The sequence below is a fragment of the Microtus oregoni genome, unplaced genomic scaffold (genome assembly GCF_018167655.1).
Source record: "Microtus oregoni isolate MIOR12 unplaced genomic scaffold, Mior012 000025F_ref0000491, whole genome shotgun sequence".
Classification (NCBI taxonomy): Eukaryota; Metazoa; Chordata; class Mammalia; order Rodentia; family Cricetidae; genus Microtus; species Microtus oregoni.
This window is the reverse complement of record NW_024543084.1, coordinates 16,423,299-16,490,436: the sequence shown is the minus strand read 5'-3', so window position 1 is coordinate 16,490,436 and position 67,138 is coordinate 16,423,299. Positions and strand designations below refer to the sequence as shown.

The 67,138-nt window shown below is 48.9% G+C and overlaps 2 protein-coding genes across 8 annotated transcripts; one reads left to right on the top strand and one right to left on the bottom strand.

The window, feature by feature from the left end:
* Window positions 1–24,454: 24,454 nt before the first annotated feature.
* Naif1 (nuclear apoptosis inducing factor 1) lies at window positions 24,455–29,839 on the bottom strand. Its single transcript, XM_041674684.1, has 2 exons — window positions 29,122–29,839; window positions 24,455–27,178 (listed from the first exon to the last, which is right to left on the bottom strand). The coding sequence occupies exons 1-2, from the start codon at window positions 29,630–29,632 to the stop codon at window positions 26,706–26,708; spliced, it is 984 nt and encodes a 327-aa protein (XP_041530618.1). The 5' UTR covers window positions 29,633–29,839; the 3' UTR covers window positions 24,455–26,705.
* Window positions 29,840–30,599: 760 nt separating this feature from the next.
* On the top strand, window positions 30,600–64,101 carry Slc25a25 (solute carrier family 25 member 25). Of its 7 annotated transcripts, none has more exons than XM_041674565.1 (11): window positions 30,600–30,982; window positions 57,275–57,401; window positions 57,485–57,572; window positions 58,202–58,237; window positions 58,448–58,559; window positions 59,736–59,894; window positions 61,054–61,206; window positions 61,675–61,782; window positions 61,874–62,041; window positions 62,575–62,725; window positions 62,809–64,101. In XM_041674565.1, exons 1-11 carry the CDS (start codon window positions 30,725–30,727, stop codon window positions 62,991–62,993), a joined length of 1,545 nt encoding a protein of 514 aa, XP_041530499.1. In that variant the 5' UTR covers window positions 30,600–30,724; the 3' UTR covers window positions 62,994–64,101. The 7 variants fall into 7 exon arrangements, with proteins under 7 accessions (XP_041530499.1, XP_041530500.1, XP_041530506.1 ...); XM_041674572.1 differs by lacking the exon at window positions 30,600–30,982 and adding an exon at window positions 47,708–47,846; XM_041674567.1 differs by lacking the exon at window positions 30,600–30,982 and adding an exon at window positions 47,857–48,320.
* Window positions 64,102–67,138: the final 3,037 nt, after the last annotated feature.

Genomic DNA, 67,138 nt, shown 5'->3' with positions numbered 1-67,138 from the left:
CCAGGATAGAGCCCTGTGCTCTACATGGGTCCCTTGAAAAATGTGTCATTCATTTTATTGCCTAAAAAAAAAAATACTGCCTGTTAAAATATAACAGCAGTACCCAGTCGGGTGGTGGTGGTGTGTCCCTTTAATCCCAGATCCCAGCACTCAGAAGGCAGAGGCAGGTGGATCTCTGTGAATTCAAGGCCAGCCTGGTCTACAAGAGCCAGTTTCTAGGACAGGCTCCAAAGCTACATAGAAACCCTATCTCAAAAAACCAAAAATAGATAGATAGATAGATAGATAGATAGATAATATATCAGCACCCTTATCAGTTGGACATTTTATTTTGAGTTCGGCGCAGTGGTACAAACCTGTAATCCAGCACTTGGGAGACAGGAGTTAAAGGCCAGCTACCCCTATGTAGCAACTTTGAAGATAGATTGGACTACATGAGACTCTGTCTGGGGGGGAGGGACTAGGAGATGACCCTTGCTGCTTACAGAGGACCTGGGTTCAGTTCCCAGCTGGCTCAGTGGTAAAGCCACTTACCACACAAGCTAGAAAACTGAGTTTGATCCCAGGAGATCACATGAAGGTGGAAAGAGAGAAGTTCACAAAGTTTGACCCCCACACACATGCCCTGTCCCATCATGCACACAATACACAATAGCACATCTAAAAGATTTTTGTTGTTGTTGTTTTTTTGGATTTTCGAGACAGGGTTTCTCTGTAGCTTTGGTCCTGTCCTGGAACTAGCTCTGTAGACCAGGCTGGCCTCAAACTCACAGACATCCGCCTGCCTCTGCCCCCCAAGTGCTGGAATTAAAGGTGTGCTCCGCCACCACCTAGCTGATTTTTACTTTTGTAGTTTTTGTTTGTTTTTACAAGACAGGGTCTCACTATGTAGCTATCGCTGTCCTGAAAATCACTCTGTAGACCAGGCTGGCCTCCAACTAACAGAGGTCGGCCTGCTTCTGCCTCCCAAGGGCAGGGATTAAAGGTGTGGGCCACTACGTCAAGCATTGTTTATTTATGTGTTTTTGAGTTTTGCCTGGATGTATGAAAGTGCCCCAGGTTCATGCAGTACTTACAAAGGCCAGAAGAGGGCTCTAGATCCTTTGGGAACTGGCCTTACCAACAGTCATAAACAGTCTTGTGAGTGTGGGGTTCACAATTGTACATATATGATATGGAAATTATGATAAAAATGATATATTTCTATTAAGTACATCTATATGTGCAGTGTTGGACCTCCTGAGATGACTTTTAGGGAAGAACACTGGGTCTTCAACTCAGGGCCTCTTATGTGCTGTGTACCCTACCATTGGGCTGTGCTCCTAGACCCTGATGCGCTGTTCATTGAAGACCGTCTTCAATGTTCTCCCTGTATGTGTGTGAGGAGGCCTTGCCCGAGGGTGGCACAGTCCTTACCTGAGCGCTATGTATGACCTTAAGAAGTATTAACTTGTGTGCATGGGGGTCACCACATAGAACAGAGACCCAAGCCAGGCAGTGGTGGCACACGCCTTTAATTCCAGCTCTTGGGAGGCAGAGGAAGGCATATCTCTGTGAGTTCTAGGCCAGCCTGGTCTATAAGAGCTAGTTCCAGGACAACTAGGGCTGTTACAAAGAGAAACCCTGGTGTGGGACAATTGTATTCTGTCAATTATATTTTAAATAAACATTGATTGGTCAGTAGCCAGGCAGGAATATAGGTAGGACAACCAGACAGGAAGGAGAGGCGGGTCAATGAGAACAGGAGTATTCTGGGAAGAAGGAAGCTCTTTCTGTAGTTGTTAGCCAGCCATAGAAGAAGCAAGATGTGACTGCCTTGCTGAAAAAGGTACCGAGCCATGTGGCTAGCATAGACAAGAATAATGGGCTAATATAAGTTATAAGAGTTAATAAGAAGCCTGAGCTAATGGGCCAATCAGTTTATAACTTATGTGGACCTCTGTGTGATTTTCTTTGGGATTTACTGGCTGTGGGAACTGGGCAGGACAGAAACCCCGACAACAAAACCCTGTCTTGGGAAAGAGAAAAAAAAAAGAACAGATTCCAAAGTGTGGTATCAATTATATCATGTGTTATCAACAGTACCGGGAACTTGGTTCATGCTTGTCCCATGCACAAACTAGGAGGCACCCCAAACCAGATTGACTCCCCCAGACATCACACCAACTCAACTGCTTAATGACCTCAGTTGTACCATTGTAATAGTGGGAAGTCCTGGCTCTGCTGTCACCCAGCGGACAGTGTGACGGAAGAGAGAGTATTGACACCCTGAGGGAGGTGAAGACAGACAGCCCTCATTCAAATTTCACCTCTGTTGGAGGAAGGCCCCTTGTTAGTTCCCGGATGCTTAGAACTGAAATAATCACACAAAAACTGTATTAATTAAATCACTGCTTGGCCTATTAGCTCTAGCTTCTTAATGGCTAGCTCTTACATTTTAATTTAACCCATTTCTGGTAACCTGTGTATCACCATGTGGCTATGGCTTACTGGGTAAAGTTCGTCTGGCTCTGGTGGGGCTACACGGCTTCTCTCTGACTCCGCCTCCTTTCTCCCAGCATTCAGCTTAGTTTTCCCCACCTATCTAAGTTCTGCCCTACTATAGGTCCAAAGCAGTCCTTTATTAACCAATGGTATTCACAGCACATCACACCTCATTAAGGGTTGTAGATACGAAACTTATCTAGACCAAATAGAGCCTCCGACTTGGCTGTAGTTCTGTGGGCACAGGAATGTTCATTCATTCTCACCAGAATCAACTCTCCTCATGTTGTTTTAATGCTGTCCTTAGAGCACCAAAGCTCCAGGAGTTCCCAGTTCCTCAACACAAAATCACCTGTGATGGTACAAAACTACAATCCCAGCAGCTGAGAGGTGGAAGTGGAAGTATCAGATCCAGTCCATCCTCAGCTACAAGTGAACTTAAGGCCAGCCTGGGTGACGGGAGACTGTGGTGGTTTCTTATTTGTTTGTTCCCTGGTTAACTTTTTGTTTGTTTGTTTTTCGAAACAGGGTTTCTCTGTGCAGCTTTGGAGCCAGTCCTGGAACTCACACTGTAGACTATGCTGGCCTCAGACTCATAGAGATCCACCTGCCTCTGCCTCCTGAGTGCTGGGGTTAAAAGCGTGCACCACCAGCACCCAGCTTGTTCCTGTTTTTTCAAAAAGTAACTAAAACCTCCCGAGTAGGAGGTCTGTCAGGCGGTAGTCTCTGATTCTTCTCTTACCCTGCTGGGCTGTCTATAGATTAACTAGCGTGGGAGGCACAACACAAACATTGAAAAAACAGATTTTCAGGGACGATGACAGGCATCAGTGGTAGGAGGGACCGGTCACCGAGGGCTACATATTAAGATGTTTTCTGTTAAACAGGGTGGTGAGTCCCTGGGAGTGGAGTTATGGATGGTTGCAAGTCGCCACATGGTGCTGGAAACTGAACCAGCGTCCTCTGCAAGAGCAGCCAGCCAGCTCTCCAGACTTGCATACTTTTTCTAAAAAGATTTATTATTGTTTAATCTCCAGTGTATGAGTGTTTTGCCTGCATGTATGTCTGTGTATCACCTACATGCAGTGCCCTCATCTGAGGGTAGAAGAGGACACAGGCTGATCAGAAACTGAAGTCACAGGTGGTTGTGAGCCACTGCACAGGTGCTGGGAACTGAACTCCAGTCCTCTGCAAGAACAGTAAGTGCACTTCAGCACTGAGCGGTCTCTCCAGGCTGAATGTGCATTTCTCTGTACGACAGATGAGCCCATATATGTGTAAGTGAACATGTATCTGTGTACAGAAACATGCATATGTGTAGTCTGTTTTTTGGGGGGGCTGCCAGCTGATAAAAATGATATGGAGACTTATTATTAATTATGAAAACTTGGACGATAATTTAGGCTTGCTTCTAACTAGCTCTTATAACTTAAATTATCCCATTTCTATCAATTTACTTCCTTCCTCATGGCTTTATTACCTCATGTCTATACTGCCATCCTGCTCGCTCTGCGTTCCTTGGTGTCTTGCTCTTCTTCCCAGTGTCCTGTGGGCCTGAGATCCTGCCTAGTTATTGGCCATTCAGCTTTTTGTTAAACCAATCAGAGTGGCACATCTTCACAGTGTACAAAAAGATTATTCCACAACATACATGTACACGACCATGTTTATGTGTACAGGTGCACGTGGAGGCCAGAGGTTAACGTCAGGTGTCTTCCTCAACCATTGCCCACCTTAGTTTTTTTTTTTTTTTTTTTGGTTTTTCGAGACAGGGTTTCTCTGTGGTTTTGGAGCCTGTCCTGGAACTAGCTCTGTAGACCAGGCTGGTCTCGAACTCACAGAGATCCGCCTGCCTCTGCCTCCCGAGTGCTGGGATTAAAGGCGTGCGCCACCACCGCCCGGCGCCCACCTTAGTTTTTGAGAGAGGGTTTTCCTTTGAACCTGGAGCTTGTCAGTTCAGCTAGACTGGCAGACCAGGAAGCATGGGAACCCTATCGGATGATAGAATTACAAGCACATGAACCACCACGCCCAGCTCTTACACCGGTGCCAGGGCTAGACCTCAGGTCCTCATGCTTGCAGAGTAAGCTGAAGCTCCAGCCCACCATCCTGTCCTCATAAAGCCAGCAGTGCTGGGCCGGGCGATGGTGGCGCATGCCTTTAATCCCAGCACTCGGGAGGCAGAGACAGGCGGATCTCTGTGAGTTCGAGACCAGCCTGGTCTACAGAGCGAGTTCCAGGACAGGCTCCAAAGCCACAGAGAAACCCTTTCTCGAAAAACCAAAAAAAAAAAAAAAAAAAAAAAAGCCAGCAGTGCTGCAGTGGGCACTGAGCACTTACCTCATGTAACCTTCCTCAACCCACTTCAACCTTACCAACACGTGGTTCAGGGGGTAAGTGCTGTCATTATCGGGATGTCCCCAGACAAGACTGCAATGCCCGTGCATGGGCTGGTAAAGGGCCCTGAGATGAACCACTCCTGAGATGGTTTCAGGGAACAGTGTCTGATTTACTGCATATGAACAACCACTTGTATAATGGGCACCTGCAACCGTGATTGGTTAGCACATTACCTCAGACTGGACAGTGAGCGCTCACACGCAGATCTCTATGGCGGAGAAGCTCGGAGAAGGAGACACGGAGAGTGCAGACTCATGAGCAGGCTTGACTTCCGGGAATATTCAGGAGCGTGGTGTGCCATGTTCTAGGAGTGCAGTGTGCCAGGTCACGTCGGCATTTTCTCCTGCAGGTAAGTCTCCAGTGCAGGGACTTGGGAAACATTCTGACAGCAGCAAGTTCTCTGATAGTAACACGTGAGCTGTGAGGAGCCAGCTTGGGAGAAAACACGGGAGGCAGAAGCCAGAAAATAAGGGGCCTGTGGCTGGAGGAGGAAATTTAGGGGCTTACTCGCACTGACAAGTAGCCAGAGTGGTTGGGATGTGATGCCATGTGAAGGCGTGGATCGGATGAGGGGACAGGAGCTAGAGAGGTGGGAAGGGCTTGATTTGACAGCATTGTTCTCCAAAATACAGGGAGGGAGGGGCATTGCCGAGCTTCAAATTGAGAAAAATATTAAGATGTAAAAATTAACTCACTAGCCGGGTGGTGGTGGCACACGCCTTTAATCCCAGCACTTGGGAGGCAGAGGCAGGCGGATCTCTGTAAGTTCGAGACCAGCCTGGTCTACAAGAACTAGTTCCAGGACAGGCTCCAAAACCACAGAGAAACCCTGTCTTGAAAACAAAAATAAACAAACAAACAAAAAAAAAATTAACTCACTGGAGATATGGCTCAGAGGTTAAGAGCATTGCCTGCTCTTCCAAAGGTCCTGAGTTCAATTCCCAGCAACCACATGGTGGCTCACAACCATCAGTAATGGGGTCTGGTGCCCTCTTCTGGCCTGCAGGCATACACACAGACAGAATATTGTATACATAATAAATAAATAATTTAAAAAAAATTAATTCACTAACTGGGCGGTGGTGGCACACGCCTTTAATCCCAGCACTCAGGAGGCAGAAGCAGGCGGATCTTTGTGAGTTCGAGACCAGCCTGGTCTACAAGAGCTAGTTCCGGGACAGGCTCCAAAGCTACAGAGAAACCCTGTCTTGAAAAACAAAACAACAAAATAATAATAATAAAAATAAATAAATAAAAATAAAAAATACATCAAGTCACATACAGTGTTGGAACTGGAAATGAGACTCAGGCCTGATCAACATCTGAGCTCTCAATACCATTGTGGGTTTTGGCTTGGATTTTGGTGTCAAGACAGGGTTTCTATGTGTAGCCCTGGCTGTCCTGGATCTAACTGTGTAGACCAGCCTGGCCTCTGAGCTCACAGAGATCCGCCTGCCTCTGCCTCCTGAGTGTTGGGATTAAAGGCGTGCGTCACCACCACCACTGCCCAGCTCTCAGTCCACTCTGAGTGAAAGGCAGAGCAGGCTGATCTCTTTTCAGTTCCGACCACCTCAAGAAACAGGGCCCAAGGATGGGGGGTGGCTTGCCCTAAGTGGCACAGAAGGTTGGGCTCTAATCTAGATGTGAGATTCCCAGGCTCCCTACCTATGTTCATCTCCAGCAGGCCAGACCAGCCACAGCCCCAGCGTTCAGAGCCCCAGAAAAACCACCAGAGCTTGGAGTGCAAAGGGCTGCGTGTGTTCCGGGAAGCTGTGCCAGGTGGGGCCAGGTCGCAGTCTGTGCTGGTGGTGGCTGGTTTCAGCCACCTGGAGCTCTCCTGGGCCACACGGGCTCTAAGTGGACCTGGACTCGTGAGACAGCAGGTGATACCCACCCTAGTCTGTTCTCTGCCCACCCTGCTGGGCACAGGTTAAAATCCAGCCCCTGTGACCCTTCGGTCCTGTTGAGCCCTCCACCAGTGCTGGTGCTCTGAGACCAAAGGGCTCTGGGCCACAGGGTCCAGGGATGATTCTGGGATCCATGGCCGGCCAGCCCAGCAGGCCTACGACCCTCTCCCCTTGGCACAACCTCAGGACCAAAGATCTAGGGACAGATAGTTCACTACTCTGATTTGGTTTTTTGCCAGGAAAAAGCTCTCTGGAATGAAGCTGCGGAGTCACAAGAACCTGCAACCATTCATGCAATTTATTCATTGGTTAATTTCTAGATGAGCTTTCACTGTGTAGCCTAGGCTAGCTTTGAGCTCACAGAACTCTCCCTGTGTCTGCCTCTGGGCTTCTGAGAGTGAAGGTGTGTACCACCACGGAGAGCTTCCTTATTTATTTTTAGAGGTCTCCCTGTGTACATCTGGCTGCGGTAGATCTCAGAGCTCACTAAATAGACCAGGCAAGCCTTGAGCTTTCTGTGACCTGCCTATCCCTGTCTTAGTGCTGGGACCACAAGCACACACTGCCACACTAGCTAATTCTGTAAACAAACAAACCCTTTGTGTTCATGTACATATTCGGAAGTGTGAACAACTCGTGCCATGGAGGTCAGCACATGGCCTCAGGTGTCACTCCTCACTTTCCACTGCTGTGTGTGACAGGCTAGGTGGCTCCAAGAGCTTCCGGTTTTCCCTTCTCACCTTTGGAATGCTGGGATTACGTGTGCCGTGAACAGCCCTGTGTGGTTTTACACATGTTCCATGGATCCGAGCTCAGGCTCTCATGATCTGCAGCTACTCGGAGATAAGGGTGGGGACAGTGGGGCTGGGGAGGGCTACACAGAGGGCTGAGAACCTGGGGTTTGGGGAATTTGCCTGACAACGCATTCCCTTCATCATAGCCATGGTTTCCCAGACGTAACTTCAGATTCATGAAAGTCTGCATGAATGGATTTTATTGTACGGCAGTTACACTTCAGTAAAACTGTAAAAAAAAAAAAAATACAGACAACCGGGCCCATCAGACCTGTCTAGTGACCCCAGCTTCTACATAAGGTCCTAGGCAATCCAGAAATTCCAAGGCATCACTCCACACGCAGCCTGTTAGCTATGATTGGGTGTTTAAAAAATATAGTAACTAAGGGGTTGAGAGATGGCTCAGTGGTTAAAGCTATTTGCTGCTCTTCCAGGACCCAGGCTTGGTTCCCAGCACCCTTATCAGGCCATTCCCTGCATCCTCTAACTCCAAAGCCAGGGGATCTTACGACCTCTCCTGGCTTCCACAGCACACAAGTGGCAAACACACGTACACATAAGTAACTTTTCTAAAATTAAATGACAACAACAACAATAAATAAGGCTCTGAGGCATTTCGGCATACCCCCAAATTAGAGAAGCAATGTAACAAAACCCAGTAGCTGCTACATCTGTGTCATTAAGACTTCTTCATGGGGTGGCAGGTGTTGGCCCACCCTGGGAGGCAGAGGCGGGCGCATCTCTGTGAGTCTGAGTTCAGACTGGTCTACAGAGTGAGTTAGTTACAGGACAGTCAGGGCTACACAGAGAAACCCTGTCTTAAAACCCAGGAAAATCTCACTGGCCTCTGAGGGCTCTGCACCATGTGCACAGACACACACACACGCACACACACACAATTTTAAAAAATGCTTTTGTTATACAAGGAGAGGCTTAAGCAGGGACTGGCCTTGTTACCTATAGGGAGAGGGTGCTGCCGTTTCACAGGGAGGAAATAGGTCTTGAGGTAAACTACAGCTTAGGGGTGGAACTTGTGATCCTTAGTGTTTATTGTGAATACAACTGGCTCTGGAATTGTGCATCCGTCAGAATATTTCCAGAGAGTTTTAACTGAGAAGGCTGGAGGAAGTGGCGGCGACCTATGAGGCTGGGGGCCTGGACTAAATGAAAAGGGGAAAAACAGCCAAGCCTCACTGCTTCCTGCTCTGTAGAGCTGTGAAGTGGCGGGAAGCCATGGCTGGGAGCGCCCTCTCACCTCAGGCCTTGCCCTCCAGCATGGACTGCACTCTCAAAGTGTGAGCCAGAACAAGCTCTGAGTGCCACAAGCGGCTCCTTGTCAGGTGTTGCTCACAGTGACAAGATAAGTCACTCTCTTCCAAGCGACAGGACTGACCCTCGTTACCACATCTCAAAAAGGGAGCGGTCAGGAAAACAAGAAAAATCCCCCAGAGGCATATTGAGGGCCCAAGATCAGGCCTGAGATGTTCGGGCACCCTGGCTTCTCCCCAACTGTCTCTGTTCACTCTGCTGTTCACATCTTCTGCACTGTTGTTGGTGTGTGACGTTCCAGAAGGTTCAGAGGCTGCAAACACTGAGCGGTAGGCCTCTGGATCCAGTTCTTTATTTCCAGCCAGTTTAGACCTTGAATCCTCGTCCACTCAGCTGTGGCCACAAGGGACAGCATCGGGAAGTTCACCCGTGTTGAGGAGAGGGGAAGGAGGGGAAAGAGCAAGGGTGTGTAGCTTGGTTAATCATCTACACCCCGTGTCCCTCACACATACCTGGTTCTGAGGTGGGAGCCAGACACGTGCGTAAGCAGCCAGGATGGTCCTAACACGAGAGCTCTGAACTGCAAATCAGGGCCAGGGAATACCCAGTGGGATTTTGTTTGGAATCCTGAATTCCTGGCCCTGGGAGTGGGGCAGGGGGAGGCATTAGGACTCGTCCAGTTGCTGCTGACTGAGGAACACACCAACTATTAAGGAAACTCTGACTTTTTGTTACCCAGGCTGGCCTCAAACTCCTTGGTTCTAGTAATTCTCCCCTCAGCCGCCCACATACCTGAAACTCCAGTGTGACTCCACAGGCGCCTGTGAGCTTGCCTGCCCTCCCTCTGTCCCTCTTTCCCTGCCTTCTGCCCTCCTTTCCTCCTCCCTCCCTCCTTCCTCTCTCTTTGTTTCACAGAGGTCCCCTTTATCAGCCAAGTCACCTCATTAGCCACAAACCTACTTAACTGTTTTTAATTTTTTCTTTCCCCGAAGACAGGGTTTCTCTGTGCAGCCTTGGCTGTCCTGGAACTCACTCTGTAGACCAGGCTGTCCTCGAACCCAGAGATCTACCTGCCTCTGCCTCCCAAGTGCTGGGATTAAAGCGTGTGCCACCACACCTGGCTTAAATTGGCATGTATGTCTGTTCACTACATGTGTGCAATGCCCACAGAGGCCAGAAGAGGGCATAAAATCTCTGGACCTGGAGTCCAAGTTGGTTGTGAGGTGTTATGTGGGTGCTGGGATTGGACCTGGATCATCTGGGAGAGCAGCCAATACCCTAGACCACTAAGCCATCTCTCCAGCTATTCCACCAACCCTTTATTCAAAACACACTTGGCCTTGTGTATCCAAGACTGGCCACAAATACCATATAGCTGAGGGATGGCCTTGAACTTCTGATCCTCTTGCCTTCATCTCCTGAATGCTGGGATAGAGGTATGCACACCACACATAGCTTATGTGGTACGGGGGATCGAATCAAGGGCTTAATGTGTGCTGAGCAAACATTCTACCCACCGAGCTACACCCTCAGCTGAAATCAGGCTCATTTTACCCTTTCTCCAATGTGTCGATCCCTGGGACAAGACTTTTGCTAGATGAATGGCATTATCCACCAATTGTCTGAATGAGAAGAAAGGGAGTCTCCTGTATGCAAATCTACCTCCCTATGTATAGGTGCAGAGAGGGGTTTCGTGTTTTTGTTTTATTTTTTGAGGCAGGGTCTCTCTGTAGCTTTGGAGCCTGTCCTGGAACTAGCTCTTGTAGACCAGGCTGGCCTCAAACTCACAGAAATCCAACTGCCTCTGCCTCCTGAGTGCTGGGATTAAAGGTGTGTGCCACCACTGCCCGACTGGGTTTCGTTTTCTGTTTGTTTTTTTCTCATGGACGGGGTTGAGTAGTCTCTATGTAGTCTAAGGCATGGGGAAAGGTGTTTGGAGGTGATGAAAAAAGTGTCTGTGTTCTCCACGATGTGGTCAAAGTCACAGCTCCTAAAATACATATTCCTAAAATGGTAGCATTGTATGATCTGAGGGTCAAGTTCTGGTCCTCTGAAGTTCAAAGGTCACCTATCTCAGACAACTGTGCCGCCCTAAGAGCTAATTTGAGGTGTACAAACAAGCTTCTAAGTTCCTGGAGAACCATGTCCACAACTGTTACCATGGCGACCGGGCCTAGGATGCTACAGAGAGCAGAGCTCACGGGAGTGCTGGCTAGCTATGGTGCCTGGGAAATGGATGATGAAAGCAAGCAGTGGAATGAGAAGGTCTGTGCAGATTTGCTCTCCACGGTACAGTCTGAGTCACATCCTTTCCACGGAAGGGCAGCTGGGCAACTTCTCCCAGCTGCACGGACTAAGAATGTGGAGGAATTGGTTCTCTGCGGCAAAACCCCAGAGAGTCCTCCTGCAGCTGCGTGGGCCCCAGCAATAGCCAGGAGGAGGGGAGAAAGGAGGACGACTTTGAGTTTGAAGACAGGAAGATGAGAACTCACTCCCCAAGGTGTCTTCTGATCTCCGCAAGTGCCCCCCAAAGGATAAATAAAACATAACTGCCTGCCTGCTGCCTCTGCCTCCCGATTGCTGGGATTAAAGCCGGTCGGCAGCTGAATGTAATGAAAACTTTCAAAAATAGAAACAAAAAGAAACGCTTAAAAAGAAAGAAACAGGGGACTGGGGAGATGGCTCAGTGGTTAAGAGCACCACTTGCTCTTCCAAAGGTCCTGAGTTCAATTCCCAGCAACCATATGGTGGCTCACAACCATCTGTAATGAGATCTGGTGCCCTCTCTGGCCTGCAGGCAAAGCACTGAGGATACTGTATACGTAATAAATAAATAAATCTTTAAAAAAAAAGAAAGAAAGAAAGAAACACACACAAATAAATAAATGAAAATTTAGAAAAGAGGTGAGAGTGAGCCCGTTCCACAGCAGAAGGCACCAAGCTGGATGACCTGAGTTTAATCCGTGTATCCACATGGTAAAAGGAGAAAACAGCCAGGCTGGGGTGGCACAAGCCTTTAATCCCAGCACGGGGGGCATGGAGGCGGGGGCAGAGGCAGGTGGATCTCTGTGAGTTGGAGGCCAGCTTGGTCAACAGAGCCAGTGTGAGGACAGGCTACTGTCTCAAAAAACAAAAACAAAAACAAAAAACAAATACACACAACAATAACAAGTAAAATTAAATTAAAAGTAAAAATCTGGGCATGGCTGCACACACCTGTAAACCCAGTGCTAGATAAGGGGTCAGGACAGAGGGAGGAGGTGGGTGGGAAGTCACAGAAGAGGGTACAAAGCCCTCCTCTGGCCTTCACACGCCTACACAGGCATGCATACACACATACATGTAACACACACACATACACACACAGATCCAGATGATGTTAATGATACATTTCAAGCCAGGACCTTGTTACCTTGCTGGAGATCCTCAGTGACCTCTGCCTAGGTGGGGTCTCCTGTGACGTCCAGTCTCACTTTGTACTTGATTGCTGACAAGTGGGTGGGGTGTGAGCATCACAGCTGCTTGTCACCCTGACTCAAGGAGGACAAAGCAGAATCAGGTGAGTCAGGCTGGCCTAGGCAAAGGAGGGGGTGTCCTTACCAGAGGCCGCCTAGCCCTGCATTGAAGAGGGGAGGTAAGATCTCCAGAGGAAAAGGGGCCTGGCACTCCGGCCTCCGGCAGGTCAGCTTCCACCTCCAAATGCAAGAGTGTTAGTCACTAGCTTCAGAAGTCTTGAGTTTGGAGCTTGGAGACTGGCCCCAGTGGGTTGGCTCCAGACCGGCGGTGCTTGTTTGGCTTGTAGGAGTTTGGAAATGTTTAGCAATCAATAAGTTTAAAATGGAAGAGCTCATATTCGAGCCTTGGATTCTGGCTCCCGTTGAAAAGGACGACCAGGCAAGGACTTGTTTCTGATCTTGTGAAGCACTGTCCACAGCGTCCACCTGCTAGTGTGGCAAGGAAGTCCTTATCAGTACCTCTGCTGCTGTTAAGCTGTTAACTGAGTAGCCTTGAACTGCAGGCTACAGAAGCTAAGCTATGGCTTCCCAGGTGGGCCTCTTTGACCTTTTCTCATCTCTTCACATCTATTGCCCTCGTGGCCAGGCTCTGGGTCACTGATCTCAGTGAAACTATCTTGGTCAGGAGTTAGCCTGAGAGCACCTGTGACCCAACAGGTAGATTGCCCAAGGTCCCCACACTCAGGTGTGCCTGGGACTCACAGGGTGAGGCTTCTGTCACAGGTCCAGGGTTCAGGCTGCTGGAACGGAAGGGTGATTCATGGCCAGGCTGTGTACTCTCACGGGAGGTTGACTCACCGCGGGAGGCCGCGACAGGCACACCTGGGGAGGAATCCTGCCTCTCTATTTACAATGATGTGCCCTTGATGAGTGAGTCTTAGCTTTGGTGCCTGCCTCTCGAGTAGTGAGCCGCCCACATCATCTTGTGACGATATTGCTGGCCTTCGACTTAGGTAACACTACAGTAAAAGGTATACCAAAATGGTCCAGGTCTGGGACATACACTTCAACAGCAACTATGACTAAGACTTGTGTTGTCACAGGAGGTTTTGGTGCCCTCCTCCCAATAAGGTCTGGAAACACTTCTGACAGTCCCAAAGTAGGAGGGTGCTCCAGTCATGTGCTGGGTAGATAGATACCAGGGATGCAATGCAATAGTCAGCAATATCCTAAACATACAGGCCATGGACCAGCATCAACTGAATGCCTTGACTCCCAAGCTGGATGACCTAAGTTTGGTTCCCAGAACTCACATACTGGAAAGAGAGAACCAACTCCCATAAGTTATCTGTCCTCTGTCTCCACAGCATGCCAGGGCACACGTGCAGCCATATACATACACACAAAAGGGCACACGTGCAGCCATATACATACACACAAAAGGGCACACGTGCAGCCATATACATACACACAAAAGGGCACATGTGCAGCCATATACATACACACACAAAATAAATAAGTGCGCTGGGCTCTGGTGGCGCATGCCTTTAATCCCAGCACTTGGGAGGTAGAGGTAAGTGAATCTCTGAGTTTGAGGCCAGCCTGGTCTACAGAACGAGTTCCAGGACAGGCTAGGCTCCAAAGCTACACAGAGAAACCCTGTCTCAAAATAAATAAATAAATCCAAAAATACAAAACCAAAACCATACAGGACATTCCTCAACCCAGAATTATCTAGCCCCCAAAGGTAACCATGCTGAGTTCCTACAGCGGAAAACAGACATTTAAAGTGAATACATGTGACAAACATATGACAGAGGAAACACAAGATGTGACCCAGAAAGGCTCCTTGGAGAAAGTACGCCCACGCTGCAAGAAGGATGGCTAGGAGTTAGGAAAGCAAGGGAAAGAAAAGGTCTGTGCAAGAAAAATCGCAGCAGCAGAGAGCTGCAGGCTAGACTTAACCTGTGGTCTCTGTGCTGCCTGCATCTAGGAGCACAAAGGTAGATCTTCCAAAGTCACACGGAGAGCCTGGATTTCATCCAGAGTCCAGGACGAGAGTGACTGAAGGGAAGGGCCCCTCCCAGAGTTAGTCTATGAAGAAGGTGACCCGGAGCCATAGACCTCTGGAAAAGGGAACCAAATAGAAACAGGAAACCCCTCAAAAAGTTGACAGAAATACTTGGGGCCATGGAAAGGGCAGCAGGGGACAGTGGCCTCTGCTGCTTGGGGCTTAGAAAGTTATCTTAATAAAGCAAAGGTCAGCTGGGCATAGTGGCTCACGCCTTTAATCCCAGCACTTGGGAAGCAGAGGCAGTAGGGTCTCTGAGTCTCCATCCCAGGACAGGCCAATTTCAGAGCTACATCCCCCTTGGCAAACACTCATGCCAGGTTGATTTCAACATCTTCAACGAAATAGTTGGCTTTGACCCAGTCTGCTTTTCAGAGGGTGGACCCTGATCACCTTCTGAATGCCCGCAGAGATGTCTAAAAGTCCCCAGGATCAAGAAATCTTTCCAGGGAGATTTCCAAGCAAGACAAGTTAGTCATCTTAAAAGTGTGTTTTCAGCACCAGTAGGACCATTCAAATTGCAAAATCCCTAGCAAGGGCCAGGTATGCTGGTATGCGCCTTCGATCGCAGCATTCAGGAGGCAGAGACAGGGATCTCTGTGAGTTCAAGGGCAGTGTGAACTGCAGAGTGAGTTCCAGTCGACCAGAGCCGAAACTCTGACTTCAAAAAAGAAAGAAATCTAGGTGTGGTGATCTGTGTCTTCAATTCCAGCACTCAGGAAAAGGCAGGTACATTTCTGCAAGTGTGAGACCAGCCAGGGCTGTATAGTGAGGCCCTGGCTAAAAAAAAAAAATAAATATGTAATAAAATATCTTTATGGGGCTGGAGAGATGGCTCAGTAGGTAAGAGCACCTATTGTTCTTGCAGAGGACTAAGGTTGGTTCCCTGCACCCACATGTGACTCACAACTCCAGTCCAGGGGACCCAATGCTCTTTTTTCCAAGGATACTAGGTACACGCATTGCGCAATACATACATGCAGCCGAAACACTCGAAAACAGCCGAAAACAAGTAAATCTACAAAAAATTAAATTCGGAGTGAATAAATGGTGCTGGTGTTAAAGCCGTGTCAAACGTCCACTGAAACAAGAACTGCCTTTAAGTGTGCACCAGCTGCCAGGAAGCCTGTAAAGTGGTCTACCACAACTAGCTAACTTCCCCGTCAGCCTTGTTCAGAGAAGGTGTTTCCATGAGGAAATGGAGGCACCAACTCTCCCAGGGCACAGCCCTACAAAGGACAGGCTAGATCATGTGATCATGCAGAAGGACTGCAGGCAACTACAGAGGTTCAGACAGGCAAGTCTTCTGGGGTGGGGAAAGCTGCCCTTGCCCTTCCCAGACTTGGTATAAGCCAATCAGGCAACCAGCCTTCCTTACCCTCCATATGCTTATGCAAAATATGCAAACCAAGAACCTGTGTTCTTGGTTGGGATGCCTTCACCACAGACTTCTTTAACAGGCATGCTCAATTGTCAATTTTTTTTTTTTTTGAAAGGGTTTCTCTGTGTAGCTCTGGCTGTCCTGGAACTCACCTGCACTGTAGACCAGGCTGGCCTTGAACTCAGAGATCCACCTGCCTCTGCCTCCCAAGCCCAAGCGCTGGGACTAAAGGCGTGTGCCACCACCCCTCAGCCAAAGTTTGTCCGTTCTTTCTTTCTTCTTTTTTCTATTTTTTTAAAGAATAAGGTTTCATGTATCTCAAGATGATCTTGTATTCAATGATAATGCTGAGCTTCCAGTCCACTAGGCTTCACCCCGCCAAGTGCCTCAGTTACAAGGATGTGTCAATCACCATGTCCAGTGAACTTGCGGCTGGGAATCAAGCTCAGGGCTTCGGGCATTCTAAGTAAGCACTCTATCACTGAATTACATTCTTACTCCAGCCAAGGCCAGAGCCTTCCCACATGTCTCTTCCAGGATCTCACCGGCAGAACTGAGGGTGGGGTGGGGCAGTCTTGAAGACTCTGGATTCAGGAGAGACCAAAAATTTGTTTTGTCTGTTAGAATCAGGGCCTTGCTATCTAACTCAGGCTGGCCTAGAACTTGTAAACTTCCTGTCTCCTCCTGCCGAGTACCAAGAGAACAGGCTCCAGAGATGATTAAAGAAGCTTTTGGCAGGGGATTGGCATTTTCTACCTCCCTTTATACTTTCTGTTTGACTTGTGGGCCCAAGGGACTACTTGGATGCTTGGTTGCTCAGCAGGCTCCAGGGCAGAGAGTACCAGGCACCTGGCACACTCCCTTTTCAAGGCCCCAGGGACCAGAGCTGCTTCCTATGATGGGATCCGTCCCTCTGCCCTGGCCTGCTTTAAGTCCTTCTGTTGTAATCTGCTGGCCTGGTCTGTCACCTGGGTACCCTGTTCCTTTAAGAGACAAGCTCTACCCACTCCCAAGGCAAGCAGATCTCTCCCCCTCTCTGTCTCCCCCTCTCCCTCTCTCCGACTGCCCTTCTTCTGGAGAGGCTTTCTCTCTCCCCCCTCCTTCTCCTCTTCCCCCTTCCCTTTCCCCTCCATCACCCACTAAATAAATTCTATACCCAAACTCCCTCTGCATTGCATATCTATCTGTCTGTCTCTCGCCACCGAGGCCTCACGCCATTGGCCAGGGGACCCACTGAGGCCTCAGGTGACCCGCCAACGTCCCTCATAGGACCAGTCCCCCCCCCTTTATAAATGATAGCACCTTCCTTCACTCTGCCCTCTGAGACCCCACTGTTCTTTAGTCCCAGGCCATATCTCCTGTCACCTGACTCAAATCACATAAACTGTCATTGTGATATCAAGACATACCCGCCACTTCCCACTTTGGTTGTGCCACCAAAGGGTGGTATAGAGGGTTGTCACGGTGAAGTTAGAAGGCTGTATTTATTGAGCATGTACTGTGTCTGAGGCTCATGCTAAATGTTTTACCTACATGATCTTGAGAAATGAGTTCAGAGGCAGTCTTCACATAGTAGTGTCCTTTCCAGTCCATCCTCTCACTATCCTCTAGAAGAAGATACTATTATCTGTCATGTCCTAGTTTTAGCCCTAGCGAAACTGAGACTAACAGGCGTGAGACACAGAAAGCCATACCTAAAGCCCAGACCCATCCACTTAGGTCTTTCCCACACACACTTCCTACATCACCTAGGCCAGTGCCATGTGAGAAAATTTACAATGCATATTTTAAGTTTTTTGTTTGTTTGTTTGTTTTTAGATTATATCTATGGGGTGGGTAGTACACATGAGTGCAATTGCCTACAGAGGCCAGAAGAGGGTTTTCCATCTCCTGGTGCTGGAGTTATAGGCAGTTGTGAGCTGCCCAGTATGGGTGCTTGAAACCCATAGGATCCTCTGCTAGAGCAGTAGGCATTTATTGGTTTGTTTCTGTTTTTGTTTTGAGACAGGGTTTCTCTGTGTAGCTTTGGAGCCTGTCCTGGAACTCGCTCTGTAGACCAGGCTGTCTTCGAACTCAGAGATCCGCCTGCCTCTGCCTCCCGAGTGCTGGGAGTAAGGCATGCACCACCACCGCCCAGCACAGCATGCATTAACCACTGAGCTATTTCTCTCACCACTGCACTTGAGTGTTTTTATTTTATTTTATTTTATTTTTATTTTAGGCAGAGTCTTGCTATGTAACCTGTTATGGCCTTAAACTCAAGAGCATCCCACCTTGGTCTCTCATGTTCTGTGAGGACCCCCACACCAGACTCAGAGGGCACGTGTAGGGATCTTTGTTTTTGTTGTTGTTGTTGTTTTGTTTTTCGAGACAGGGTTTCTCTGTAGCTTTGGTGCCCGTCCCGGAACTAGCTCTTGTAGACCAGGCTGGCCTAGAACTCCCAGAGATCCGCCTGCCTCTGCCTCCCGAGTGCTGGGATTAAAGGCATGCGCCACCACCGCCCCGCTGTGTAGGGATCTTTGAGGGAGCCTAGCTATGTGGACCCAACGCCTTGAACCGGTCCTCCTCCCATCTCAGCTTCCCAAGGCCTAAGATCCCAAGGGTTACCACCATGCCTGTCAGTGACTGGGAAAGTTCTGTGATGTAAAATTCCAGCCAGGTGAGGTGATACATGCTTGTAATCCAGAGGCAGGAAGACCACCATAAATTTGAGAGCAGCCTGATCTATATGACAGGTTCTAGGCCAGTCAGGGCTGCAGACTGAGACCTTGTCTCAAAAACAGACAAGGCATTCCTTTGATCCCAACACCCTGGAAAGAGAGGCAGGCGGGTCTCTGGGAGTCATACGACAGGCTGGTCTGCACAGCAAGTTCCAAGCCAGCCAGAATCACATAATGAGATTCTGTCTCAAGAAAAGCATACAAGCAAACAAACATTTCATGTTTTCAGGATATGTCTCCCCAAATAATGTCTCTAAATCACCCCAGAGCAGTTCTGCCTCCATGGCAGCCATCATGGTACTTCGGGTCTAATCCAGATTCCAGATAAACCATTATCTCTCTTCTTTCTTCCTTCCTTCCTACCTTCCTTCCTTCCTTTCTCCCTCCCTCCCTCCTTCCTTTTCTCTCTTTCTTTTTTTACTATTTCTTTTTTTTTCTGTGTAGCCCTGGCTGTCCTGGAACTCATTCTGTAGACCAGGCTAGCCTCAGATTCAGAGATCTGCCTGCCTTTGCAAGTTCTGGAATTAAAGGTATGTGCTACCACCCCCAACTTTTCTCTTTTTTTCTTAGTAGAAGCACAAGCACAGTGCAGTCCTGAGCAGGGGAGCCTCTTTGCCCTAGATGTTCCCCAAGGGCAGGTTTAACTCATTTCCAATGGCTTTAAGTCTCACAGGCCAGAAGGTCAAAGTAAATTAGGACTAAAAATAGTAACTAGATCTGGCTTGGCAGTGCAGGCCAGTTAAACCCAGTTACTTGGAAGGCTAAAACAGTAAGATGTTGCTGGGTGGTGGTGGCACACGACTATAGCCAGCCCCAGAACTTAGCAGGCAGAGGTAGGAGGATCTCTGTGAGTTCAAGGCCAGCCTGGTCTACAGAGCTAGTTCCAGGACAGGCTCCAAAAGCTACAGACAGACCCTGTCTTGAAAAACAAAAACACCCCCCCCCAAAAAAAAACAAAGCAAACAACAACAAAAACCAACAGTAAAAGCACTTGCCTAGAAAAAAAAAAAAACTATAGCTAAAGGCACAGGCTGCCCTGTGGAGCAAGGTTGCTTGGTGGCCTTACGCAGGCTGTTAGACTTCTGACCTTTAGTGTCCTTACCTGCACAGTGAGAAGCTTCTCAGCACCCACTTCCTGCCAGTACTGTGAGGACTCTTGGGTGACGACAGCTTCTAAGGTGGGGCCTGACAACTGTCAGCTGTATTTACCTTTAAACAGTGGCAAGGAAGAACTGGAGCCTGCCCTGGGGGCCCTGGATCCTTCTGAGGGGCCAGTCTTCTCTGCGGGCCAATCACCTCACTGGTGTGAGAGGCAGCCCCACTCTGAAGCAGGATCTGGAATCCAGCCAATTTCCAGAATGCAGGGCTGGGAGCCAAAGTTCTCAGGCTTTGAGAAATCACAATGTTCACTCTAATGGCAGGATGTGTTTAAATCATACCATAAAGACCAGGTGTTTATATCACACCTTACAGACCATGTGTCTATGCCATACACACCGTGTGTCTATACCACACAGACCATGTGTCTATACCATACTATACAGACCATGTGTCTATGCCGTATCATACAGACCGAGTCCTTTTTCTCCTTGAATCTATCCTAGGTTCCGGGCAAGACCTGGAGAATTCTCCCCACATCAGAAGACACACTAATCCAGGTACGTACTTCAGGCTTTGTGGTTCAGCTGTTTCTGGTTACAGCTACTCAACTCTGCTATGGACTATAAATCAGCTAGTTTTTTAAATGAATGCATGCCTGTGTTCCAGTAAAACTTACTTTACAAATAGGTGGCGGGTCAGGCATGGTGGTGCACACTTTTAATCCCAGCACTCAAGAGTCAGTGGTAGGTAGATCTGTGTGTTCAAAGGCAGCCTAGTCTACATAGTGAATTCCAGACTGTTAGTCTCACTGGGCGAGAATAAGACCACTATTACAACTTTTTGTTTGTTTGTTTGTTTTTCGTTTTTGGAGACAGGGTTTCTCTGTGTAGCTTTGGAGCCTGTCCTGGCACTCACTCTGTAAACCAGGCTGGCCTCGAACTCACAGAGATCTCTGCCTGCCTCTGACTTCCAAGAGTACTGGGTTTAAAGGCGTGCACCACCACATCAGATTCCACTATCACAATTATTTATTTATTTATTTATTTATTATGTATACAATATTCTGTCTGTGTATATGCCTGCAGGCCAGAAGAGGCCACCAGACCCCATTACAGATGGTTGTGAGCCACCATGTGGTTGCTGGGAATTGAACTCAGGACCTTTGGAAGAGCAGGCAATGCTCTTAACCTCTGAGCCATCTCTCCAGCCCACCACTATCACAATTTTTAAGCCAAATTTGAAGTGAGCTTTATTGAATACTGGCCAGGACAATGGACATTAACCAGGTCTATACCTGGGGTTTCCAGAGTATGGCATCAAATTGCATTAGATAGGAGCTTATAAAGGCACAACTCACAAGACTATGTATTTCCTACCTTAGTCCAATCATGGGCTAGCATACATCCTGATGTATTTCCTTCCTTTGTACCTCCCACCAATATGTGATCAAACACATTCTGAGCAGTTAGGGGAACCAAGCTTGTTTACTTTACAGAAGCAAAATGTGTGGCTTGTTATTTTACGGGAACAACAGCCCCAGTATTTCAGAAAGTTATGTGCTTTGGGCAAATGGTATGCTGTTTTATTGATGTCCCTCCCTCCCTCCCCACTCCTTTGAGACAGGATTTCTTTGTGTATCTTGCTGCCCTAGAGCTAGCTCTACAGACCAGGCTGGCCTTGAACTCACAGAGATCTGCCTGCTTCTGCCTCCCAAGTTCTGGGATTAAAGGGGCGCACTCAGGAGGCAGAGGCTAGCGAATCTCTGTGAGTTCAAGGCCATCCTGGAGTATGAGCAAGTTCCAGTACAGCTAGGGCTGTTATTCAGAGAAATCCTGTCCTGAAAAAAGAAGGAGGAGGAGGAGGAGGAGAAGGAGGAGGAGGAGGAGGAGGAGGAGGAGGAGGAGGAAGAGGAAGAGGAAGAAGAAGAAGAAGAAGAAGAAGAAGAAATAATGAACCTTGGGGAAGGAGCTGGTTGCTAGCCATCAGCACGCATCAGAGATCTGAGAAGGATAAATTATAGCATGAAGTATAAACCCAATGGTCTCAGTATTGACTAAAATGATAGATACTTACCAACTCCCTGAACAATAACTCTAGCAGGCTCCGTGGTCTTGATGGCTTTGTTGGGGGCAGAGGCGATCTTCACTATCACATAGGACAGCATTACATCTTCAGGTGCTGCACAGGACAGTACAGGCCTTCAGCGGCCAGACACAGAAGATCTGGTTTTCCTGTGGATGAGGAACTTGGGAAAGCTGGCCTACCTTGACTGAGGCGGAGTAGGACAGTCAGCCCAACAGTGTTCACAATTTATAGAGAGTCCTGGCAGCAGACAAGGCATAGGGTACGATTTCCCAATGCTTACCATTCCAGGTCTCTGCCACCTGCCTTCTCTGGAGACTTTAGGGCTGCTTCCAGGAGCTGGCATATTTGTCTATCACAGGACGCTTCTTCCATTAAGCATTTAAAATGCCATATTAGGCAGCTCTTGGAAAAGTTTTGAGAGCCATCTATGACGTATTCCCAATCTTTAAGTTGCTGTTAGTTATTTGCTTCAGGCTGGCTTAACCTTGAAAATATGTACTGGAAGCTAAATGAAACTTATTTTTATAATTATCTACGTTGGTCCTTAGTGTGACAGCAAGTACAGTTCTGAACACATTACAGAATTTAATCGCTTATAAGGTGACTGGCAGTTTGCATATCTTCCCCTCCCCCTTTTTTGTTGTTTTTTTTTTGGGGGGGGGGACAGGGTTTCTCTGTAGCTTTGAAGCCTGTCCTGGAACTAACTTTTTGTAGCCCAGGCTAGCCTCAAACTCACAGAGATCCGCCTGCCTCTGCTTCCCGAGTGCTGGGATTAAAAGCCTGTGCCACCAGTATTTTATGTTGTTTCCAGTGTTTAGTGTTTGGTACTCATAGCTATGGCAACAAAGCTTTATCTTTTTATTTATTTGTTTGTTTACTTTGTTATTTTTTGTTTGTTTGTTTTTAGTGACAAGGTTTCTCTGTGTAGCCCCAGCTGTCCTGGAACTCTGGCCTCAAACTCGGACATCTGCCTGCCTCTGCCTCCCAAGTGCTGGGATTAAAGGCTTGAGTCACCACCTTCCAGTCAATTTAATTAAAAAAAAAAAAACTTCCAAGATTTCCTTCTAAGGAAATTAAAAAGTCTCTAAACTGTGGGTTCCTGTAGTATCAAAAATAAATGCTATTTTTTTTAAGATTTTATTTACTTAATAAGTATACAACAGTCTGCCTCCATGTATGCCTGCAGGCCAGACGAGGGTGCCAGATCTCATTACAGATGGTTGTGAGCCACCATGTGGTTGCTGGGAATTGAACTCAGGTCCTCTGGAAGAACAGTCAGTGCTCTTAACCGCTGAGCCATCTCTCCAGCCCAATAAATGCTATTTTTAAAGTACCCTTTCTTACTTCTGGAGGGAGAATCAGGGCACAGCCTCAGTCTGGACAAGGCGAAACCAAAGTCCAACCAGGCAAACAGCTCAGTGCTCAACATCTGGTCTTCCTCAGGGTCCTCTGGTCCCCAGGAGGCTCAGCTCACCTCTCTGGCCCCACCCTCAGGCAGCACACACAGCCTGACTTCTAGGCTTCAGCTGGCTCCATTTCCTGTGGCTGCTTTTCCTGGTAGCCATCACTTGGCACCAGTATCTCCAAAACTGCTGCGGTCCCTCTCCTGGGGTCTCTTTAGGAACTCCAGCCCTGCCACACAGTGCCAAGCCTCAGCTTCTCTCCATGACCCCTTCATGCTCTTAAAACCAATACCACCTCTGTTACTCTGTAGATCAGCCTGGACTTGAACTCAGATCCATCTGCCTCTGCCTCCTAATTGCTGGAATTAATAGTATACACCATCACTGTCTGACATTTTTCTTTCTTTCTTTCTTTCTTTCTTTTTTTTCTTTCTTTCAAAGACAGGGTTTCTCTGTGAAGCCAATAGTCTAATTTTGTTATTAATTAATTTATGTATTTATTTTAGCTGTTCTGTTTTTCCTCTTTTATCCCTGTCAGAGTAAGGTGGATCACCTGACATAGGACAGAGAAGAAACTTTCAAATAAGCATGCTTGGGCCTAGAGAAGGGGGAGCCATAACCCAGCCCAGATCCAGCTTTTCAATAAAGTAGAACAGCATAAAGCAACTTTAATATTACCTACACCCTGAGGGCATTTGAATTCTTCCTAAATTGAATCCAGTGACCAGGAAGCTCAGAAATAAAATCCGAGCCCTGGCCATCAAAGTAGTCATGGCAAGTGATATTAACTGTGGTGGCTAGCAGCTGTCAGCAGCAGAGACAGTAAAAACAAAACCAATAAATACAGAACACAGAAAGCTCACACTGAAAGGAGACCAGCCAGAAACAAACATGTGGTGTCCACCGTCGTTCGTACATTCATCTAAGCCTGATCCATTTCCATCTTGGCTCCCATGTTTGCTGTTTGCAACAAAACTTTTACAAAGGCAAGACAAACGAGACACAACAGCAGACCAGCAACCTCAGCAGGGACTTGCAACGTCTCCCTTTTTTGCTTTGGATGGGATAGAGTTGGGTTCCATCAATCCCAAGATCAGGATCCCAACAGAACCAAATGTCACGGAAAATGACTCTGACTTACCAGGGGAGGCCTCTGTAGGTACTGGCTGCTTCTCTCAGCATGGCTGTTCATTCTGACAGTCCACAAAATCGAAAGCTCATGGCAGAGCCACAGAATGTCTCAAGGTGTGCACCTCCTGAGGTCTAGAGTCCCAGAGTGAAGGTCCCACTTTAGATTTTGGTGGGTAGTCTGATCTCACTGGGGTCTCCAGAAAATATTAATCTTATCAGGTGAGAATAAGACCACTACAAGTTTTGAGTCAAATCTGAAGTGAGCTTTATTGAATACTGGCCAGGACGATGGACAGTGGCCAGGTCCATACCTGGGATTCCCAGAGTATGCCACTGAATGACATTAGACAGGGGCTTAGAAAGGCACAACCTGCAAGGCTGTGTACTTCCCACCTTTGTTCAATCAGGGGCAAGCATACATCCTGACTACATACATACTTCCTGCCTACATACCTCCCATCTATGTGTGATCAAACACATCCTGGGCAGTAGGGCCAACCAAGCTTGTTTACAGAAGCAAAAACACAGGGCTTGTTATCTTCCATGAACAACAGCCCCCGGTGTTCCAGGAAGTTACATCCTTGGGTAAGTGGGGCTTACAGGTTAGAGGCATTTTTTGTTTTATAGGCCTCTTAAGCACAGTAATTTAAACTTAAAACATAATTTTAGCTATCAGAAGGCCAGCCAGGGAGACACAGTGAGACCCTGTCTCAAAAACACAAAAACAAAACAAAATGAACAAAAAGTAGGTGTGGGCCAGATTTAGGCTGGAGGTCATAGTTTATTTCCATGTGTGATTAATAAAGACACAGAGAAGTGTATAAAAGGTGATATTTCTTTAATTTAATGTTGTGACCTGGAAAGACCAAGTTAGCTTACGTAATCTAGGCTTCCTCTTTACACACAAATGGAACAGATAACAAGATTGGCTCAGATTTCCAACCCCAAGGAAGAGCCAAACTGGGTCTCAAATCTTTAGGAAGTCCCTGCAGCAACCCTGCTGGGCCCAACAGGCTCCACAGGGTGAGGGGTCCCCCCTCGTTCCCCTCTCTGTGGATGGCATTACACACGCCTTCTTGGAGAAGGGGCCAGTGTGTAGCCACCTCCTGTCTCCAGGGGATCTCTTCCTGGGACCACAAGCATGGCGCCAAGTATCCCTGTGTGCACGCCTGGAAGGGTGGCTTGGCTAAGACCTGGAACTCTGCTGTAGCCACTGGTCATGAGTGACTCAGTTATGGCAGCAAAATGGCCAATGGGAAGGAGATGTGGGGAGAATGAGTGCTCAGCACTCAACAGCAAATCTCAAAGCTATACAGACAATGCCTGCCTGGCTGAGGTTTTCGTAAATGCCTCAGAGAGAAGGTGGAAAGACAGACATGTCCTTCAGCCCTCTGAGACTATGTCCTGCTTGAGCACAGAATTAAGAGCGCCCCACTTTCTGTCTCACCCCTCCCCTCCCACCTCTTACATTCAAGGACAGTCCCTGCTTTGGATTCAGTCAGCCAGTGGGGGGGGGGGGGGGGGGCATCGACAATGCACCAGGTACCGAGTAACAGAGCAGGGGCGGGGAACACTGCTGAGCAGGGCTCTAATGCACACTGTCTTTCAGATGTGTGGTCCAGCACAGAGGAAACAGGGTGGCCACAGAGCCTGGAGCCCTCCCAGAAGGGGTTCGGCTATAGAATAAATACGACTGGCTAGACGTGAGCTCTCTAAAAAACTAATACTAAAATAAAGTCAAAATTAGCGGTTCGCCTCAAGTGCACTGCAGCAGGAAACAGGAGTCCACAGGGTTCGCCTTCTAACTGACAGCACCTGAAGCCCACCTGGGTCAAAGTCCGGGGTGGGGCAAACTATATAACAGCTACCCAGAGGCGTCATGGAAGACAAGAGAGTGGCCAACCCATCCCCACCACACACAGCATTCCTGAGCCAGGCTGGCTGCATGTGTCTTGGAGCATTTCCAAGAGCTGGGCTGTGCCAGGATGGTGGTGGCACACAGCAGTAAGGAGCGTCCCCTGAGAATGGAGGCACGGTGGGAGGAAGAAAGGGCTGGGGTTTCCCAGTGGCGCTGGGAGACATTCTTCTGTGGGTGTTATTGCATTTCTGCCAGCGCCACTGGCAGGATGGCACTAGAAAAGGTGGCGTACCTGAGGTGGGGCAGCCCATTGAAGATCTTGTGCCGTGCGTGACATGGCCCCAGTGAGAACCAGTCTGTCCTTAAAGTTGTCCCGGACGGAGTCTGGGCGATGTCTCAAGCCTTAGACCTTGACAACATACAGCCCATCGCCAGCACACACAATCCCAGCTAAATCTCCCAGATTTAAACAAGGCAGCTCCACTGGGTCCCGGAGCCCAGCAATTTCCTTTTCCCAGTCTCCTTCATTTCTCAGACTAATAAGCCCCAAATATCTATCCAAGAGGGAGCTAGCCACATGGTCCACTTGAAGCCACTCACAGAAACCACTTACAATCATGGCAGAGCGCTGGCTTGAACTCTGCCCTCACTGGAGGATGCTGTCTGGCTGCCCATTCTGGGCCACCTGTCCAGGGTCAGGGGCCGGGGCCGGGGTGGGTGTGTTACTCTGCAGGTAGCGTCGGAAATCTTTAATCATGGGCCGGAGAACCTGGATGAGGACACTCAGGGCCGCCTGGGTGCCCTCCATAGCCTGGGCCTGCCGCTCCTGGGCGCAGGCCTGCACCTCCTGGGAACGCCGGATCATCTGCAGCAGGTCATTCTGCTGCTCCAGGTGCTGGGCGATCTCCTTTATGTGGAGGTTGGTGACCCGCTGTTCCTGGATGAGCTTGGCCGAATTGAGGGCGATGCGGCTCTTAAGTGCCTGCGGTTTGACAGATGCGTCTGCATGCTGAGTTATCATCTCCACTGGGGCCTCGGTTGGCAGGGGCTGAGGAGGCTCGGCTGTGCAGTATTCCACCACTCCCTCCTCCAGGGTGTGAAAGGTGGCCTCAGTGGGGACTGCCGAGAGGAAAGAACAACAGCAGAAGCAGGTCATTGTTTGGAAGAAATAGTGCTGGCTCTGCAACACGGGTAGGACACTGAACCCTGTGTGGCAGGGAGGCAAAGGGGAATTCAGGCCTCCCCTGGGTCTATTGACATAAAAACACAGTATCTGAGAGGTGCAGCCCTCTTTGTTCCTCCAGGCTGGGATGGAACCCAGGACCTTGTATATGGAAGCATGTGCTTTACCCTCGAAATACTCCTCCAATCAGATTTCAGGATTGTACTCTATTGGTAGCCAAGGGAAGCCCCCAGATCTGACAATAATGCCAGCAAAATCTTAGGGTACTCATCTACTGCTCTGCACTCATTAGCTCAAGGAACCCTCCAAGAGACAAGAGGTGGACACTGTCGTCTTCAGTTTCAGAGATGATGAAACAGAACCAGTTTTCTGGGCCACTTTGAATTAAGTTCATCCCTTCTGTGTGACCAGTCAAAGAAGGAAGGGCCATAGCAGCTCACGTGTTCAGAAAATGCCTCCCTGTCTCTTTAATCACCTTGGTTCCGAAGATACCTAAACATCCAGCCTGGTGGGGGTGGCGCACACCTTTAATTCCAGTACTCAGAAGGCAGAGGCAGGTGAATCTCTTAGTCTGAGATCAGCCTGGTCTACAGAGCAAGTTACAGGATAGCCAAGGCTACAAAGAGAAGCCCTGACTCAAAAAATAAAACAACACCAACCATAAAAACCAAAACACCAAAAAATCCTAAACATCCTTGAAGATGCTGTTCCAGAATGGTACCTGACTTGGACCAGCGCTTTTCCTCCTCTTCCCACTTCTTATGGACTGGAGAACTATGCAGAGGAGAGCACACACCCACACACCATTGAGAGTCTGGTGGCTACAGTTCAAAGCCTATCATGGCCTAGCAGAGTTCACAGCCGTGGGCACACTTCCTTATCTCAAACACAAAACCTAACCAAAGTTAGCTCTGTTATCAATGACGAGAACCTCCAAAGGGACATTAGGTGCTTGGGCCTTCGTGCATGTGGGAAATGTCAATCTTGTTTATATATTCTATATGTTCATATATATGTAGGTACACATGTGTGTGTGCACGTGTGTGTTTGTGTTCATATGGAGGGGATCAGAAGACAACTTCAGGTGTCATCCCTCCAGTGCTGCCCACATCTTTTCTTTATTGAGAAAGGGTCCTTCACTGGCCTGGGCCTCTCCAAATAGGCTGACTGACTGCTAGGGTTACAAGTGTGTACCTCCTTCTATTTTCCCTACCTTTGAATGCCATCAACCATATGTTCCCTTCACATCAGGAATTCTTGGGTTTCTCCTCTCATAGTTAAGCTATTCATACATACCTCATCTGCCGTAGTAGAATACAATTGGCCTATATATTTAATTTTTGCAGTGCTAAGCAAGTATTCTACCACTGAGCTATCTCCCTAGTCTCCAGGGAATGGTAAATACTTTTTTTTTTGTGCCTAACATACATGTCTTGATGAATGGATGAACAGATAGAAATCATGACGGTCCTGAGATGTGCCTGGTGAATGTGTGTGTATTGAAAACATAGACTACCTTTGTGCAGAATGGACATCTCACTTGGGTGTAGAATTCCTAGCTAATCATTCAACAATATATATCCTGGCTGCCTAGGAATACAGCAGATCCTAAATCCCATGGGGCTACAGATACAGTCTCTTGTCTTCAAGGCTGTATAGGTCAGCAAGTGGGAGTCATGGACATCCAGCTATCCACATGCTGAGGAAGTCCCCAAAAGAACAAGATCATTTCTGTCTGGGGAGTTCTTGGAAGGCCTTATGGTCTTTCAAGATCACCATCTGACTTTAGACCCTAGGCAGCCAATTTGCCCCAGGCTGCCCCAGCACTTGCTGACCCTTCCCATTTATGCGGCAGAACTGAGCAGGAGAGGTCACTCACTCTGTGTCAGCGTGACCGTGGCTGCAGCTGCCGTGGCCGTAGGTCCAAGGGCCACGGGATGGATCTCTGTGGTACTGGGCAGGCTGATGATGGTGGCCTCACCCAGCAAGTTGCAGATGCGCTGTTGCATAGGGGTCAGCAGTACTGGAGCTATGGCTGTGCCACTGCCACCACTGCCACCACCTGCCCCAGGTCCACCAGCTCCATCCTCTTCTGTGGGCCCTGGGGCCTCGCCACCTTCTACAGCAGCTCGGACTTGGGCCACTTTGCGGCGGACTTCGGTCTTGAGGTCCGACCACTTCTTCTTGACTTCGGGCAGCTCCCTACGGCAGGTGGCCACAGCATTGACTCTTCTCAGGATGCCATGCCAGGCTGCACTCTTGGCAGCCAGAGGGACCCCAGCATTGAAGTGGTTCACCAGCAGGTGCTTCTTCAGCTCTAGTTCTTCCACAATGATCTCCACCTCCCGCTCTGAAAAGTTCATCTTCCTCTTTTTGGCTGGAACAGCCATGGCCTCTCCTAGCCTCACTTCTTAAAGAAATTATAATGCCCTCAACAACCCCAATTTCCCTTCTCTTCTTTTCCAGCCTCGCCTCTCGCCCACCCCCCACCCCCAAAAAGGGGGACAAGTAGGGCTTGCTTGAAGCCAAGCACCAGGCCTTAAGTAATCCCCCTCGCTACGCAAAGTGCGTAGGGCCCAGCCCTGACCGGCCCGACCGCCGCCAGCCAGCTGCGTAATGGCTTCCTGAATCTGCCTCTTCCGCTGGGGTGTGCGGAGATCCGCCCACTTCCCTTCTTCCCGCCCCTCAACACATCCCTGGGAAGCCCCGCCCTCCAGGCTGGCGTGCCTCAGATCACTGGCTCTCCAGGCCTCTCATTCCTCTCAAGGACACACCTATTTGCCAGAACTGGCTTGCTCATTGGTCTACAGGCTTGTCTGTCTCATCAATGCGTCCTCCCACATGGCCTTTATTCACACCCATTGGGAAATCAGTCTGTTGTTCAGTTTTTGGTATTGCGACTATTACATTGTTAAATTCAGCTATTTTATTGGTAGTTTAGGAGACTACTAGAAACGAATCTTCCGATTTTGGTTCGTGTTTTCGGTCTTGAGCCGTCGGTGCATTACATTTTCACTTTATTCATTGTTCCTAAGGGTGTCTGCTAACTTCAGTCCACAGTTGCCCTCCTACAAATCTCATTTCCACGCATAGCTACGATCTCTCCGCACACAGCCGCTCCCCCAGCCTCCGCAGTCTAAGTAGCTCTTCTGAATGGGAACTGGACACAGGGCCTCCTGCTAGCCTAGCGTCAGCCAATCCCCGCCTCTCCCAGTTTGAATCGACTCAGAGCCAGCGTGGTGGCCCCGCCTCCTCATTGATCCCGGAGCCGCCATCACGGCCTGTGATTGGGCGGCAGTGTACCAGGGTCCGCGCCTCCGCGGGCCGCGGGGCGGGGCTCCCGGAAGCGGCCCCTCCCTCCAGCCTGCCGGCTTCTCGAAGCCCGCGCTCTCCGTCTGGGTAAAGTCGGCGTGTTTCTCCGCGCTCCGGTAGCCTGCCTGTCGCCCTCAGCCCCGCGTCCGCCCCCCCCCGCCTCGCGCCCGATGGTGAGCAGTGTGTTGTGCCGCTGCGTGGCCTCCCCGCCGCCGGACGCCGCCGCCGCCGCCTCGTCGTCCTCCTCGTCGCCGGCTTCCGTAGGGGACCCGTGCGGCGGCGCCGTCTGTGGCGGCCCGGACCACCGGCTGCGCCTGTGGAGTCTCTTCCAAACACTCGACGTCAACCGCGACGGCGGCCTCTGTGTCAACGACCTGGCTGTGGGGCTGCGGCGCCTGGGACTGCACCGCACGGAGGGCGAGCTCCGGGTAAGCTTGCGTGAGCCGTCCACGCGGGCAGGGAGGATTCCGGGAGGTCCTGGGAGCAATCCTCGCCGCGGGGACGGGCTACGGGGCCTTTGGCAACCCTCTGGAGCTTGGCAGGCTTGAGTGGACGCTGCAGGAACCAAGCAGGACCCCTGGAGTTGGGGTTAGTGTCCCTTGACTGACAGATGGAAAGGACACTCACACTGTGTTGAGCGTGGGACTCCTCAAGTGGGTGCCCGGGACGTAAGAAAAGCTCGTCGTAGGTACAGGTGGCACCCTTGGGTCTCTTTGATGGGCAGAAAGCCCCTTGCTCCTACTTTCCTTAGGGCAGAAGACAAATCTCAAGAATGCCTTCCGGACCTCAGGGTCAAGTTGGTGCCAACCCTGCCCCACACCCAGGTTCCTCTGCATCCATTCTCATCTTCACCCCACCCTCTTTTAATCCCTCTCGTTTCCATGCCACCGGGGCTCCTGGTTTGGTTGCTCGCAGAAACATGTGGGTGTTGTGGGGAAGAAAAAAAAATGGGAACTGGGTTCTAGGCAAATGTATGTGGATGTGGGTGGTGCCGACTGAACAGTTCTGGCTTAGGCCCAGCCCCCACGGCTGTTCCAGAACACTGGGGTCACGAACCCTTTATGGAGTTGGAGTGTGGATACATTAAAGAATCGGAAGAAGGAAGATTCTTTTTTTGTTTTTGTTTTTTGTTTGAGACAGGGTTTCTTTGTGCAGCCCTGGCTGTCCTGGAACTTGATCTGTAAACCCGGCTGGCCTCCAACTGACAGAGATCTGCCTGTCTCTGCCTCCGGAACGTTGGGATAAAAGGCCTGCGCCATCACTGCCGGGCTGGAACATTTTTTTCAAAAAGTGAAAGTGGGGTACATCTAAGGATATAGTTGGCTGGAGTGGGGTGGGCCAAATCCAGGAGACAGAGGCCTCCAGAGAAATGGCCACCTCTGGGGCTATAAGAAATAGAAGTGCTGGCGTTCCTGCGCTAGAAGCCCTGAGCAGTGGCTTTTTCTTCCCTTTCGGTTTCATGGTTGGGTTCCCAGTTTGACTTTAGCTGTGGCTGTCCTTTACGTTGTTTTGGCCTAGTCTGGCATACAGTATGCTTGGTTCTGCTGAGCAGTTTGTCTAGTAACTTGTTTCTTTCCAGAGTTTGTGTTTGGTTTGTTTGTATGTACAGTAATTAAGAATCTCATAGCCAAGTGTGAAGAAAACCTGGTAAGATGGTAGTGAATCATGACAGTTTGTTGCTTGGGTGGGCACACGTCAGGTGTCATGTCCAAGATAATCTTAGATCAATATCCAAGATATTTGGCCTACTTAGGATCAGCGTAGGAAGCCCAAGCACAGCACTGTGTAATGTAGAATCCTTGGGTTAAGCCCAAGAGATTTACAGATAAGGTTTCTCTGTGTAACCATAAGAACTTAGTTTTAGGGGCTGGAGAAATGGCTTGGTAGTTAAAAGCATTTGCTGCTCTTCCAGAGGTCCTGAATTCAATTCTCAGCACCTACACGGTGGCTCACAACCATCTGTAACTGGATCTGATGCCCTCTTTTGCCCTGCAGGCATACATGCAAACAGAGCATGCATGTGCATAAATAAATCTTGTAAAAAAGAAAACCAACTATAAAAAAAGTTAGCTTTATACAGAATAGTGTTATGAGCTGGATATTTCCATCTAATTCATCTAATGAGTAAATCATTTTCCTTTGTTTTGTTTGTTTTGACGCTGGGTGTTACTATGTAGTAGTTCCGACTGTCTTGGAACTCACTACATCAACCAGGCTGGCCTTGAACTCGCAGGGATCTGACTGCCTCTGCTTCCCAAGTGCTGGGATTAAAGGTTATTTTTGAAGATAGGATAGCTAAACTCAGAGGATCTGTGCCCCAGGTGTGGGGGAGCAGTGCAGCTTGGGGGTCCAACTGAACCTTGCTCTTAGGAGCCTATACAGTTGTGTATGGTACCAGGCACACAGGAAACAGCTGGCTGTGGGAGCGTGTTCCATGTTTATACCAAGCTTTGTGACCCTGCAGGAGTCACCATGTGCTGGTATTCATAGCATATCTGATATTGATCCTAATCCATTTTTTTGGCAGTGATTTTTGACTAAAGACAAATAAGGAGAAAGTAGCCATTCTCCAGTACTAAGAGGAAGCCTGTTTGTTTGAGACATTTTCTGGCTCTGGTAGCTCAGACTCAGAACTCATGCTATGTAGCCCGGACTGGTCTCAAATGCACAGCCATCTTCCTACCTCAGTGTCGCTGTGTGTCTGTCCTGCCCCACCCTTCCATGCTGGATTATAGTTATGAGCCACCACCCAGGTAAAAGAAAACCTTTGGTTAACCGAAAGGAGCTTAGCTCCTTGTGGTTACTCTGACTCCACAACATTTGACTCTTTGACTGACCTTGGTTCTGTGACATGAATCTTTTTTTTTAGAGGATTGAAAATCGATTTATTAAAAGGTCAAAACTCCCAAGAGTGGGAAATACCCTAAAAGTTTTATTGTTACTGTTAACCCGGAGCTCTTCTAACTTAAAAAAAAAAAAATTTAAGTTAACATACCAAATAATGTGTGTCATTGGGTATCTTCATATGTGCTTCATTAATACTTTGTCTTTACTCGTCTCCCTCCCTCTCTTCCAGCTTTGAACAACTTAAATTGTTATGCTGCTTTGAGAAATATTAGAAATGATTCACTTTATTAGTTTATTGCTTTAGGGGAAACATTTAAGCATTAGAAAGAAAAATGTTCCTTTCTGTAAATAACTAGGCCATAGCGAGACCCCGCACCTCTTGCACACCCCCCACCACTTCCTGTTGAATTCATTACTATTTGCTGCCTGAAGGAAAAGGCAGCACGGTAGTTTTTGCAGAACTGGTACGAGCCAAAGAACTTGGGGACCCCTTGCGTAGAAATTTGCCTGCTGTGGGATAAGCTTTGACAAACATGGTGCAGCAGGAAGCTGCTTCCCGTGGCCCATGGGAAACTGGTCTGAGGTGGAGGTTTTCATAGGAATCAGCTGTGAGCTCTTATCAGCGGATGCCGCGAACAGGGGTCATGTGACTCCACAAAGCCTCTTGCTAGCTTAGAACAGCTTGACGTGAAGTTTTCTTTTAAAAATAAACCAGTAAGTTTTGCCTTCTGCCTTTGTTCCAGAAGAGACTGAGACAGAAAAATTACTTAAAATGGAAATGGGCAGAGAAATTCATGGCAGCCAGCCAGGGAAATTTTCTTCATAAGGGGCATGTGAGGAAGAAGCCTGTCTTGGGACAAAAGGAAGGGAAGGGTTTATTAAAGAACTAAAAGATGACATCACCGGCAGTGACTTTAGGGAGATGACACTCAGACTGGGCTACTTATAGCACTGACTATTTTGGGCATTTTCATGTGACCAAACAAAATTTATGTCTTAAAACAAGTTTAAAACATAGGTTAGTACTTGGCAGCCAAGTAAAGGAAGAAAGCAGTTTGTTTTACCTGTAAACAGCTGTGCTTTTCTCTAGATAAGATTTGTGGGCACTCACAGGGGCAAGAGTTTCATCCAGAGCATTCAAGATGCCGTGTTGTTTGCTATTCTAGAGCCCTACAAAAACAAACATGACAGTAACATGATTTTACATCATTTTACAAGGGAAGAAAGAACCAATCCAAAATGATGATGCTTTTAGTGGTAGCATGGCTTCAGGTTAGGAGAGTGGCTGGGCAGGAAGATTGCTTGAGTCCAAAAGTTTAACGCCAGCTTGCCAAATATTACAAGATGCACTCCTCTCATCTTTAGTGAAGTGAGATCCAGACCTGGCCTTTGGGGAGAACTTGAGAAAGATGAAGCCTCCCCAGTGTTGGGAGGGCCAACACAGGGTCCTACGCAACTGAAACAAGTCATGTGCCCCGAGCCACATCCCTAGCCCAGACACCCACTCAGAAACAATCACGGTGCTTCCACAATACAGCCTTCAAGGTTATCCCAGACATCCCATCAAAGAGCAAGAGTTCATCTTGCCCTGTCTTTTCCCTGACCTGAGTCATGTACACAGGGCGTAATCTCTGTTGACTTGAAATTATCAAATCAAACATTGTTACTGGTGAGCTAGTATCGTTTAACTAGACAGCATCTCTAAACTTCCGACCTTCTTCATATTGGCCAAAACTAGATAGATTTAGAGAAGATAGTCTTGCCTAAAGAAGAAAGGACTTATTTTTTGATACAGGATCTCACTTAGCCCAGGCTAGGCTTGAACTTGCTGTGTTACTGAGACTAACTTTAGAACTTCTGATCCCTGAGTGCTGGGATCACAGGTATGTGACACCGTGCCTGGTCCAGGACTCTGTGCATGTTAGGCTGTAGGAGGAGCCGCTTAACCCCAAAATAATCACACAAAAACTGTATTAATTAAATCACTCTTTCGCCCATTAGCTCTAGCTTCTTATTGGCTAACTCTCACATACTAATTTAACCCATTTCTATTAATCTGTGTATGGCCACGTGGCTGAGACTTTCCTGCTAAAGTTCTGGGCATCTGTCTCCGGCAGGGCTATATGGTGTCTCCACCTTTCTTTCTCCCAGCATTCAGTTTAGGTTTCCCCACCTACCTCTACCCTATCAGGCCAAGCCAGTTTTCTTTATTCATTAATGGTAATCACAGCACACAGAGGGGAATCCCACATCACTAGGCAAGCACTCTACCAATCCAGATACATTCTCAGTCTCCTCCTACCCCCTTTGGGTGAAGACAGGGTCTCTTGTAGCCCTCACTAGCTTGGAACGTGCATCTATTCTCCTGACTCAGCCTTAGAGGGTTAGGGTTACAGGTGTGAACTTTATGCCCAGCTATGGAAGAGCCTTTCCCTTGGGAAGGGGACAGACATCATTGGCAATAATGTAGTGGCCCATTAGGAAAACCTTAGACTGAGTGTATTTATTAAATTCATTGTGCTATATTGTTGCCAACTTAGTTATTGACTCAAACTCATGATCACGGGACCAATTTGAAAAGTGTGTACATATTTGAAACTGGGCATAGTGGCCCTGAGGAGGCTAATGGGAGGGGGTTGGAAGTTCAAGGCTAGCCTGAGGTGCATAGTGAGTTCTTGCCTCCAAAATAATACTCCAAAGCTGATACTGGGAAAGATGGACCAAAATGATGAGTAGGAATACTTACTTCCTAGTCTGTCTGGAGTGAAGCTTCACAGATGCATCCCTTTGTTCAGAGAGACACTAATTACTAAGCTCTCAGAAACCACATGGGAGTGGAGCAAACATCCTCTGCTGGAATTCATTTGTAATCCAGCTAAATACAACTGTGGGTAAAATCAGTGGACAAAATTATTGGTCTACCAAATGCATAGAATTTTCCCATTTCCTATTAGAATTGGGTTTTCTTGAGACCTGGATTTTCTTGTCTTTCCTTTCTTTTTTCTTCACATATATAACTTTATTTTATGTGCACTGGTGTGAAGGTATCAGATCCCCTGGAACTGGAGTTACAGATAGTTATGAGCTGCCATGTGGGTGCTGGGAATTGAACCCTCGTCCTCTGGAGGAACAGCCAGCGCTCTTAACCATTGAGCCATCTCCCTAGCCCTTCTTTTTCCTTTTCGGTTTTTTTGAGACAGGGTTTCTCTGTAGCTTTGGAGCCTATCCTGGAACTAGCTCTTGTAGACCAGGCTGGCCTCGAACTCACAGAGATCCACCTGCCTCTGCCTCCTGAGCGCTGGGATTTAAGGCACGTGCCACCACCTCCCTGCTAATCGTTTCTTTTCTTTTCTTTTCTTTTTGTTTAAAGATGTGGTTACTCTCTGTAGCCCTGGCTATGCTGGAATTCACTGTGTAAACCAGATTGACCTTGAACTCTCAGGGGTCTTACCTATTCTGCAGAATACTGGAATTAAAGGTGTGTGTCCCTACACCTGGCCTAGAATTTTGGGATTTGAAAGTCACTGACCACCAAAGTCATGCAGTTCCTGCTCAACTTTCCACTTGATGTAGGATCCTCTTGTGGCATCATTCAAGGAAGGTCATCTAACCTGTAACCTGGATCATGTTAGTTCTTTGTTATCTGAGACCTATAGTCTTATGTCAGCTATTCATGTGCTGAAAAAGTGCCTTCAAGAACAGAAGAGCAGTCATGCAGGAGCCCTTTAGGAAGCCAAAAACTAATATACCTATATGAAAATGTCAAAATGAAACCCATTATTTTATTTTATTTTTTTATTTTTGTTTTTAATTTATTTATTTATTAAGGATTTCTGCCTCCTCCCCGCCACCGCCTCCCATTTCCCTCCCCCTCCCCCGATCAAGTCCCCCTCCCTCATCTGCTCGAAGAGCAATCAGGAAACCCATTATTTTATACACTAAAAAAATTTAGTAAAAATTTGAAAACCATGAGTCATGGTGGTGTACATCTGTAACCCCAGAATGTAGGAGGCTGAGACAGGAAGTTTTCAAGCTTGAAACCAGCCTGGAGTGCATAGTGTGAGACCTTGTTGACCTCTGCCCCCAGTACACATAACGAAAATTGGGAAACTTGCTGTGTTATCTTCCCGTGATGTCTGCTGATCCTGCTAAAAGCTGTAGGTGTTCACATGCACATCTCATGTAATGCACCTTGCATGGATTTTATGGCTTCCTGGGAGTTTGCTAAGACTCAGCCAATGCAAAGAAGCCAGTGGGGAGAAGAGCATGCATTTTATGTTCTGTCTATATAATCCCAAATAGGGTTACCCATAGAGACAGAAAGTAGATTACTGGTGTTCTAATCCGGGAGGAGAAATAGAAATGTGGTAGGGAGGGGTGGTAGGGTTTCTTCTTGAATGCTAAAATGTTTTCAGGTGAAAAATGACTCTGAACACACCTACAGAGATACTGAAAACCACTTTTTTCAAAAGGTTCTCCTGTATCCCAGGCTGGCCTTGAATTTAGTCTGTTGGCAGTGATGACCTTAACCTCCTGAACTTTCTGCCTGCCCTGTGCTAGGGGCAGAAGTAGGCCACCACACCAGGCTTATTCAGTGATGGTATTAAAGTCAGGGCTGTGCTTCACTGGTAAATACAGCCAAGCCAAATCTCTGGCTCCCAATTGTGCCCTTTAAATAGTGGATCTGTGCGGTCTATGATCTGGACTCAGATGTTCCTATAGCTTGTTTGCTAACTGCAGGACCATGACCAGGAGGTCCACCTTTCCCAAGAATCTTTATCAGTATGGCAGTTTGAATCTCTCATTTCAGATGCTGGTTATATGTATATATATATATATATGTATGTATGTATGTATATATACATATATATATAGTGTGTGTGTGTGTATTTTTCCAGATTTTGTCCACTTTTAATAATCTAAAAAGTTTTTTCTTTTAGATTTCTCTTTTCTAGTTGCTTTCTGTTGCTGTGAAAACACCGACTAAAGCAAACTTGGGGGAAGAAAGGATTTATTTGGTTTATGCTTCTATGGTACAGTTCATCATTAAGGGAAGTCAAGTCAGGAATCTAGAGACAAGAACTGAAGCAGAGCCAGGCGATGATGGCGCACGCCTTTAATCCCAGCACTCGGGAGGCAGAGGTAGGCGGATCTCTGTGAGTTCGAGACCAGCCTGGTCTATAGAGCTAGTTCCAGGACAGGCTCCAAAGCCACAGAGAAACCCTATCTCGAAAAACCAAAAAAAAAAAAAAAAAAAAAAAACTGAAGCAGAGACCACAGAGGCTTACTGACCTTCTTCCTCTGGCTTGCTCAGCTGCCTTTTTATATAGGCCAGGCCCACCTGCCTAGGCATGGCACTGCCCATGGTAGGCTGTCCTTGCCCATATAAATTAGCAATTAAGAAAAACCCCATGGGCCAATCAGATGGAGACAATTCCTCGACTGAGGGTACCTCTTTCCAGGTGACTCTATTTTGTGTCATTAGTTCCAGTTTTCCAAACAACAATCAGGTTTTTCCCTTCACCCAGACTTGCGTGCTCCCGATTCACTCTGGCCACCAGGAAGCTTGCAGAGAGTCGTGCTGTGACACCTGCTGCCTTCCTTGGTCAGAAGGTCAGGAGATCAAAGGAACGGCCCGCCTTAGCCTAGCAAGTTTCCCCGTTCTTAAACAGCACCTTTGTTCTTGCCCTACCCCAAGTGCTCTGCTTCTTGGAACATTTTTGTGCTGCCTGACTTGGTGGCAGGGCTGTCATCTGCAGCATGGCAACAGGCCTCCGATATTTTTTGAGACAGGGTTTCTCTGTGTAGTTCTGGCCACTGGAACTCGCTCTGTAGATCAGGCTGGCCTCAAACTCAGAGATCCGCCTGCCTCTGAAGTATTAGTATTAAAGGAGTGTGCCACCACTCCCTGACTAGCCTCCAATTTTTTTATGCTAAGAATTAGAATGTTTTGCCGAGCGGCGGTGACACAGCCTTTAATCCCAGCACTCGGGAGGCAGAGGCAGGCGGATCTAATCTTTTTCATATTTATTTTTATTTTATGTATATATGTTTGCTAGCTTGCATGTATGTATGTATGTATTACATATGTGCGTGCACCATGTGCCTGTCTGGTGCCAATGGAGGCCAGAAGAGGGTATCAGATTAGGTTCTCCTAATTCGCCCAGACTGACCTTGAGAGTTTACCTAGGCAATTATCCTCTGCCTTCCAAGTAGCAGCAATTGTAGGTGTGATCCACTGTACTGGGTCTGATACATACCAGGTGACATTCCTCCCGTTGATTGTTTAAAAACATAATGCCTCAAATTGGTTAAATATGCTTCTGCCCCCAGTCTGCGCATGCGAAGAGTGAAAGGGTATGGGGAGTAAAGGGGGTGTGACCGTGGAGAGCAGACTCATCCGCAAGCTAAAGCAGTTTGGAAGCAGGTGTGGGTTCTGAGAAGCCTGGCCTTGTGAACCTTGGGAAGATTAAAATGAAGACATTCTAAAGGACGAGATTACTGTTTATAGATGTGGGTGTTCAGTCCAGATGTTTCCTGGGACACAGATGCTCACAGCACTGACCTTCAAGCATTTTGTTCTCATTAGTCTTGGGTAATGTTGCCTCGATTTCAGAGATGACTTTGAGGTTGAGAAGGCAAGCTTCAGTAGAGTTTAGTTAAAACCTTTGAAGGTTTTACGCTCTTGAGTCTGAGGCCTAGAGGTTGGGCCAAGTCAGTACCAGGACCCACTGTTTGGAGTCTACCCAGTTTAGTTCAGCACACAGTCTCCTTCCTCCTAAGGGATTGGAATTTACCCTTAGCTTTTACAATATTGCACTGGGTGTACATTCCAGCGACCCCAGCACTCAAGAAGAGGCAGAACTGCAAGTTCAAGGCCACTATGTATGAAAACAGATGAAACACTTTACAGTGTGCTCTTTGAGCTTATGACATTGGCACATCAGTGCATAATCCAAAGCCCCTCAAAAGGTAAGTGTTGCTCCAATGTGTGGAGCAGAAAAGACCTGAACGGTAAAGACAAGACACCAACAGCAACAACAAACCCCAAAGGCATTGTTCTAAAGATGCATTTCCCTTTAAAACAAATCAATTGGAATGAGGCAGCAGGAGCTGGATTTCCAGGAAGCAGGGGGTGAGTCACGGACCCTTCTCCACTGGAGCCGAGGAGGGAGGCAGCTGCTGTCCCCGCTGTTCCTGCTGCTCCCTGAGCTCTCATTATTCCAGCCACCCTGGGCCCACCTTCCTCCACCCTCCCCCCTTGAGAAAATTCTCAAGCCACTGAAATGTCAGTGGTGAAAACGGTAGAGGAGGTTAGTTTGGGGTTTTGTGTCTTGCTGGGAATCAAACCCTGGGTCCTGTATATCCAGGCAAATGCTTTTACACTGAGCCACACTCCTAGCCAGAGAGAGTAGTTTAGGTCACCAAGAACTGAGGAAACTGTGCTAAACCTTCCCCTTCAGTTGCGTGGCACAGTGAATCATCCTGTTAGATTAAAGCAGTGACAGTGGCCACCTTAGCCAGTTCTATTGGCCTTTGCGCATCTCCACATGCTGAATCTCTGTTTTTGCTTTTAGTTAGTGTCGTGTATATTTATTTGTAGATAGGTATTTAGATTTTTATTTTATTTTATTTTATTTTGAGATGGTCTTACTGTGTGGCCCAGGCTGGCCGCAACTCAGGAGCCTCTGTCTCCACCCCCACCGAGCTTTGGGTTATAGTTGTTCACGGCCATCTGTACTGACCGGAAATGTTATCTTCAGGTGGACTTTGACCCCATAGGATGTTAGATCTGGAGCACATTCAGGTTTGCAGTTCAGCCTCCACACTCTGCTTACCAAGGAAGTGGCTCGTCCAGGGCTCTGCAGAGGCATTGGAGGGAGCTATTCCAGTAGCACCCTATAGAACACACTGGAACGCAGCTCACTTTTTTCCATTTTTCTTTCATGTTGTAGGTGTATTTTGTTTACTAGAGTTTCTTCATCTCCAACCTATAGGAAAAGGAAACTAGGACCAGAGAACTAGATAGTTTCATAATAAATATATTTCGGAATGGGTTTCAAGAGCTAGTCTGGTTCAAGCAAGTCATTCTTTGTTAGAATTCTCCCAACTACCCTTGACAGTTCTGCTGCCTGTAGAAGGCAGTCTGAGTGGTTTCCTCTTCCTGCTCTTTGGTTATTTATTCCTGAGACAGACTCTCACGCTTTACCCTGTCTGGCCATGAGTACATCCCTGTCTGCCTTTGTCTCCCAACATCCTTGTGGTCTTGGGAAGTTAAGGTGGTACCGCATCACTGATCTGTTTTGTTGGACTCTGCTGGGTTGTCCCGGCTGGCTGGGAATTCCTGGGCTCATATAATCTTCCTCCCTCTGGTTTCTATGTGCTGGAGCTACCTGATCTAACCTGATCCCAAGCTTTGATCCTTAAGTCAGTTTTTGAGAAACCAAAAACACTGTTTTTGGCAGCTCTGGGAATCAAATTCCAGGGCCTTGTGCAAACTGGGCATACACTGTCCCACTGAGGCTGCTGGTTTGTCTCTGGACTCCCAGAAAGTGGAAGGGTGTGGATGGGAAGGTTTTGTTTTAGGCACGTGGGATTTTACATGTCGGCCTCTGTTTGTATCTCTCAGGAACTTGATAGATAATCTAATCAGAATGAGAACCGTGGTCTTGGGAGAACGTAGATCACGGCGTGTTTCAGTGAAGACTGGCTTCATTCTTGTCCTAATTTTGTACACTTTTTCTTTTAGAGACTAGAAAAAGGCATCTTTGTTGAAAAGGCATTCACCTTGAACGATGGGGACGGGCTTTCACCAGCAGGAACAAACCACTCAGGAGACTGATGTGTAGACCTCTTGTTCTCTGCCCCAGTCAGGGGTTTTCTGTGTTTCCCTCCTCGATGCAGATTAGGGGATTCCATGCTTTTCATCACTACCAGCTTTACCGCCTGAGCAGTGCCAGGGGACAAGGGCTGGCTGTTCCTTGTTCCTTAATTGAGGGCTGAGTCACTGGCAGGAGGGTCTGGTCTGGTCTGTTCACCCTGCCTTACATCCCAAAACTCTGGCTCCCATAGGGTAGCTTAGTGAAGGGAACTCAATTGAATTAGCTGGTTGATTCGTTCCAGCCTAGACACCCTTACCTGCTACAGTTGGGTCTCTGAAATAGTAAATCGTGACCACGTGGCTTGGAACTCCTGTGTCTCTTTGTACATTTCTATCTTTTGTTTGTTGGTTTCAGTTCTGGTTTTGGTGAAAAGCCTCAGAACAGTGATTCTCTATCTGTGGGTCTTGACCCCTTGGTGGGGTGTTGGGTGACCCCTTCACATGAGTCACGTATCCAATATCCTGCATATGAGATATTTACATTACAATTCATAACAGTAGTAGAATTACAGTTATGAAGTAGCAATGAAAATAATTTTATGCTTGGGGGTCATCATAAGGAACTGTATTAAAGGGTCACAGCATTAGAAGGTTGAGAACCACTGCCTTAGAGCCTCAGGATTGACCCATTTAGCTGGTGGACAGGGGCCTCCCTGTGACCTCATTGGCATAATCAGTCCTCATTATGAAATCAGTCAGCCAAATCAACCTGGCTTTCTGTCAAATGAAGTTTGGCTTCATTTTTTTTTTTTCATTAAAAGGCAGGTGTTCCCTCTGACAGCACCTGTTCTGAATGTTATGCAAAGTAACGCAGAGATGAGTAGCAGGTAGTTAAATAGGTAGGCAGGCGTGGAGGTTGAGGTGGGCATCGTGGGCACGGGAGCAGGCACTCCCGTGGCTCTGTTATGAGGCTCCCGCGGCCCTCTGTGGTGGTCCTGTGTGCTCTGTGAGGGTGTTCTACCCTGAACACTTATTTCCTGGGTCATTTGGAACAAGCCATTTATTCAGCTGCTTACCACCAGGTCCATTCCTTAGAATCTTTTTCTCAGCAGGTTCGGGTTCCTGAAGTGTAGCATACTACTGCAGATGGCACCCTCTTCTTACTGAGCCGCCGACACATACAGGCTGCAGGTTTTGCAAGCTGTCTGTGCCAGCCCTGCATTAGAGTTGGGTGGGCCTCAAACCCAGGAAGCCAAGTGAAGTAGAGTTAGAGATGTGGTAATTGACAGGTGACCCAAAAGAAACCAGTGAGCTCCCCAATTCTCTGAGTTAGGTGCCGCAGCATGAGAGATGGGCTATATTAACCACTGGGAAAGGAGGCGGCAAAGATGGAAGAGTTTAACAGAATATTGGTGAAGGACACATAAAGCACAGCTGGCCCTGGTCTGTTCAGGTGATGGGAACAGGTGGTAAAATACCCTTCAGCCTGAATCTGGGTGTGGTTGTTAGAAACAGACTGGACCACAGAGGGCCTTCTTTGATAGGTGCTCTCTTGTTTGGAGCCAGACCCTCTTGAGTGTTCTTCCTTAAACCTGGATTGTGAGGGTTCTCTCTGCAGCTGTCTCCTCTTTGTACCCTGCCTCTGAATACTCAAACTGCTCTGATAGCAGCCTCATCCATTCAATGTTGGGAGATTAGATTACCCAGCTCCATTCGAGCTCCGCCTCTGCGTGAGAGCCTGGAAACTCAAGGCAGGAAGCCGTGGCAGTGCAGCAATTGCCTCCTCTACACGTTTCTCAGGAAGCACTGGCCTTTGTGTGTGTTCAATGGCTTGAAAGCATTGCTTCATATAGCCATAGTTTTTTCTTGTTATAGGCAGGAAGGTGTGAATCAGTTCCTGATAATCCTGACTGGAAGCCCTGGTGTTTGTAATTCAGCTCTGTGATATGGAGAAGTTTGATTAAAAGCCAGTACCTACTACATGAGGGAATTTTGTAAGCGGGAACCCCAAGCATCACTATCTCCTTCATTTTTCTGCCTTTCTGTGCCTAAACAGGGTTTAAGTGTATTGGTATATTAATTTGTTAGATATGGCTGTGCCTTGGTAGGTAGAGCACTTGTCTTGCTTGGATAAGGCCCTAAATTCAATCCCTGGTATTACACACACACACACACACACACACACACAGAATTGATGTGTTTATTTAGGGTCTTGGCTCTAGACTGGCCCAAAGTAGCAAAAACAGTTCTATTAACTGTCCCCATTTTGCACATAAGAATATTGAATTAGAAATGGGTCTGGTGGGGGGCTGGAGAAATGGCTCAGCGGTTAAGAGCACTGACTGTTCTTCCAAAGGTCCTGAGTTCAATTCCCAGCAACCACATGGTGGCTCACAACCATCTGTAATGAGGTCTGGTGCCCTCTTCTGGCCTGCAGGCATACATGCAAAACAGAATATTGTATACAAAATAAATAAATAAATATTAAAAAAAATGGGTCTGGTGGCAAAGGCCTATAAATCCAGCTTCTTGCGGGGTATAGCAGGAGGATCAAGTTCAAGGTTGTCTGGATATAGAATGGGTCCAAAGGCAGCCTGAACAACTTAGAGACCCCATCTGGAAATGAAGGGTTTTGTTTGTTTTGTTTGTTTTATTTTGTCAAGACAATTTCTCTGCGTATCTCTGGCTGTCCTGGAACTCACTCTATAGACCAGGCTGGCCTCAAACTCAGAGATCCGCCTGCCTCTGCCTCCCTGAGTGCTGGGACTAAAGGCATGTGCCACCACTTCCTGGCTTATAAAAAGTTTTATTTATTAAGTGCTTGTGCAGAGACTCTAGATTCCGTCCTTAGTAGGGAACAATATGTGTGTGGTGGGGATAGAAGAACAAAAGAAAGAATATTGAATCGGTAATAAAGATTATTGATTTTTATTTTTATTTCTTTGGGGTTTTTTTGAAATGGGGTTTCTCTGTGTAGCCCTGGCTGTCCTAGAACTGGCCTTGAATTCACAGAGATCCTCTTCCAAGTGCTGGGATTAAAGGCGTGCGCCACCGCAGCCTGGCCACAGCCGGGCTGGTGGTCCTGGGTGCTATGAGAAAGCTGAGCAAACAGTGAGGAGCCAGCCAGCCAGCAGCACTCCTTCCTCCACGGCCTTTGCACCAGTTCCGCCTCCTGTTCCTGTCCTGACTTCCTTAGATGGACTGTGATTAGGACGTGTAAGATGAAATAAACTTTTCCTCCCCAGGTTGCTTAGGTCATGGTGTTTTATCACACCAATAGAAACCCTAACTTAGACAATCTTAGAGTTAGAAGGAATTGGGGATGTTTGTAACTCATTGGTAGGGATTTGCCTAGTGTTTATAAAGCCTTGGATTCAGTCTCCAGTATGCTTTAAAAACAAAAAAAGTCCTTGACCCAGGGAGGAGTAGTGGTGCACACCATTAATCCCAGCACTCTGGAAGCCAAAGCAGGTGGATCTCTGAGTTCAAGGCCAGCCTGGACAATGGAGTGAGTTCCTGGACAGCCAGGGCTACACAAAAACCCTGCACTGAAAAAAAGAAAAGTCCTTCACCCAGTTTGGAACACCAGCAGACCCGGGCTGCTCTAGTCTTTGGCGTTTTATAGTGGGCAGCAGTCAGCAGAGAGATTTGGACCCTCCGTGCTGAGAAAGGGACTGCGTCCTCAGCCCTAAACAGGACAGCTGTAGTAACCTCCACCACCAAAGCCAATGGTCAGGGGACATTTTTTTTAATTACTAACTTATTTATTGATTGATTATGATGTTCTGTCTGCATGTGTGCCAGCACACCAGAAGAGGTCACTACATCTCATTATAGATGGCTGTGAGCTGGGAATTGAACTCAGGACCTCTAGAAGAGCAGCCAGGGCTCTTAACCTCTGAGCCTTCTCCCCAGCCTCAGCTCAGGGAGCTTCTTAGAAGATGAGGTAGAAGGAATGCAAGGGCTGGAGGATGGGGTGGAGTGTTGTGAGCGGAGCTTCTACACACACCTGACTGTGAGGGTCACGAGGTTACCTGCTCCAGATCAAACAAGATCCTGGTATACAAAGTCTCAAGACCCCACCCCGGCTGAGACACTACTGGCTGATCACTTTATAGGTTTCTCACGCTCCAGTTGGATGACCCCAGGCTTGTGCACCTGTGGGCAGCACTAACTGGAGTTAGTGGGTTATTTACCAAAAAAAGAAAAAGTATAGGGTGTATAGGGGCATGAGGGAAACTAGGGAAATGAGTAGATTATTTCTTTGGATACATTTAAGGAATTCTCAAAAATAAAGGAAAATTTATAAGCAAAGTTATATAACAAAGATAACACGTGTACGTGTGAATGTGTTTATTTGTGGGTTTGCGTGTATGAGTACTTCTCACATCTGCAGAATAAGCTGAAACTGAAACTGTGATGCGGAGGGCTGGAGCTTTTGAAAGTTGGTATCCAACTAGGTTCTTCCTTTTTTTTTTTTTTTTTTTTGAGACAGGGTTTCTCTGTAGCTTTGGAGCCTCTCCCTGGAACTAGCTCTTGTAGACCAGGTTGGCCTCAAACTCATCTGCCTCTGCCTCCCGAGTGCTGAGATTAAAGGTGTGGACCACCACCACCGCCCGGCCCACCTAGGTTTCTTTTCTGGGGGTTGTAGCAGTGGGAGAAGCTGGAGGTTCCCCATCCTTTCCCAAGAATCTAATGGACTTTTGGGGGGGCTTACATCTGTTAATGTGATTTTTATGTGTGTAAATATGTTTAGGTATATATTTGTGGGCACACACGTGGAGATCAGAGGACAGTTTGAGGGAGTAGGTCCTGGGCTCCCCCTGTGGATTCGAGATCACACTCAGATCAGCCGGGTTTGGCAAGTGCCATTACCAACAGAGCCGTTTCCCCAGCCTTGTATCTTTAAAATAGAATGATTATGAACATTTTGAATCACCTTTGTGGGGGATGATAGTTGGTCACTTGTATTTGTCTGCTGTGAAACTAAAAACAACTAAAGATTAATTATGGTCATTTGCCCAGCTAAGTGGACAGACCTGAGTCCAGGGCCTAGTTCGAGGGCGGGGTGGGGGTGGGGCAGAGGAGTTCGCGTTCAGCTGTGATCTCAGGAAACAACTACCCAGTAGTCTTGCCTTCTGCTAGGCTTGAGTTGGAGAAAATTGAATAATGGGGGGGGGAGAGAGTGATGCTAAGTGACTTAGGAGCTGTTGCCAAGGACCCTCGATCACGTTGAATGTGGTGAGTGGCATTCGGGAAGTACCCTGGGGAGAGCGGGAAGTTGTCCCCAAAGACAAGCCTGCTCAGATTCTGCAAAATGAACCTGGTCTGTACCTCCCAGCGGACTAGCTGGGCTGCAGGCAGGAAATACTCCGCCTGTGATTGGAGGGTTGGTGGTCGGGATAATGAACCCGGTAGTGTCGGCAGAGGTGATTGGCCAGGCCCTGCTGCAGTGAGAATGCAGACTAGATGCTCTGTCCTGAGCTTGCGGAATGAGCGAGGGCGGCTGAATGACTGGGAGCCCCAAGTTGTTTCCGTCTCAAGAGAGGTCTGTCTGGATATCATTTTTTGCATTATAAAAAGAAAAAAAGAGCCAAGCCTTTGATCGTCCGTCACCTGACGAAGTGAGTTTTGATTGAAGTAGCCCAGCTGCTCTCCTTATTGCTAGCAGCCGGGGAGGAGGCTCCCTAAGTGAGCTACTTCTCAAGCTAGGCACGAGCGAATTTGAAAAAGCAGGAAACAGCCCCTGCTTGTAGAGCTTCAGCCTGGCAACTCCCAGCTAGTATTCCAGACAGCTGGGTAGCTAGAGACCCTTGGTATTGTGGTCACATCCCTAAGAAGTGAACAGTCATCAGCAGTGGCATTTGGAGGAAGCCGGCATGCTACAGATGCTGTGGCATTTTCTGTCTAGCTTTTTCCCTAGAGCTGGGTGCCAGGATTCCAGAGAGGGCATCGATCATGGAGTCAAAGGCACTCAGACCCCTGCTCGGGGAGACCAGATGCCCACCTTTTTGGGGAAACAAAACGGAAGGGCTGAGGCCACGGAAAAGAGACCTACCATCTTGCTGGTGGTCGGACCTGCAGAACAGTTTCCTAAGGTAACAGCACCTTCAAGAGGACCTTCTAGTTTAGGGGCTGGGCTGGTATCATTTTCCTGGAAGGGGGAAAAATGAGTGTGGGGGGAGAACTAAAAAAAAGAAAAAGAAAAAAAAAGTTCGGCGTTGGAGAATGTTGAGTGATGAAGAAGGCCACAAGATTTGGTCCAAAATGTCTGTCATCACTGCAAACTGGTTGTTGAGAGGAAAGGTTTACTTCAGTAGGTTAGCCTCTGGGTTTGTCTGTTTGACTGAAGAAGCCATTTGAAAGTAAGGGATGAACTAAAGTATAGTGTCTTCATTTACCTAGAGTATGAGAGGACAGTTGAAAGAGACGGTCCCTTGAAAGGGGACAGTTTTTTTTATTTGTTGTTTTTTGTTTTGTTTTGTTTTACAAGACAGGGTCTCACTATGTAGCCATGGCTGCCCTGGAACTCATTATGTAGACCAGGCTGGCCCCAGCTCAGAGGTCTGCCTTTCTCTGCCTCCTAAATGCTGGTGCCAGGTTAAACGGGGCAGATCTTGTCAGCTTTATGAAGGTCACATTCCCCTTGCCTGGTGGGTCATGATTTGTTTACCTGAGCTCCCAGAGGAAGGTCAAGGTTGGGGATGGATCCTAGGAGAGCCTGGAGTCGTGGAAGAGTAGAGGCTGGTGACTCTTGAGTTGACCACAGCCACCAGGGTCAGCCAGGTGTCAGGGCCTTTCACACTTGTGTGCTGTCCTCACAGGAGCCAAGGTAAGTGACAGCACTCCAGCTGGAGGCTGGGGAAGTGAAGTACAGAAAAGTTCAGTAAATCGCCCAGAACTTAAGGGGAAGAGGACTGAGACTTGATCCCAGTCTTTTTGAAACCTTGTTGACTTCCCTTCAGAGAACTGTTCAACGGGACTGACCGAGCGCTCACTTAGAACAGACGGGGCTGTCTGCAGCAGGTGCAGCCTTACTCAAGCTCTGAGTTGTTCCAGAATCTTTCTTTTCAGTCAGGGCAAGGAGAAGTCTCCCCCTTGTTTGACATACGATAGATGCACCCAAAATGTCACATTGAATCCCCCTGTAAATGCTTGCCTAGCTTGCACCAGTAGATGGGGACTTTGCTGTGACAAGTTTTGCAGTAGTTGAGCATTGACATCAAGGGGAGTCCCTGCATAAGGGATTGTGATGAGCTCCCGGTTGTCCTGCCTGAGGCATTTGAGCTTACTGTACCACAAGAGGATGCCACTTTCTCCCGCAGACCAGGAGCAGTCGTCTACTCATTTGTGAGATACTCGTGCTGAGTCCTGCTCATCATCTGCCCTGAATTAGCTGGCTACCTTTTAAAAAGATCACTTTTAGGGGAGGGTCTTGGAGACAGGGCTTCTCTGTTGTGAAACCTGTCCTGGAACTCGCTCTGTAGACCATGCTGGGGAAAGATCACTTTTTAAACTATAACAATAACTGCTCTACTTCCTAGCTTCCTATGGGTACTCTTTGTCAGGTTTGCCTTGGGTGGGACTTTCTAGCCTGGCCTGCAGAGACCCACACCATTTACTGTCTCTGTTCCTGGGAGGGGAAATGGGTTGGTGGGCTTCATGGGGAGGCAGGAGGGAGACAGAGCAGCAGGCACGGCTCAGAAGAAGAGAGAGCAGAGCACCTCTGATCAGCGCAGACTCTGAAAGTCGGTACTGAGGACTGGCAGCACTCAGCGTTCACACTGCACAGAGTGCCCGTGAGATGGATCAGCCCCTGCCTTTCTCAGCAGGAAGCCCCCAGCAAGCTTGGGAAACGGGCTGGAGAGGCTTCAGTTCTCAGGCTTCTCGTTGTCCACTGCAGTGTTTCATTCTCACCCCACCCCCACCCCCACGTAAATGTGCCTGTGAGTCGGGTTCCTGCAGGCTCTTATAGGAACTACTCCAGTTTCCCCTTTATCTTTGTCTCACAGTTAATCCGAAAGTTGGGAAAGAAAGCCATTTGTCTGGAGTGGGAGGTGCGCTTGCACAGGGGAGCTTAGATCCTGAGGGGCCACCAGGATTGTGCTCATTGTGTGTGTAATTACCAAGTGTAGGCAGGTTTCATTGGAAACCTGCTACACTGGGCTGTCATGGCAACCTGATCATAAAATGACAGAGCAGCCAATGAGATCTGAGAGCCTCGAGGGTGGGGCTTGCCAGGCTCCTTCACATAATGCTCTGGCTTGGTCTGAGTCATTGCAGAGATGCAGGAGTTACTTTCCGACTCAGTGCTACCAGAAGCATCGTTCCTGCCCTTAGTGTGTTCCAGCCCTAACCAGAAGTGGGCACGGGATAGAGCGGCAGGGTGGCAAGGCTGGCCGTGGTCCTGGTAGATGTACATGAAAGGAATTGCTCCTTTACCTATGGAGTGAAACCCAGTGCCACAGATTCCAGGGGTTCTAGTGCTGCTGCCATTGTTCTCGCACATCAGTCACAGGAATGGGCATCCGAGGATGGGAAACTGATTTGGGTCACTGAACTAGATAGAGTAAGGAAGGAGAGCAGAGCGTCGCACGGTGTTCTGTGATCAGGTCCCAAGGGCCATGAGCTGCCTTGGAATGACAGGAGTGGGACCCAAGTCTGCTGTCGCTGTGCCTCGTGTGTGGCTCACGTTTGATTTGTTGCTCACGGGGGGTCTAAGTGTGGGGTTCCAGGTCTTTCCTGGAAACTGGACTTTAAAATCTCCCCCCCTTTGGAATTGGCTGTGAGCCTGCGTCCTGTCACCAGTAGACTTGGGACTTGTGCAAGCCAGGTCGTTCTGTAGGGTGTGTGCTCCAGGAGAGAGGACTGAGATGGCTGCAGAGACTCCTGTGGCCTGCGGTCTGAAGTCACAGCACGTAGCAGTTGCCTCAGGCATCAGACACCTGGAGATTGACTCTTTCTGGGAGAGGCCGTTTCTGTGTTGAAGATGGAGTCTGGATTAAAAGATGGGTGTTTAGTTAAGCAAACACCGTGCGAAGACTCCTGCTTTGCTCTACTTTCTTTCAGGGAATGAGGTATGGACACAAGGACAAAGTCTGCTTGTGTAGCCCAGGCTGGTCTCCAAGTCAGTCTCCTGGGCCTAGAGATTCAGATAAGCACCACCATGCAAGGCCTCTACTGAGCACAATCGGTGCTCAAAAGAAAAATGTTCCAAAGTTTCTTAAACTAATAGTGGTGGTTCATGTCTGTAATTCTAGTACTTGGAAGACCAAGGCAGAAGAGTCTAAGCTCAAAGCCAGCCTGGGTTACATAGAGAAACTGTCTCAAAACCCCAAAACAACTTATGTTAGGCCTGTGGCTGTGTTTCAGTTGTAGAGCACTTGCCTGGTATTCAAGGCCCTGGGTTCAATTCCCATCACCACAGAAAATGAAACAACTAATGTTGGAATAGAATTGATGTTCACCGTAAAATAGCATGCTGACAAGCACTTGAAGAGCATTTCAGAGAACATTCCTTGCCTCTAAAACTATTGGTCTATGTAGGATAATGACCTTTGTTATAGTCAAGGAAATTCTTTTTATTAATTTTTACTATATGTATGTATGTAGGTAGGTATGGACGTTTCTACTGCTTATGTCCATGCACCATGTGCACGCCTGGTGCCCTTGGAGGCCACAAAAGGGTGTTAGATCCCCTGGAACTACAGTTGCAGATGGCTGTGAGCCACCATGTGGGTGCTGGGAATTGAACCCAAGTCCTCTGGAAGAGCAGCCAGTGCTCTAACTACTGAGCCATCTCTCTAGTCCCCCCCCCCCCCACACACACACACCGTCTTTTTTGTTTTTTGTTTTGTTTGAGACAGTTTCTCTGTGTGTAGCCCTGGCTGTCATGGAGCTTGCAGAGCTCCACCTGCCTCTGCCTCTCCCAAGTGCTGGGATTAATAGTATGTGCCATCACTGCCTTTTTTTTTAATTACATTTGTGCACATGTGTGAGTGAAGGTTGGAGGACAACTGGCAGGCATCTGCTCTGTCCACCGTGCATCCCAGGAATCAAACTAAGTGGTAGGTTTGGTGGCAAGTAGCTTTCCTGCTGAGCCGTCTCATCAGCCTTCACCTAAAAACTTCTTCTGGTGAAGACCAGGCATGCAGGGTCTGAAGCTGTAGCCTCTCTTGTTAGGACCCCAGCAGTAGACTTAAGGTGTGTGTTAAAATAGCTCCAAGGCAGAACATTCTGGATTGGACAGTTTCAGAGGTGGCTGAATCTGAGCAGGAACCTGCCTGGATTTGCCTTCTCCTCAGATCCAGCGCACACCAAGGCCTGGATTTGCAGCCTTAAGTCTCAGGAAACCTGGAATGCCCTCTCCATTGTTAGAGTCTGTTTTCACTGTTACACTGTTATACACAATGATACAACAGTGTCTTAATCTAGAATCTTCTTAGCAGTTTTATTCTGTATAGACCAGGCTGGCTTTGAACTCACAGAGACCCTCCTGAGTGCTGGGATTAAAGGCATGTAAGTATCTTCACAGATTCTTAACAAAACACTTTGGAGTTAATCCTTCACTTTTGCTGATTCTCAAATGGTAATTCCCCATTATAATCCATCCCAGGAGTGACAAGGCTCAGTCTATATTAGGAAGGGATGAAGGAATAAGGGATGTGCCATAGAAGGAATGGGGTGGGGCCGATCCTGTCCTGTCATAGTGACATGATCCCGCCCTTGGCAGCTCTCAGGTGTAGGGAAGGAAGGAGTTGTAAGAGAACGCAGGCTGGCATGTAAAGAATGATGTGTGTGCAGGTTGGAGAGCCGGCTCAGCAGTTAAGGGCATGTGCTGCTTTTGCAGAGGACCTGAGCTCCCAGCACCCACACCAGGCTTCGCCATACCACTTGTAAACCTAGCTCCAGGGAATCTGGTTCCTCTGGCCTCTGAGGGCGCCTGCATGCACATGACTTGTGCACAGCACACACACACACACACACACACACACACACACACACATTAAAAATAATACAATTTAAAAATAAAAAAATCAGATCCTTCAAGGACCAGAGATCTTCTGTCTTAAAGTGTGAATCTAGTGCTGGGCTGCCAGTGGACATGGTGATAATGGGCATGCCCACAGCCACATGACAAAATATTTTCAGTGAGAACACATAGGTGAGAGGGTCTAGTTTAATTCCAGTCTTCCCCTCTCTTCTTGCTGGTGAGTAAGCCTTGTGCTACTCATTTTATTAGTTTTTGAGATTAGGTTGGCTTTAAACTCTGAACGGTGCTCCTGCTTCAGCCTCCTGAATTACCATGCCCAGCAACTCGTCAGATTTGTGCTACTGTGAAAACAGTTTAGGGAGGAGGGACTTGTTTTGGCTTCTGTTTTAAGTCCATCATGATGGCCAGGAGGCAGAGAGAAGAGAGAGAGAGCCTACAGCAGCCTGCTTTCTGCTTTCACCCTTTACTCCATCTGGAGCCCCATCCTGCTCCTGGGGTGGACCTCTCTGCTCAGCTGGTCTTCTCTGAAATTACCTGGACATACCCAGAGGTGTCATTACTAACCTCGAACCCAGAGCCTTCAGTGTGGCCCACAAGCATTCTACCCCTGAGCCTCTATCCCACCCCGTTTTTGAGACAAGGTCTTAAAATGAAGCTTAGGGCCTCAAACTGGAGGTTCTCCTTTAGCTCCCCAAGTGCTGGAACTGTAGCTTGAGCCTCTGTGCCTAACTCATTTAATCGTAGTTAATTTAAAAAGGCTTCAGGATGGCACAGCAGAGTTCTTAAAGCTCTGATCAGCAAGGTTCTGAGTGCTCTGAGTGGGCTTGGGCTTGATTGAGGACCATGAGTCTCACCCTTGGCTAACCAGTGATTGATGGACGCGGAGTGGTTCCCAGGTTCTGCATGCTTGTGGATTGTGGAGTCTGTGTTCCAGGACCGCTGGGGATGTGGCTCTCAGGTTCCTCTCTCGCAGTGAGTAGCCTGGGTCAGTTTTAAATGGACACTGGTTCAGCCTCTATTTCCACTGAATTTTCAGTTGGGAATTATTTACTCAGGAGAAAGCTGCATAGTATGACGCATTTGGGGACCTTGTATGGAAACAGACTGTTGGCTGTTTGTTTACTTTCAGGAATTGACAGGCAGGGGTGAAGGTTTGTTTGGGCATGGGACTGCACCCTACCTAGACGCTTAGGCAGTGCCGGCTGCCTGGGTTCCAAGAGTTAACCGCTGCAAGCTGTGACGTTAGTCCTGATCTTTGCTCCTCTTGAGCAACCTGATATTGTCTGCTGCCGGGGCTGTGCTCATTGGCTGCTGGCCGCACTACAGTGGGCGGATTTTTTTTTTTTTCAATTAAGTAAAAGGGCAGGACTTAAGCAGCCAGTGACAGCTGAGGCAAGACATCTCTTGTGCCACTTCCCTGGGAACTCCAGTGTTTCCCACTTGACTCCTAGTGGAGGCTGAGCACCCCGTCTCGCCAGCATGCTCTGCCTGTGCCTGTATGTGCCGGTCATTGGGGAGGCCCAGACTGAATTCCAGTACTTTGAGTCCAAGGGGCTTCCCGCAGAGCTGAAGTCCATCTTCAAACTCAGCGTCTTTATCCCCTCGCAAGAGTTCTCCACCTACCGCCAGTGGAAGCAGGTCTGTATGCCGAGCCAGGGTGGTCATGGCAGCAGCAGGGACTGGCTTTGAGTGAAGGGGTGACTGGGCCTAGGCATGACTTCCCTGCCTAGAGGAAAGAATGTCTGGAATGTAGGTGTTTCCCCAGCCCTCTGGCTGCAGCCGGTAGTTAGGTCACTGTCATGGGAATGCCTGGTTTTCATGTTATTTCCAAGAAAGGTTGGGCTGGGAGAGAAGGCACTTGTAGGAGATGGAATCTCTGGGTAGGAGTCATTTTCATTGGCTGCGGTGGAGCCTCCTAAAATGTACTGGGTGTCAATGAGGATGGGGCTGTCTCACTGCTTGGGCAGCTTCTACAACTCTGGGGCCAAGGCTAGAAACACACTGGAGGAGGAGAGAGGCTAGGATTAGAGGGCAACATTCCTTCCTGGGTTTGTAAATGCTTAGGTGCACCAAGAAACAGGATGGCCACAGTGATCCTGGCCCTTGTATGATGGGAAACTGAAGCATGGGTTGGGGGTTTACTGTGACTCACTAAATTCCATGCTGTCCCCCATGTCGATGTGTTGATTTGTGGACTGGAGACGCAAAGCAGGCGTGAGTGGGTTTAAAGGGGGAGGGAGGAAGTCTGTCTGTATATCCCCCGCCCCTCTTTTTTTTTTTTGTAAGACAGGGTCTCTATGTAGCCCTAGCTGACCTGGTACTCATAGAGATCTGTTTTTTGCCCTCACAGCTGACATTTCTTTCTTCAGCGGGGTCTTAGTGTGCAGCTCAGAATCGCCTCAGCCTCTCTAGTGCTAGGGTTATAGGTGTGCACCACCTTGCCCACAGGTATAGAGCAAGCTCTTTGAGGATGTTTTTAAGGGTACAGCTAGCACCGTCATGGGTGGTGGCAGGGAACCAGAGAGTTCTGTATGCCTCCTCCCTATATGGCTTATTCTTTTCCTTCTTACTTGAAATCTGGGGTGGTGGCCCTGACCTAGAAGTTAACATAATCCCAGCTAGCAGATAAGACCCATGCTCTATCTGTTCCACATACCAACCTACCTGTCACACTGTTGGGTCCTAGGGATCTATGCCTGCCCCCCCCAGAATCAGTGGCTAGCGTGCTGAGTAAGAGGGAAGCTGCGATGGCCACTGTTGGGAGTGTGAGCCAGCCAGTGAGTGATCCATCAGTTTTAAACTCTAGCTGGCTCAGAACACTTGGACTTAGCGTGTTGATTTTTGACAAGTGAATGGATTTGTTCACAAGAGAACCAAGGAATATTTTCCTTAGGAGGTTCTCTTGTTTTGGATTCAAAGTACCTCCTTCAAATAAGGAAATAATGTAGTTTAAAAGGCCCCTCCCCGCGACAGGGTCTCACTCTGTAGTTCGGGGTGGGTTGGAATGCCCTGTGTAGACCATCCTGGTTTTGAATTCATGGAGGTCCACCTGCCTCTACCTCTGGAGTGCTGGGATTAGAGGTGCACACCACCACTCCTGGCTAACTGTAACTAAAAAATAAAAAACAAAGTGCTGCTGAGTTGGACTGACCCATATTTTTCCCACAAATTCTCAAGCTGTTGAGATTAACTTTTAGGGTGGCAATAAGATCTGAAGGTGGTTCAGAATGCATGGGACAGCCATGGCCACCTCTGAACACCATCTAAGTGCTGTTTCCTGCTTTGTAACATGGAGGAAAGGATAGGCTGTGCCTCCTCGAGCAAGCTGCTGGAAAGGCCTCAGTAAAGCCTTTCCGTACCCCATGCCCCATCCTAGGGGAAGAAGCGCCCAGCTGCTTTGCATCCAGATGCTGCCCAGGGTCAGGGTCACTGAACTAGTAAAGCTGCCCTGGCCCTCAGCACCTGGTGGGAATCTGGGGTTAGTTATATCTGATTTCCCTGAGAGAGGGACTGGACTTGAAGTGCCTTCAGGTGCCCAAGAATAGTTGCCCTTGGCTCTTCCTGTCTCTGCAGCCTCCAGAGTGTTCCCTGGCAACGTTTCTGCCAAGTAGGCATTGTCTGCTCCTTCACTCTCGTCACCAGGTTGTTACAGGGCTAGTGCCACCACAGGGGATGGAGCAAGTAGCAGAGTTCCTAAGGGAATCTGGATTCCAATGCTATCCCCACATCTCAACAAGGATGGGGCTGAAGTCTAGTCCCAGGGACAGCCCTGCAGGGGAACCAAGCCGCTGGCCCTGGCTGTGGAACAAACTGGCCTTGGGAATGCTAGGGAAGAGCAACCACGCCGCCCTGCCTGCCTCTCTGAGATCTTCCTGGGGGGCCCTGGCTTCTAGGCAGCCTCTGGGAACCTAAGCCGTGGCTCTGCTATGTGGTAGGGGTCCCGCAGGCTGGCATATCCTTAGAGATAGGACATTGTGGGGCCCTGTGGAGAGCAGTTATTTCCCCATTGTGACAAGAGACTGGTGAGCCACATCTCAAGCTCTTTCTTTGGTTTTCTAGAAAATTGTGCAAGCAGGTGACAAGGACCTTGATGGGCAGTTGGACTTTGAAGAGTTCGTACATTACCTCCAAGATCATGAGAAAAAACTGAGGCTGGTGTTCAAGAGTCTGGACAAAAAGAACGATGGTGAGTTCGGCTTGTAGCTCCTCTGCTGGGAATACCTCCGGCTTACCAAGTGCCTAACCCTGCTCATGGCCCTTTTGTCACAGGACGAATCGATGCTCAAGAGATTATGCAGTCCCTGCGGGACCTGGGTGTCAAGATCTCTGAACAGCAGGCGGAGAAGATTCTTAAGAGGTGAGTGGGGGTGAGCTCTGTTTTCTGTGGGTGAACTCTGTTCTCTGTGGGTGAGCTCTGTTCCCTGGAATATGTTAGTGGCTTTTGGACTAATCCACGTGCTGTTCATGTTGACCTGCTGCCCTGAAACTTGTGCTGTGGTTTGGAAGGCTGAGTAAGAAGCCCTTTCCCAAAGCAGTCTTCGTAATCTGGAATTAGCCCATTTGCCAGTGACCCTTAAAATGACAAGATGAGTTGTGGGCATTTTGGGTTGGCAAGAAGTATCCCTGGGACACTTTCTCTGCCTGATGAAGAGGGGCTGGCACCATGTGTGGGCCTTGACTTGGGTTCTGCTAGGGCCTTGTTCTTCACTCTGTAGCCACATATGGCCAGAAAGATGGCTCCCTCGTGGGCAGAGGGCTTCCGGAAAGCTCAGCAAACAGAACAGTTGTACCCGGCTGTGCTGCGAGGCAGCTGGCCACAGGGACAGCAGCCCTGGAGCCCACTTCTTCTCCTCACTGAAAGTTGTGTTCGCATGCTGTGTGGCCCCCAGTGTCCTTGGGTGTACGCTTGCTTTACTAACCTGCTCAAAGCATTTATTTGTGTTGTTTCTCCTCTCTCCTCTGCATCCTCCTTTGTCTGTCTGTCAGAATACGAACGGGCCACTTCTGGGGCCCTGTCACCTAGTAAGTATCTGTCACCCTGTGACTGCCTCCCTCCCTGATCAGAATGGGGTTTTGTGGAAAGTGGGGTGTTGAGCCACCTTAGCCTTTCTCAGGGCACACAGGCGCCTTCGGTTTCCTTGGTGGCCATGGCACCTGCCTTCATCCCGTCTAGTGGGCACACAGGTGCAGATGGCGTGTGGCACATGGAGTGACCATGATTCTGCCTTGCAGCATGGACAAGAACGGCACGATGACCATTGACTGGAATGAGTGGAGGGACTACCACCTGCTGCACCCCGTGGAGAACATCCCTGAGATCATCCTGTACTGGAAGCATTCGACGGTGAGGCCACACCCCCTGTCCACTCGGGCAGTCACCTTCATGTGCGTCAGTCATCCCTTCCCCACGCAGGCCTGAGCCAGTGAGATGTAGTTCCCCCTTAGTCAACCATATGTTCCTCCTCTTTCTGACCAGCCTGAACAGCGTGACTGTCCCCTTGCCCTTCACTGGGCATACCTTCCTATCCCCGCATGCCTCTGTCCTTCAGGTTCTTTCCAAATATCTCTCTTCCCAGTGCCGCCGCTTCTCCCAGAAGCATACAGTCTGTCCTCCTTGGGATGGTGGCAGAAACCTTGCTACAGATGCCTCCGCCTTCCCTTGGTTTCTTTTTTAGTATCATTTTCTCTCTATGACAAAAATAGCATGTCCTAGCTGAGACAGAGAAGCATCGTGAGTTAAAAAGGCCAGCCTGGGCTACAGAGTTAGACTCTGGCTTCTTGGTTTTTGTTTTTAATAAGCATGCTCTATAGGGGCCTTAGACTCTGGCTTCTTGGTTTTTGTTTTTAATAAGCATGCTCTATAGGGGCCTACATAGCTGTTTCTCACTCTCTCAACGTGGTTCCATGGTTAGAAACGTCATTCTGAGCTAACCCCCTGCCCAAGACTTCTGCTGTCCTTGGCTGGGCTGCCCCTGCTTATCCACCCTGCTCCTACGGTGCCAGATCAGGGCTTCCTGGGTGAAAGGAAGTGGCGATTCTAGGGCTCAGAACAGCTGGCCTGTCTCTGACCTGAGCCCAGAGGTCAGCAGAGCTGACTGGGATCAGTTCCAGAGAGAGGGTATTAACGCAGGCAGACAGAATTCTGCTTGCTGAGGCCTTGCATAACATTCTGTCCTGCCAGCAATCCAGTTCCACATCAGGTTGCAAGGTTTCTGTTCATCTTCCCCGATCCTTGTGGTCCACCCCTGCAGTCCTTGCCGGAAGATGTAAGAGCCACCTGTAAAAGGGCAACCCAGCAGCTTTGTGATGCTCTCTCCTCGTCTAGATGATTTACAAGGTCAAGAGCTGCAGCCACAGTCAGAGCCAAGGGAAAGAGTTCCAGTGAGTTTTCAGTGCCTTCCATCCTCACCATTAGTGTGGCCACTTGAAAGGGTGGAAGGCAGTGACTGTCTCCAGATGACTGGCAGCTTGGCCACGGTGTCCTGGGTAAAACTGACGTCTCTGCTTGTCTTCCCCATAGATCTTCGATGTTGGCGAGAATCTGACAGTCCCGGATGAGTTCACGGTGGAAGAGAGGCAGACGGGGATGTGGTGGAGGCACCTGGTGGCCGGAGGTGGGGCAGGGGCCGTTTCCAGAACCTGCACTGCTCCCCTGGACAGACTGAAGGTGCTCATGCAGGTGAGCAGATTTCTCCCTGTGCTTCACTGGTGGCTCAACTTCCTCTCCTTCCCTCATCTGGGGCCCTGCTTTAAAAACCCAGACTTCCCACCCCGGCAATGGAGTTAATGCTTTGCAGGCTCCAGGAGATCCAGGCCTAGGTAACCTCTGCATTTAGCTGCTCTAACTTTATCTGAGAGACATAAGCTGTGCATCACCCTACATGGGCTTGTTAGTTGAAGTGTGGCGGGACCTGGGTTCTTTCAGCACATCTCAGAATGCCTAGGGCACCTCATGGGAGGCAGGATGAGCTGATCCTTTCATGACCCAGAGCAGTGCTTCTACCTGGCCTAGGCATGCAATTCCACGTCCACAGGGCAGAGATAAGCCTATCTGATGTCAGGGAAGCATTGTGAAATGACCCACGTGTGGACACTCATGGACTTTGGTGTCTGTCTGAACAGTGACCAGTTACCCCATTTTGTGCCAGGAGCCCTGGCCTGCCCAGAAGCCCCCTGAACAGACTGAACGTGCTCATGTAGATGAGTAGGAAATTGGTTTTTACCCGTGGTTATTGGTGGCTCGGCTTTCCTCGCTTCCTCAGCTTGGGCCCTGCTTTAAAAGCCCAAACACCCGAGCTAATGGAGTTGGAGTTAGTGCTTCGTGGGCATCGCCCTACCCCCTTGGCATAAGTAGGTGGGTCTCACCCTGTCTTCCAGAAATAGACAGACTTAGAGCTTTAGGCTTAATCTAGCCTGGACTGGCCCTGCTCCAGCTCTGTGGTCCAAAGAAGCCATTTCTCCTTCCAGAGCCTCTGAGAAAACAGAAATTTGAACAGTTCCTTCTCACTTTTGTTTTGACAGAATTCCAGGGATGTATATGTAGAGATTAAGAGCTGTCCTGTCTGGGTTGATGGGCATACTTCCAGTGCCAGTACTTGGGAAGATTGAAAATTTAAGGCAGGCTGTCAGTATAAGAGCCTGTCAATAATAATAATAATAATAAAAATAAAGCAAAAACATCCAGCCATGGCTGCTGATCATCAGGTTGCTAAGTTATTCCTCAGATTACTCAGAGGGAAGCGCCTCCCTGGTGTTCGGAAAGCACCAGGCTCCTCCCAGAGCGAACGGTGGCAGTCCTCAGTCCTGCTGCGCTCCTTTGACCTCGACTCTCCCCTCAGGTCCATGCCTCCCGCAGCAACAATATGTGCATCATAGGCGGATTCACACAGATGATTCGAGAGGGGGGGGCCAAGTCTCTCTGGCGGGGCAATGGCATCAACGTCCTCAAAATTGCCCCTGAGTCAGCCATCAAATTCATGGCGTATGAGCAGGTGAGGACCTGGGAGAGGGTTGCCAGATAGTAGCTAGAGGCCTGGGGTAGGAGTGAGTGGACACCATCTCTGGAGGCCCGGGGTAGCGGTGGGGGGATACCATCTCTGGAGGCCCGGGGTAGCGGTGGGGGGACACCATCTCTGGAGGCCCGGGGTAGCGGTGGGGGGACACCATCTCTGGAGGCCCGGGGTAGCGGTGGGGGGACACCATCTCTGGAGGCCCGGGGTAGCGGTGGGGGGACACCATCTCTGGAGGCCCGGGGTAGCGGTGGAGGGACACCATCTCTGGAAGCCTGGGGTAGGGGTGGGGGGACACCAGCTCTCCTACCACTCCTTCCATCTGGGGACAGCATAAAGTAGCCTCAGAGTCACGGGTTTCATCCAAAGCTAACTGGCTGTGAGGGGAAGGGTGGGGCCAGGAGAGGCGCCATGGCCCCAGGTGCATCCCCTTTGTTTTTCCTGTTTTAGATGAAGCGCCTCGTTGGCAGTGATCAGGAGACGCTGAGGATCCATGAAAGGCTTGTGGCAGGCTCCTTGGCTGGGGCCATTGCCCAGAGTAGTATCTACCCAATGGAGGTAAGGGCCACCTGGGTCCTGGAGTGGGCAGTACCCAAGGGGCACAGAGAGGAACAGGCTGTACTCATGGTTGCTATCACTCTCCTTGCAGGTGCTGAAGACCCGAATGGCCCTGCGGAAGACAGGCCAGTACTCGGGCATGCTGGACTGCGCCAGGAGGATCTTGGCTAAAGAGGGTATTGCTGCCTTCTACAAAGGCTACATTCCCAACATGCTGGGGATCATCCCCTATGCTGGCATCGACCTCGCTGTCTATGAGGTGAGGCCCTATGGGGCATAGACCCTAGGACCAGAGAGTGGAGCTCAGCACCTGCCTGGTACCCCACCCTCCCTGGTAGAGATGCTTAGATCAGAGACAGCAGTCCACTGTCCACTGCAGTGGTCTCGCATTGCCCTGCACCTCTTGCACAGCGGGTTCAGACTCAGTCCCAGGTCTATCCTTTTAGGGTCCAGAGGTTCAGCAGGCAGATCCCAGAACACAGTGACCATTGGGCGCTCACAGATCTCAGACTCCAGACCGCAAAGGCCAGGTGCTCTGCATGGGAACATAGTGCTCCCTCTATCCTCATCCTTCTCCCTGCCCTAGCCAAGAAGCCCAAGTAACAGCAGATGCAAAAGGCCAGCTAGTCAGGAGTTCAGTAAGGCCCAGGCCAAGCGAATCGGTTTACACTGGCCTCTCAGATCTCATGTGATAGGAAACAGCTTTCCTGTGGGCTCAATGGCTGCCCCACCCCAGCATGTCTCTCCCACACTGGCTCTTTAAGGCTCACCTCTGGTCCTGCTTGCCCCTAGACACTGAAAAATACCTGGCTACAGCGCTACGCAGTGAACAGCGCAGATCCTGGTGTGTTTGTTCTCCTGGCCTGTGGCACTATCTCTAGTACCTGTGGCCAGCTGGCCAGCTACCCACTGGCCTTGGTCAGGACTCGGATGCAGGCACAAGGTAAGGTCCTGTGCTGACTTCCATGTCCCTAGTAGTTGGGGTAGCTGGCAGGTGGCATCTAACCCGTGACTTCTGTCCCACAGCCTCCATTGAGGGTGCGCCTGAGGTAACCATGAGCAGCCTCTTCAGACAGATTCTCCGGACTGAAGGGGCCTTTGGGCTATACCGGGGGCTGGCCCCCAACTTCATGAAGGTGATTCCAGCTGTGAGCATCAGCTACGTGGTGTACGAGAACCTGAAGATCACCCTGGGTGTGCAGTCTCGGTGACGGGAGGGTGGCGGACTTGGTGATCCTGGGCTTCAGCCCAGGGTGTGCAGCCATCTCATTCTGTGAATGTGCCAACACTAAGCTGACCTACCCAAGCTGTGAAACCCAGGATGCCACAAGAGAAGGGCAGGGGCTGGCAAGCTCTGGGCTGGTCCTGCTGACCTGGCAGGCCCTTGTGTCCCTTCCAAGGAAGACCTGTGGACATTCCTTGGGGTCCAGAGGTCAGTAGGATGTAGGCTCCTGCACCTAGAGACAGGACGTTTCCTGCAATGCCTGCCAAATAGTGAGCTTGGAGACCAGCTTAGTCCTTCCATCTAGTTCTCGCAGCCAGACCTCGGCCACACCCTCCCTCTGGTCCAAAGAGCATTCCTGTGTCCCCTCAAGTCTTTCCCGTGGATGTGCTGTGGTAGGAAGTAGACCTCTCCCCACTTCTTCTTGTCCCTCTCCCCTCATTGCTGCTCCTCCAAACCTGTTTCCCAAGCTGTAGCATTCCCGTGGACCTGTGGTACAGGAAGCTGAAGGAGTACCCCTTAATGTCCTTGCCTCCTCTGAGCTCACCAGCAAAGCTGTGTGGATGGGCCTGGGGACTCAGGCACTGGCTGCCTGACACGGTGGTGCATGGCTTTGCTGAAATCTAGGACCTGGATCCCAGAGGATCTGTGCTACCTGCATGGGCCTAATGTCCTCTGAGCTGTCCCTAAACCCCGTCAGGACTGGCACCAGATCGTGACCACACTTACTGTTCCAGTCTGTGGTGTGAGGGTGGGGCAGGGTGTCTGTCCCGGTGTGCTGTCCTGATGAGAAGGAAAGGATGCTGAAGGCCTTAATTATGTCTGAACTGGATAAAGGCTGTGGTTCGGAAGGACAAGCTGGACAAAGCACGTGTACAGCACTTACAGAGAGAGCCGGAAGGAAGTGGTTTGGCTGCTTTAAAGTCTGTTCTGAGGTCCTGTGGGCCAAGTGGGACCAGCCTCACATTCCACACGGCATATCACACTGCTTGGAGCCTATTTATTTTGTATTTATTTGAACAGAGTTATGTCCTAACTATTTTTATAGATTTGTTTAATTAATAGCCTGTCATTGTCAAGTACATTTTTTATTCATATTTATGTTCGTGGTTGATTGTCTCTTCCCATCACCGCCTGGTGGGGGGTGGGGAGATGAGGTGGAAAAGTGGCCACAGAGTGACTTTACCTGCTGCCTACACTGATGGTGTGTCTGTCCAAAGAAATTCCTCTCCCAGCTGGAAACAGAAGGAAAGACACAAGGGAGGACCCTTACTGTGGGGAGCATCCCCTGGCAGGCATAGGGTGGGAAAGGTTGGGAGGATTTCTTTATTTTACCCTTCTGGAATGACAAGGCAGTGGGGTGCCTCACTGGTGTGGGTGTGAGGGTGAGGACCAAAGGACTGGACGGCCTGCCCTCCCCAGCCTGTGACCTGGGCTCCCTTCTGGCCCATGGCTGCCCTTGCTCAATGAGTGGCCAGCTCCACTTGGCAATTGAACCTCCATTGTTCCAGAACAGTCCGATGAGGAGAATCCAAACACGGTGCAGAGATCAATGCAAAAGGACCGTCTGCATAGTCTACCGCTGTAACTGGAGTTGTCAAAGGCAAGCAGCCTTCTAATAAAGTTGCTTCAAATGTGATAATGGAGCCAGGGTTTTCTGTTCCGGGCTTGGGTGTTGGGGACATTGACATTTTCCTTATTCAGTGCCTACACAGCTTACACCTCGGCTGCGGGAAGCACCTCGTCTTTAGTGGGTTTGGGGTTCTTCCATGTGTGGTGTGGCCTCCCCTTCCTGCTGGGAGCTTATTCTTCACGTGGTCTCCAGGCCTCCCGGGTGCAGAGCCTTCAGCTCCTGTCTCATGCGTCAGAGCCTTGTTAGAGGATGACTGTGAGTCCTGCAGCCACAAGCTCATCCTCTGTTGGAACAGCTGTCGGGCATTGAAGTGTCGCATGTCAAAGGCCAGGTCCTGGCTTTCCTCCATCTTTGACCCCATCCATCTGACTTAAGTCAAACCCCTCCGGGTTGTCAGCAGCACCCTACTTCCTTCCTCTTGCTCTACTCCAGTCCATCGGAGAATCCCATCTTCCTTCAGGTGCGCCTAGGACTCCAGTGCTCACCTCAGCCACCCTGCTGCCGATTGCTTCTCACCTGGGCTCTCGCCAAAGCTCTCAAGTCTGTCTCCCTCTTCCTCTGTTTTTGCCTGAGTGATTCACAGACCTAAAACCTTAAACTCTGGTCCCTGTCACCCAAAACTTTCCATCAAAGTGACAAGCCACAGGCTTGGAGGAACCAATGTATTAAATCCTGTAACTCAAGATGTGGATCGAACTTAAAAAACGACACTTAGGGGCTGAAGAGATGGCTCAAGTGGTAGGCTCAGCAGGCAGACTTGCCAGTCTGATGACCTGATTTCAATTCCTAGCACCCACTTGGTGGAGGGAACCAACTCCCACAAGTTGTCCTCTGGCCTCCACATTCACACCCAGACACATAAACCCAAGGAACAAATTAATAAAAATGGTTACAGCCTAGAGCACAAACCAGCAACTGTGTCAGGCAGCACTACTACCAAAGGGCCAGACTCATAAGTGGTATATACCCACAAACTCATGTTACCTGAATTAAGAAAAAAATTTAATTAAAAGAAAATCACTTAACTGGGCATGGTGGGTTCATGCCTTTAGTTCCAGCACTTAGGAGGCAGAGGCAGGCAGATCTTTGAGCTCAAGGCCAGTGAGAAAACCCCGTCTCAGAAGGGGAAAAAAGACACCCCACAGGCTGATGGCTCATTAGGAAAGACGCTTGCTGCCAAGCCCAAGGACATGAGCCCCACGTGGTAGGAGAGAACCGATTTCCTTAGGTTGTCCTGTGACCCTCACAGTAGACTGGTGCACACATGCACCCACACAAATACAACTTTGTTACAAATGATGTGTCACAAAGAAGGGGGCACAATAAAGGGCCCTGTTCTGTGAGTCGTCAGGAAAGACAGAGGTGCCAGCGTGCACACAAACAAGCGTTAGAATGACTTTGAAGGAACCACATGCAGGCCTACTGAGAATGTGGAGCAGCCTACCGGGATGCCTCCAGCAGCAGAAAGGTCAAGTGTAAGCGTTCCAATGGAGCCACCCTTTGTTGACAACGGGAGTGAAGTTAATCAGTGTCCCTTGTGGACCAGCAGATCTGTCCCCAGGTATATACCTGTCTCCCGCTGAGGGAAAAAAAAACCTGGGTAGCACACCTTTAACCCCAGCACTCAGGAAACAGAGGCAGGTGGATCTTTGAGTTAGAGGCCAGCCTGGTCTACAGAGTAGGTTTCAGGACAGCCAGGGCTGTGTAGTGAGACCTTGTCTCAAAAACAAAATTAGGGTATGGTGGTTTAGTCCTGCTGTCCCAGCACCGGGAAGCGTGTGTGTGTGTGTGTGTGTGTGTGTGTGTGTGTGTATGTGTGTTGAAGACCAGTTTGTAGTAAGACCATCAAAATTCAAAATTATAGGTCTGGAGAGATGGTTCAGCGATTACAACACTGGCTGCTCTTCCACAAAACCAGTTCAATTTCCAGCACCCTCCTGGCAGCTCACTATCATGTGGGTTCAGGACATCCAACATCCTGTTCTGGCCTCCAGAGGTACCAGACATGCAAGATGAACAGGCGGGCCAAACACTCATACACATATAAAATTTAAAAGATAGTAAAACAAGACAATTTGGGGTGGGCACAGTAGCAAATGCCTTTAATCCCAGCACTGAGGTAGGCAGATCTCTGTGAGTTCAAGGCCAGCCTGGTCTACAAAGTGAGTTTCAGGATAGCTAGGGCTATGCAGAGAAAGCCTGTCTGGAAAAATCAAAAACAAGGGATTTGAGAGACAGCTCCTTGGTTAAAAGCACTGACTGCACAGGAAAGTTGCCAGGAAGCCAGGAAGCTTGTCTTCAGCATTCCCTTGCTCCGCCAGTACTGAGCCTGTGTGCTGAGGAGGCCCGGAAAGTGTCTTGACTCCGGGGCTCCACACGTCAGAGTAGGGCCTAGTTGTTGGTTTGTTTGTTTTTTCTTTTGTGTGCTTGCTGTGTAACACAGAGCTGGCCTTGAACTCACAGTCCGTCCTCCTTCCTCTTCCCAACTGCTGGGATTATAG

Bases quoted from the DNA above. Each gene is read 5' to 3' on its own strand.
- Slc25a25 (XM_041674565.1), top strand. From the start codon at position 30,725: ATGGTGAGCAGTGTGTTGTGCCGCTGCGTGGCCTCCCCGCCGCCGGAC. The intron at 57,402-57,484 runs GTGAGTTCGGCT...CTTTTGTCACAG, and splicing joins TCTGGACAAAAAGAACGATG to GACGAATCGATGCTCAAGAG. The intron at 57,573-58,201 runs GTGAGTGGGGGT...TCTGTCTGTCAG, and splicing joins GCGGAGAAGATTCTTAAGAG to AATACGAACGGGCCACTTCT.
- Naif1 (XM_041674684.1), bottom strand. From the start codon at position 29,632: ATGGCTGTTCCAGCCAAAAAGAGGAAGATGAACTTTTCAGAGCGGGAG. The intron at 27,179-29,121 runs GTGAGTGACCTC...TCCTCTCGGCAG, and splicing joins CACGGTCACGCTGACACAGA to TCCCCACTGAGGCCACCTTT.